The following is a 72,089-nucleotide window of genomic DNA, read 5'->3' as shown; positions in this document are numbered from 1 at the left end:
CCAAGATGTTTCACCGGGAATAATTCATCTTGGGGGTTTGAACTACAGATCTCTAATTAGGAAAGAGCCTTCACCGGGAAGACATTCTCAATCCTAGGTCATATTCCTATAATATATATATATATAGTTTAGCTGTCCTAGGGTTTACACTCAAACGTAGTTCTAATATATATATAAACAGTTCTATATTTGACAATAATTTAAATAAAGACTGTAAATTGAAAGCTTGTAAAGCCTAACCTGGATGGAGTGGAGGCCTTTGAAGAAGTATGTACAAAGCCTTACCAGTAATTGATGGATAACAGTTGAATATATATATATATATATATATGATAAACAGTTAATGTTTCTTTTGAAAACAGAAGAAGTGAAGATGGACATAGGTCACATAGGTATCTGAAGAGTTTCACCAGGAATAATGCCCTTCAAATACCAGAAGAATATTTTGAAAACAGAAAGAAGATTTTGTAAATACAGTTTTGAAAAACAAACTATGAAAAGAAAGAAAGTGTTGGGTCTTACACTCTAATAGAGGCCCACTGAAAGATTTACTGTTTATGAGAAACAGTTGAAAATGATTGAAATGATATAAGGTTTTGTTGTTTGAAAACCTTAATCATCCGTTTAATTGGAGACTGAAAACAGTTTTGAACATTGACAAAAGTCAACTTAATTAAGGCAAAGATGAAATCTATACCTAATTAAGACCTAAATAATTAGGGTTTTATCATAAAATTATTCACAAAGTAATTAGGTTAAAACAAAATGAAAATATATATTTTCAAAGTATTTAAGAAAACACTGAAAACATACTATTTTAAACCTAATAAGAATATATGAAATAAATAATATTTTTATGATTTTTTTGATTATTCACAAAATAGATATATTAAATGACAAGTGTGTAAAAAATGAAATTAAAATGAATTAATTTGATAGGTTAAATATTTGTTTAAAGTTGTAAAGAAATCAAATGGAAAAAGTGATAAAAAATATTGTTTTGTCACTACCAAGGCTTGAACCCACGCTCCCATGGTCACCACACAAAACAAAGCCAACTGAGCTACACGCTCAGTGTGACTAAAGAGGGATTCCAATTGGTTATATATAAAACACGCGCGTTAAAATGAAAAATAAAAACAAAAGGTCTGAGGGGGGGATCGAACCCCAGACCTAAGGCATGAGAAAGTGAGAGGCGCTTGTAACCAAGTGAGCTGAACGTTTTAGTCGTTCAAAACACGCTTCCAATTGATTATATTTTAAACTTGCTTCTGAGAATTCAAAAAAACGCGCGCAAAGCAACTTCATCTTCAACCTCACGATTTCAATTTCTGGAAATCCTATCTCCCTCAATTCTCAACTAAATTCAAAGATGTAAAGATGGATTTTGCTCGTTTTTGGACGAGGATCATGATGGTGTCCTTTAATTTCATTTATTCTAAGTGTAACATAAAATTCGCAAGCATGAACACTAAGAACCCTAAAACTGAAATTTAACATGAAATACTATATATGCATGATTTGATGCAATTGGTTGAGGGCTAATGATCTATGAAGGTGCAGAAACCAACTGGTAACTTCATTTAAAATTTATCATGCGTGAATCATAGAGTTTGAAGCTTTTGAAACTTACCTGAAAAATGAAGATTTGGCTCTGATCAAAGTGTGTTGCAGAGTTGTTGCAATGATCTAGATAGCTTCAGTGATCCTCCTGGAAGGTGTTGAGATGCTTAACTTGGACTGAAAGTGCCCAGAACCTCTTGCTCGACCCCAACTGCAACAGCTCCAAGTGAGAGGTGAAGATGATGATTCCCCACGTACAGAAGTGTTTCAGAGGTTTGGATCACCTCTAAATGACTCCCCTAAGGTGTTTGAATACTTAATTCCAAAGGAAGAGCTCTAGTTTGAAGAATCCGAGTCTTCTTGCCAAAGAACCTTTGAAAACCTTAAGTATGAAGAAAGAAGAGAGAAAGCAAGAATTCTGTTGCTTTGGTGTGTTTTTTGAATGAGAAAGACCCCTCTATTTATAGGCAAATGGTTCAGAGCAATTGAACATAGCAAGCTTGCTTAGTGAAGTGAGTTTGGTTTCTTAGCCATGAAGAAATTTTGAAAATATCCCAAATGCAATGATGCATTTTTGGTCTAGCTTCCCAAACCATTGATCTTGTATGATCTTAGGGAACATTTCTGATGCAGAGGAGAGTTCTAATTGGCTTAGAGCAAGATTCCTTGATGATTCACCATTTGCCATAAATTCAAAAATGCAATCATTACATAATCACATGCCTTTGTTTTTGGGAATCTTCTTCAATCCTTATGCAATGATGGAAATTGATGTATGATGCTTGCAGATGTATTAGAGGTCGTGTAGCATCACTTAGTGAAGCTAATTGCACAAAATTGCAAAGTTCCAATTTGTACATGACCTATAATTTCACCTTATGAGGCCAACTTTGAACAAGCATAACTCCTAGCTCAAAATGAATTTGGAGAAGGTTGAGCACAATTTGGAAATCCCTAAATATCTACTTCAAATCATTAGTTTGGGGTTTCTTCAGAATCATTTGGGAAAATTGTGAAAAATGAGCTCAAAGTTGGATGAAAACTAGGTTAAAACACTTAGAAAAAATTTCTAAGTTTTTATAACCTAAAGCTTGAAAATTCCAAATCTCTTAAATGGTTGATCTTTTGAAAAAAGTTCCTATGTAAGATGTTGTTTTATTTTGCAAGATCTACAACTTTCATGTTGGAAGTTTTTTGAGTTGTGTAGGTGAAATTTTGAGTTCCCACAATGCCCTCAAAAACCCTAATTCCCGACTTTTTGCTCCTTCATGATTCTTCTTGAATTTCTTTGGTCAAATGACTTTAATATCCATATATTGATGATTTTGATCTTTGAAAGTCATGGTTTGACCAAAAATCTTAAAAGTCAAAGGTGATCCCATACAGTTGACTTTTTCCAGATAAAGTGAGATTTTGGACTTTTGTGTGGAATTAAGATCTTCTCCTCAAATGAGTGATGTAAATGGGTTATATTGAGGTAGTAGAGGTTCTTTAATCATGTCTTGAGTTTTGGATCCATGCCCTGATTAAAAGTCAACTATCCAGATGAATTAGGTTAAAAACCCTAATTGTCGACCAGATGAAATTGGTGATTGTAGATCTTGAATTGAGGTGTGATGTCCAGTGGATCTTATTGTATGGATCATTTGAAGATTATTGAAGTCTTTAATAGATGTCTTGGAGCTTTTTAGGGTTTCCCAAAGGTGATCCCTGATTTCAGTCCTTGATAGGCTAAAAAACCCTAGTCTGGTGACATGAGTAAACCTGTACTCAGATGACTGGGTGTCTAATCAATCATAGGTGAATATAAAAGTGAAGCTTTTGAGTCCTATGATCGTGTTAGAGACCAATCCTTCTATTGATTGATCATTTGCCTAAGTTTTCTTGTCTTTGAACATCCTTGATTAAATGCCAGATGAAGAAGTGACTGCTCTGGGTACTTGCTTTGACCTGATGAAAATCCTGAAGATATGTTATCTCAGGGGGGTCAAAAATTAGGGTATGACAGATGCCCCTATTTAAGTTTCTTTTATCCGGAGGGAGAGAGATTGATATCTCGATCTCTCCTGCGTGAAAGAGACTTAAGTATCAAAGAATACCCGAATTTTGGGCGCTCCTGAGATGTTGTAATTGATAAAATCTTTACATGAACTGATCCCGTTATCGCACTTAGCGGGGGATGAGGAGACAAACTCCTGTAGGAATACGTCATGTGGATTCTGGTGAATGGATGGCAATGTAGGATGCGCAATCCATCTTCTTTAACTAAGTGTTGACACTTAGAAAAAGGCAAGCAACCTCCCCTTGTTTCGGATGTCTGCATCTCGAAACTGGTCTAAGTTGTGATTTTGGACAATATCTCAGATAAAGAGAAATTCTCCAAAGATTTGTTTCCTCATCAAACTTCTCATCAGCACTTGGAGATGAGATACCATTTGATGGTAATAAAGAAACTTCAAAGGTTTGTTTCCTCATCAAACTTCTTACCAGCACTTGGAGGTAAGATACCATTTGACGGTAAATAAAGAAACTTCAAAGGTTTTTTTCCTCATCAAACTTCTTACCAGCACTTGGAGGTAAGATACCATTTGACGGTAAATAAAGAAACTTCAAAGGTTTGTTTCCTCATCAAACTTCTTACCAGCACTTGGAGGTAAGATACCATTTGACGGTAAATAAAGAAACTTCAAAGGTTTGTTTCCTCATCAAACTTCTTACCAGCATTTGGAGGTAAGATACCATTTGACGGTAAATAAAGAAACTTCAAAGGTTTGTTTCCTCATCAAACTTCTTACCAGCACTTGGAGGTAAGATACCATTTGACGGTAAATAAAGAAACTTCAAAGGTTTGTTTCCTCATCAAACTTCTTACCAGCACTTGGAGGTAAGATACCATTTGACGGTAAATAAAGAAACTTCACCATCCATCCTTTCAACTTGACGTTTTTGAAGGATTGTCATATGGTCCCGCGCTCTTTTGAGGGGCTAATGACTTTGCTCGAAAGTGGATGAACTGTCTTCGGGAAGAAGACTACCATTCATCTACTTATGCTGAGGAATCTGAACTATCTTCTGGACGAAGACTACCATTCACTGACTCCGTTGCGGATCTTTTGTCGATCCGCTGGGGAAATACCAAACTTCTGAGGAATTCAAAATGCGAAACAAACTATCTTATTTGAAGAAGATTGTCGAGCGTCGCTCTGCAGGAGATTCTCAATTGAGGAATTCCAAAAGTGAACAAACTATCTCTTTGAGGGAGACTACCATTTGTTGACTTGCTTGGGGAATTTGGGTGTATGAACCTTCTTCATGAAGAAGAAAACCCTTTCACAACTTTGCAGGGGAATCTTGAGTATATGCCCAAGTAATTTGGGTATTAACACTATCAAAACCTGGCTAGACTATGCTCATTACGCAAATATGGTGTGAGACAAAATGCATGAATACTACGATGATTTATGAAATGCAAAGTGAATGTGAATAGAATTGTCGCGGATGTAAAATCCTATGATACGACTTGAATCTTGTTGATCAGAAGATGTCTTCTTCTTGTAGTTCGAACTCTGTTGGGGATACCTGGTTATCAGTTGTCCGTTGTCCGAAGTGAGTGATATGAATTGAAGTGAAGATCCGTCATCGGGAGATGTTCGCAAAGCAACCTCATGGGGAAATCTTGGTTCCCGGAGTCTCAACCGTTCTCGGAGTAGCTGTTTGCATTCTTCCTATTGTTTGTAAACCTTAGAAAGAAAATTTCACCTCTATTTTTTTGCAAGTAAATTCATTTTTATTTTATGAAAACATTTGTTTCAAGAAAATGACTGTTTAAACTTAAAATGCATTTCAAGAAACTGAATAAGACTCGATTTGCAAAGAAAGGCACAAGGCTCAAATTATTATATATGGAATGGTAATCAGCGAAATGCTTGATTCCATGGAGTATTTACAAAGTTGGAAATTGGTAATTTTTTGGGAAAAGGGCTACGATGAAACGTGACGACCGTTATCTTTCCCTTCCACTCCGGGTTGCGCTGTATTCGTGCTTCGTAAAAGATGACCTACTGCTGATGAATACTCCGCTATGGATTTTTGAATGATCAAGTTTGTCCTGAACACAGTTACTTGCCATATATCCCTAACTTTTGCGTAAACTACCCCTTTCGGGTTTTAAGTTTACCGGGATTGATTATTTATTTCTTATGTCTCTAACTTTTGCCTGAATCGCCCTTTCGGGTTTTCGATTCACCGAGACGCTCTTTTTTGCCTAAGCTGTTCTTTGCGAGTTTTCAACTTAGCGAGCTGTTCTTTTGTTTTTATTTAGGCGAAGTATTTCTTGACTGCGTCGACGTTCACAGGACGGGTGAATTCTTCTCCATCCATAGTCGTGAGTATTAAGGCTCCTCCTGAGAAAGCTCTCTTGACCACGTAGGGGCCGTCATAATTGGGAGTCCATTTCCCTCTTGAATCTGTGAGAAAAGATTGAATCTTTTTGAGTACAAGGTCGCCTTCTTTGATTGTGCGAGGTCGCACCTTTTTGTCGAAAGCTTTCTTCATTCTTTGTTGATATAGCTGACTGTGGCATAAAGCTGTCATGCGCTTTTCTTCGATTAAGTTCAATTCATCGAATCTGCTTTGACACCACTCGGCCTCTGTTAATTTTGCCTCCATCAAGACTCTCATTGATGGAATCTCAACCTCTATAGGTAGGACTGCCTCCATGCCATATACAAGGGAGAAAGGAGTTGCTCCAGTCGAAGTACGTACTGATGTACGGTAACCATGAAGAGCATACGGGAGCATTTCATGCCAATCTTTGTAAGTGATGACCATCTTCTGAACGATTTTCTTGATGTTTTTGTTAGCTGCTTCTACAGCTCCATTCATCTTTGGTCTGTAAGGAGATGAGTTGTGATGTTCAATCTTGAATTCTTCACAAAGTTCCTTCATCATTTTGTTATTCAAATTTGACCCATTGTCAGTGATTATCTTGCTAGGAATGCCGTAGCGACAGATGATGTGATTCTTGATAAACCTGACGACAACTTGTCTTGTAACGTTTGCATATGAAGCTGCTTCGACCCATTTGGTGAAATAGTCTATAGCTACCAAGATGAAGCGATGTCCGTTGGACGCTTTTGGCTCGATCATTCCAATCATGTCGATTCCCCACATGGAGAAAGGCCAAGGGGAAGAGAGTATGTTGAGAAGAGATGGTGGCACATGAATTCTATCGGCGTAGATCTGACATTTGTGACACCTCTTTGCGTACTGGTAGCAATCTGACTCCATCGTCAACCAATAATATCCTGCTCTCAGTATTTTCCTTGTCATGGTATGTCCATTGGTGTGAGTACCAAAGGAACCTTCATGTATTTCTCTCATGAGTACTTCTGCTTCTTTTCTGTCAACGCATCTGAGCAGAACCATGTCGAAGTTTCTCTTGTACAGAACATCTTCATTCAGGAAGAATCTACAAGTTAACTTTCTCAAAGTCTTTCTATCTTTCTTTGACGCCCCAAGAGGGTACTCTTGCTTTTGAAGAAAGTTCTTGATGTCGTGATACCACGGTTTGTCGTCGATGATTGCTTCTACTGTGAAAACATGAGCGGGCCTATCCAGGCGCATAACATCGATCTGAGGAATGTCATTCCAATGATTTATCCTAATCATGGAAGAGAGTGTGGCTAATGCATCAGCCAAGTTATTTCCTTCACGAGGAATGTGATGAAAATCTACTCTGTCGAAGAACGGTAACAATCTTCTCGCGTAGTCTTTGTAAGGAATTAGCCCTGGTTGGCGTGTTTCCCATTCTCCTTTGATTTGATTGATGACCAAAGCAGAATCTCCGTATACATCCAAGTGTTTGATTCTTAGATCCACGGCTTCTTCGAGACCCATGATGCAAGCTTCATATTCGGCCTCATTGTTTGTGCACTTGAAAGTTAATCTGGCAGTAAATGGAATATGGGTACCTCGAGGAGTAACAATGATTGCCCCAATTCCTCGTCCATAAGCGTTGACAGCTCCGTCAAAGATTAAGCCCCACTGGGATCCTATCTCAGGTCCTTCGTCTGGTAGTGGCCCGTCGCAATCTTTCATCTTGAGGTACATGACGTCCTCGTCCGGAAAGCCGAAACTGGTTGATTCATGACCATTGAGTGGGTGGTGAGCCAGGTGCTCAGCTAGAATGCTTCCTTTCACGGCTTTCTGTGCGTGATACTCAATGTCATATTCTGATAGCAACATCTGCCAACGGGCAATTCTCCCAGTTAAGGCAGGCTTCTCAAAGATGTACTTGATTGGATCCATATGAGAGATCAAACAAGTAGTATGTCGAATCATGTACTGGCGGAGACGCTTGGCAGCCCAGGCCAAAGCACAACACGTCTTCTCGAGCATGGAGTAGCGGGATTCACAGTCAGTGAATTTCTTGCTTAGGTAGTAAATGGCATGCTCTTTTCTTCTCGTCTCGTCTTGCTGTCCAAGGACACAACCCATGGAATCTTCTAAGACGGTTAAGTACATTATCAAAGGTCTTCCTTCCACTTGAGGAGACAAAATGGGTGCTTCGAGCAGATATTCTTTAATGCTGTCGAACGCTTTCTGACAATCGTCTGTCCAGACGCAACTTTGATTTTTTCGTAGAAGTTTGAAAATAGGAGCACAAGTTGCAGTCATGAGATATATGAATCTCGAGATGTAATTCAGACGTCCAAGAAATCCTCTAACTTGTTTCTCGGTTCTGGGTGAAGGCATTTCTTGAATTACCTTGACTTTGTCTGGATCTACTTCAATTCCTCGTTTGCTGACAATGAAACCAAGGAGTTTTCCTGAGTAGACACCAAAGGTGCACTTGTTGGGGTTCAGGCGAAGCTGAAACTTCCGTAAGCGTTGAAATAACTTTGTCAGATTTTGTATGTGATCTTCCTCATTTTCTGATTTAGCAATCATGTCATCCACATAGACTTCCACCTCCTTATGCATCATGTCGTGGAAAAGCGTAGTCATGGCTCTTTGATAAGTTGCCCCTGCGTTCTTTAGTCCAAAAGGCATAACACGATAGCAGAACGTGCCCCAGGGGGTGATGAAAGCTGTTTTCTCCATGTCTTCAGGTGCCATTTTGATCTGGTTGTATCCTGAAAATCCATCCATGAATGAGAAAACTTTGGATTTTGCTGTACTGTCTACCAACATATCAATATGTGGTAAAGTAAAATCATCCTTAGGGCTAGCTTTGTTCAAATCTCTGTAGTCGACGCACATGCGGACTTTTCCGTCTTTCTTAGGAACGGGAACATTGTTAGCTAACCACTGAGGGTATTCTGAAGTGACGAGGAAACCTGCGTTGATCTGCTTTTGAACTTCCTCTTTGATTTTCATGGCCATCTCCGGATGAGTTCTTCTTAATTTCTGTTTGACCGGCGGGCACTCTGCTTTTAATGGTAAGTGATGCTCCACTATACTGGTATCCAACCCTGGCATATCTTGATAAGACCAAGCGAAGACATCTGAGAATTCTCTAAGCAGTTGTATCAAACTCTCTCTGATCTCTGAACTAAGCGAAGCTCCAATCTTAACCTCTTTTCTGTTTCCATCGGAACCAAGGTTAATGATCTCTAGAGGCTCATTGTATGGCTGAATGGCCTCTTCCTTTTGTTGAAGTAATCGTGAAATTTCCTTTGATATTTCTTCGTCTTCTTCTTCCTCTGCCTCGAATACAGGAAACTCAAAGCTTGGAGAAGTCATACGATTGCACGTTTCAACGGGGTATTTTATGATTAATCTGCATATGTGTGATAAGTTTTATTTAGACAACGAGGGAAGACTCGATGTATGCAGTTAATAATTTTTTGATGTTTTTTTTTAAGGGTGTTTTTTAGGATTACCAATTTCCGAAAAAGAGAAAAGGAAAAACTAAACGAAGGAACAGAATGACATTTTTATTTATTAACAGTCATTTCTTGAAACAAAGACCCTATAAAACAAAACTCTATTGCTTTGGGCGAAGCAAAGAGGGACATTTTCCTAAGAAATAGTAAAATGCAAAGCCCTATGAAACATCTCTTCACCCTGGGCTATGGTGAGAGGATAAAATAACGGTGAAAGTTCCTACTTAGGAGTGCGAACAACAGTTGTAACTTCAACAGCTGTCCAATAATGGCGAACCCCATTGTGCACTAGGTAATCTGGAACCTTAGGCTTAAGCTGGCCTGTGGTAGGTCTTGATTTACCAACCACTGTCTTTGCAACACTCAGACGATCTTCTTCTACTTCAGCAGACTGAGCGGTGTGAGCATACCCATTTCCAAGTGGAGTATGTCGAACTTTCTTTTGAGGAAACTTCCAATCTTCTGAATGGAGAGACTCGTTGTCGGAGACACTTTCGAGATCCTCCTCTTCTGTATTTTGGTCTTGCTCTTCTCCCAAAATGGCATTGACTAGATATGTGAACTCTAGATCCGTAGCCTCGGAAGGTGACTTGGGGATATAATCCTCAATGATGATTTCACCAGTCGATGATGATGAATAGCAAGGGTTATATATCTCTTTTGGCTGAGTAAGGTACTCAAAATCAATGTTCCATCTCGTTGGAACAATATCTTCAAGAGAGATTCTTGAACTTTCAGGAGCGGAGTATTTCACCATGCAGTCGAATTTTCCGCTTGGTTCTCCTAATGTATCCCAGGTCTCTTCGGGGATAGGAGGAACTTCTTCTGATGAAACATGACTTCTGGTGGTGAAGCTGTTAGTAACTTCATCACTGTTTGGTTGAGTCTTACTTTCAGATCCCTTAGTCGGATAACAGCAAGGTGATTCAGACTCTGATAGGGATATGTATCCTGCTTTGTTAAGATAGGATAGCCATTCCTCTTCATCGGTGTTTTCCGTACCGATGGTATTGACTGTTTATTGAACAGGTTGAAGAAAACCTCCGCTGCGGAAAGTTTCTTGAATTGGAAGAACTACCTCAATTCCTGGAATAGTCTTTGATGATGTTGGAAAGAATCCAACTCCTGTTCTGTTCTTGTTGTTGGTAGGAATATTAATGTGCCCCCAACCACTGGTAGTGCCATCCTTTACAACTTGGATTGCATCTCTGTATGAAGAGATAGATGTTGCTTTCTCCTTTCCTTTGTCCAAGGAAAGTGCTTGGAATTTAGTTCCAACAACTTCTTTTGGTTCTATGTCGGAGAATGATGACAGGTTGTTGACGATCAGAGCTCGTTCTCCACATACGGTTACCAATTTGTCATTTCTTATGAACTGCAGTTTCTGATGAAGTGTTGAAGTAATTGCCCCAGCCTCATGAATCCACGGGCGACCTGGCAAACAACTGTATTGTGCTGGAATGTCCATGACTTGGAAAGTGATTTTGAACGTCTGAGGTCCAATAGTTATGGGAAGATCCACTTCTCCAAAAACTGACTTCCTTGATCCATCAAATGCTTTGACGATGACATGACTTTTTCTTAGAGGGTAATCTTCGAAAGATAATCTTGACAATGTTGATTTCGGCATGACGTTGAGAGAGGATCCATTGTCTATTAGGACTCTTGTGAGTGTATCACCCATGCAGCCAACTGAGATGTGAAGTGGAAGATTATGGTCTACTCCTTCTTCAGGAAGATCTTCGTCACAGAAACTCAGGCTAGTTCTCGCGGAGATGTTGGCAATAATACTGTTGAATTGTCCTACAGTAACACTTGGTTCTACAAAAGCTTGTTCCAAAACTTTCTGTAGAGCTTCCCTATGAGCTTCAGAACTCAATAGTAGGGAGAGAACAGATATCCTAGACGGAGTATGTAGCAATTGATCTACAATGTTGTATTCACTCCTCTGGATTAACTTCAAGATCTCATCATTTTCTTTTGCTTGAACAGCATTGGTCGGGTGATTGTCTTGCCTATGTGGGGCTTCTTCCGAAGGTTTCTCCACATTTTCTATTGTTCTGTTGAAGACTCGTCCACTTCTGGTGACTCGACTAACATCAGCAATGTTGACAACAGACGGTAATGGTATCTCCTTACCATTTTCAATGTATGTAGCATTGTACTTGTATGGTATAGCCTTGCTGGACTCATACGGTACAGGACCTGGTAAGTAGATGACTAGTGGAGCAATTGCTGTCTTCCTGCTATCATACTTAACTTGCATTGGTTCAACTTGATTAATTTGAGGAGATACGGTAAAGACTTCATCATCTTCTCTGTTGGCAAGAACAGTAATGGTATTGTCATCCATCAGCTTTTGAATGTCGTTGCGAACACGCAAACATCCTCGTGAATTTCTTCGACAAATTCTGCATCTACTGTAAGCGTGGAAATCTGTTCCAAAGTAGGCAAGTCCATTTAAAGTTTTATGGAACCTGACTACCGATCCTTCAAGATATTCAACTTTGTAGATTTTGTATTCTCCTGGACATCCTTGAACCATGTTGATGTCATGTTCAGTCCTGACTCGGATATGTTGAATCCATCCTAAGTCCATTTGTTCTTGTAATGCAGCTTGAACTACGGCACATCCTTGATTATTCTTTGGACAAATTTCACATGTGAAGTAGTTGTGAGGTGGTACATGGCCGTACCCAGCTTGTTTAGCGTGCATCTTGACAAGATTTTCCCCTACCTGACGAATGTCGTAGATTTGAATGACGTTAGGGTGTTGATCTATCAGATTTACTGAAGGTTCTTTATGCTGCGGCAAAGGATTTGCTTGGACGTTTGGACTAGTATCTTTGAAGGATAGCATTCCGCTCTTCACTAATCGTTGGACGTCAATCTTGAAAGGGAAACAGTTCTCAATATTGTGACCTGGTGCCCCCCGATGATAGGGACAAGATTGGTCAGCCTTATACCATGGTGAGGAACTGTTTGTAGGATTTGGAGGACTTCTTGTCTGAATGAGTCCTTTTTCCAGTAATGTTGGATACAATTCCGCATACGGCATTGGTACTGGGTCAAAGGCAGGATACCTTGGATCCCGATTGTTGTAATTTGGAGGTCGAACCTGCTGCTGAGGTTGCTGCGACCTTTGTTGAATTTGTTGTTGCGAGACCTGAGGTTGATATGCTGGCGCTGAGTTAACAACCGGAGTTACTGTAGAAACCTGAGGTGAAAATCTCTTCTTTGTTTTGTGCAAGACATTGCTGACATCTTGATCCTTTTTCTTCTGGATAGAACTTCCATACTTCCTTGGACCAATAGAAGATTCTGGTTCTTTTTTCAAGCGTCCTTCCCGAACTGCTTCTTCTAAACGTACACCCTTGTTTACCATCTCGGTAAAGTCACTTGGTGCACTTGCAACCATTCGTCCGTAGTAAAATGGACTCAAAGTTTTGAGATAGATTTTTGTCATTTCTTTCTCTTCAAGTGGTGGACAAATTTGAGCAGCAACTTCACGCCATCTCTGAGCGTATTTCTTGAAGCTTTCTCTATCCTTTTGAGTCATGTCCCGGAGTTGATCTCTTTCGGGAGCCATATCCAGATTGTACTTATACTATTTGACGAAGGCCTCTCCGAGGTCTCGAAAAGTACGAATCTCTGAACTGTCCAAGTTCATGTACCATTTGAGTGAAGCACCTGTCAGGCTGTCTTGAAAATAATGAATGAGTAATTGTTGATTATCACTCTGAGTTGACATTCTTCGAGCGTACATTACGAGGTGACTTTGTGGGCCTGAATTCCCTTTGTACTTCTCGAAATCTGGTACTTTGAATTTGTGAGGAATCTTAACATTTGGAACCAGACAGAGGTCTGCAGCATTCTTCCCAAATAGATCTTGTCCTCGAAGAGTCTTGAGCTTCTTCTGCATTTGCAGAAACTGTTCTTGGAACTCGTCCAATCTTTCATACACGCCAGCGTCCTCACTGGGAGCGTGATGATATACTTGTCCTCCCTGTGGAGGAAAAGTATGCATAATGGGCTGTGGAGAAGCCATGACAGCAGATCTTGGAATCTCAGCATTCTGTTGTGCGAAACCCATTGCCGTTGCTCTTGGAACTTCAATTTCCAGAGGTTTGTAACCCTCCGGCGGTTGCATCTCCATTGTAGCTCTTGGAACTTCAGAAACTGGGGGTATGTACCCTTTTGGAATAAATTTATACGGCATGCCCCAAGGTCGGTTGGGTGGCATGGCATACGGAGGAATAGGAGTAGAAACAATCTCGGAAACCACAGTCCTTTGTGGTTCTTCTGGCGTTGGTCGATTCTGTGCAACTAACAGGGCTTCTACCATGTTATTGAGCCTTTCAACAGTACCTTTGAGAGTATTAATCTCTTCTCTGAGTTCTCCATTCTCTTGCTCAAAGTCTTCCATTCTTTTCTTGCGACTTGAACGAGTGTTGTATGGATGAGACAGCTTGAAAGTCTTGGTTCACCTCCTTCTCCTCCTCTCTTTCTGGAGAAAGGAAAGTGACTATTAGATCCGCGACAATTCTCGTGTCAGTGCGTACGATTAAAGTGATGCATGATATGCAATTAAGTTAATATTTTTCAAGGAAACACCATAATTACGTTATGAAACATCAAACTTTTATTAATTAAGCGAAAACGCCGTTTTTTTACACACTTTGAAAAAGAAATACAGAGAAACTGAGAGAAAGGACTCTAAAACTTTGACGAAGAGCCGACTTCACGTTCTAACATCTTCTTATGTTTCTTGAGTTGAGCGTTCTCTGACGTGAGCTGATCGATGATCCAGGAAGCAGGAGGGATATGATGAGAAAGTGACGTTTGTGACACTTGTCGATCGAGTACTTCAAGTAACTCATCCTTCCTTCTTAGGATGTTTTGAATCTCAACATTTTCCGTGTTGACGATTCGATACTTGTTCCTCCAAGCATTCCTTTCTTGGCATACCTTGTTTAATGCCGCTTGTAATTTTTCAACATCGGTGGAGAAAAGGTAAATTGGTTCCCTTAGGGGAATGGGTTCTTGATGCTGATATGGCATCCTGAGCTTGAATGCTCTGACGCGTACCCATTGAAGGTAAGGATCCAGGGAGATGCAAAGATGTTTTCCTAACAATCTTCTCCCTTTGCTGTGTACAAGATGTCAGGCTTGGACAATTTCCTTCTTCAGCACGTTGCTATGATCGTCGATGTTCTTGAAGAACAGACCCTCCAATTGGATGTTACTTGGTATATTTTTCATGGGATAGCCGTATTGACGACGGGCTAAAGCTGGATTGTAACTGATTCCTCCCTTAGTTCCAATAAGGGGTATGTTGGGAAAACTTCCGCAACTGAAGATGATCTTGGTTTCGTCGTTGTCAGGACTACACCACTCAATGTCCGTATGAGTGAGGGACATGATTTTATGTGACCAGTAAAGGCCATCCCTCATGCTCCAGAAAGTGCTAGACTTCGGCAGGTGCGAAACGAACCATCCGTATAACAACGGTACGCAGCATGTGATTAATCCTCCTCGCTGCAGGTTTCTTGAATGCACAGAGTGATAAGCATCCGCAAGCAAGGTTGGAACTGGATTTCCAATTAAGAAGATCTTAATTACGTTGATGTCGACGAAATCGTTAATGTTAGGGAACAAAAACAATCCGTAGATAAGCAAAGCCAAGATTTCCTCAAAAGCGCCCATATCTTGGATGCTGACGAAGTACCGAGCTTGATCAAACAGGAATTTGGAAGGCAATCCTTGAATTCCTCCTCTACTCACCATATGAGTTTTGATGTCGACTACATTCAAAGGAGTAGTTGCAGCAATGATAATGTCGTCAGGATTCTTTTCCAAACCGGAGTACAGATCTTGCGCGTACACGGGTATTCCAATCAGACGAGAGTACTCCTCCAACGTAGGCATGAGCTGATAATCTGGAAAGGTGAAGCAGTGATACGTTGGATCGTAAAACTGTACCAAGGTGGGAAGGATCCCATCCACAATGTCGGTATTGAGCAAAGGCAGAAGTTTTCCATACTTCTCCTTGAAAGCCTGGGGGTTAACCACCAGTTTTCCGAGCTTTCCCAGTTCCTCGACCTGGGGAATCTTGAAAGTGTATTTCCTAGCTCTCTTTCTTCCGTAATCCATGGTATAGATCCTTAAGTCCTTTCTCTGTTTCTCTCTTTCTATGAAGTTCAAAACGTTCGTTATTTAGTTTCCTTGAAAAACGACTCGAAAAAGACTCTTTTGTTTTTAGTTGTTATTAATTAATGATGCATGAATGCACACACAAGAGTTTTAAACAAACATGGCGTTGAAGGGTATAGTGGTCATGAAGTCAAAATGCAAACCTCGCCCCAATGGTAAACTAAGGATAAGGATTTTTGTACCTGTAGAACGGGTTCTAGGGGTCTCAGAGTTTTTGCTCAACCTTAGAGATACGTTGACTGGTATCTATAAGAGAGTTTTCTCCGAGTGTAGTTTCTGCGTGACAATTACTTCTGTAATCACCGCTCTACGTCCTAAAAAAGGCTTTAAGTGGGGTTAATGGGTTTCTAGGTCCTCCTGGTACAAATCAGTCTCGGAATGCAGTGGCGCAGTTAATCACAACCAGCCAGGCAAATCCCAAGAGTAGAATTGTGAACCAAGATTAGAGGGTCTTCACCGGGAAGACATCCTCCATCCTATCTTATGTTGCACTCAAATCCGGGTATAGGATTTCTCACCACAAGGGGGAATCAAGCCCTTTCCCGATACAGAATAAACAAAATAAACAAATATAAATGCAGCAAACACATGAAATGACACAGAGGTTAGGCAGGACCTCTCTTGTTTGAGGGGGAATTTGGCATCCCTAATTCCTCATTGGGGCTGGACCAGCAACAGGTCAACCATTGGTTTGGATGAAAAACCAAGGTTTTTAACACTTATATCCCCAGCAGAGTCGCCATTTTTCTGTGGTTGTCTTTTTTTTTACCTCCCCGTTTCACTTAGGAGGACAGCACGCTAGACCCTTCACGCGAAATTTGGAAGGAGAATGCGCCCGTGGTGGGAGGAATTTTGTTTCAGTTCTTCCTACGATATCACACGAACTTTCTTATTGTCCTACAAGTAGGAAAGGGAAAAAAAGATCTCAACTAAACCCTAGGAGTTTGCTAAGTATGGGGATTCACCTAGACTAGAAATTCTGGAGTCCGGGGGGTCGGTTATATATAGGGAAGTGTTTAAACACCCTACATATCTGTAGTACTCTATAGGAACCTTCTCTGTGTCATTGTGATTGTGTTTATTGCTAATGATTGGGAAAGTTTCTCCTTTGTGTTAGGAGAAGGAATTAAATTGATTTTAAAAGACAGACAGACAAACAAACAAACTGACTATTTTTGGTATTTTATTAGCTCGCTGAGATTCCTTGTGAACATCATGCCTACATATCCCTAATGGAAGTCAGAGCTTAATGTAGTTCGGGGAACTAACTAGGGAAATTAATTATTTTTGGTGCCTTGCTTGAAGCTCAAGGTTGAAGCTTGAATTAAATCTCTGTTTACGGTAAAGAGACATGAATTTATCTTTACAGAGAGGTATTTCTAATATTCCACCACAAACATTAAAAGAGTGACAGAATAACTGAATTCATTTCATTCAAGAGGGGACCTTACTTGTGTATGTGCAAGTATACCAGTCAAATGCCTCTTAAATGAAAGAAAAATGCTCATCCAAATTAGGGAAAGTTACCACATGTCTGGGTTTTACTGCCAGCTCATGCCTTTCAAAATCCTAAATGGGAGACTTGATTAAAATGAAATGTAATGTTTGTTTGTTTGAATGTGGTGAGATAGAGGAAAGATCTCTCTATAGAGATAAGCTATGTCTATCTACGGTATAAAAGATTTGATTTTTAACTGGCTTGTATGAGGCCCAAGCTTGAGGCTTTTTGATTAATGTATTATTTATTGACTCTGGGAGATGACTCCACTGGGGGTTAATTACAAGGAATTTTTGTATTCTGTACAAAGCCCAGAATTGAGGCTGACTCTAGCTAGGAAAAATATTATTTTCTACCTTGTACAAAGCCCAAGGTTGTGGCTGACTGAGTATGAATGACTCTAATAGGGAAAAGATCCTAGATTTTAGGAATCTTTCACACATGAAGTATGGTTTATCTGCCTTGTACAAAGCCCAAGGTTGTGGCTGCCTGAATGATGAAGGACTCACTGGGGAGACTCTATTATCTGCCTTGTACAATGCCCAAGGTTGAGGCTGACTATTAACAGGGCAGTTTTATTGTTTTGGTGCCTTGTATGAAGCCCAAGGTTGAGGCTAACTATTTTTGTTGGGTTTTGACTCTACTGAAGGATTTATTTATTAAAAGACTGATTTTTTGGAAGCTAACCCTTTCCAGGGATTTTGACTCGGCTGGTGAGTTTATCTTTTGAAAAGAATGATTTTTGGAAGTTAACCCTTTCCAGGGGTTTTATTCTTTTAAACAGGTTTTTATTAATTGACTTTGGAGGCTAACCCTTTCCAGGGGTTTTGACTCTTTTTTTGGGGAAAATTATCTCTTAAGAGAATGAAAGGAGTGATTTTGGAGGCTAACCCTTTCCAGGGGTTTTTATTAAAATGATGGCAGAAAGATTATCTAATGAGACTTCTTGTTTAAAGCCCAAGATGAAGGCTGACACTTACTGAGGATAAAAAAACATGGATCCTAGATTCTGCTAAGAAAGATTAATGAAGATAAGGGTGACAGAGACTGTCCATGCCTCTCATTCCAAAAGGTGTACTCAATGTAAAATTGAGACAAACTTAGCTTGTTTAAAGTCTGGCTTAAATTGGAAGAAACTCACCAGGGTATGTTAAGAGGTGACTAAAGACTGGTTCCTATGTTTATAAGAAACCTGGTGGGTCCTTGTATACAAGCTCAAGAGGAAGCTGGAAATGCTTTTAAGAAGCCTGTGGGTCCTTGTACAAAGCCCAAGAGGAGGCTAATCGAGGGTCATCGAGGGTCCTTGTTATAGCACAAAAGAAAGCTATGTAGTTTTGAACTTATTTTGGCTCTAAGCAAATGGGTAAGTGGTTTCACCGGGAATAATTCCCCTTGGGTGGATGTGTCCTATTTTTTTTTATTCTAAGGTTTTTGCCAAGATGTTTCACCGGGAATAATTCATCTTGGGAGTTTGAACTACAGATCTCTAATTAGGAAAGAGCCTTCACCGGGAAGACATTCTCAATCCTAGGTCATATTCCTATAATATATATATATATAGTTTAACTGTCCTAGGGTTTACACTCAAACGTAGTTCTAATATATATATATAAACAGTTCTATATTTGACAATAATTTAAATAAAGACTGTAAATTGAAAGCTTGTAAAGCATAACCTGGATGGAGTGGAGGCCTTTGAAGAAGTATGTACAAAGCCTTACCAGTAATTGATGGATAACAGTTGAATATATATATATGATAAACAGTTAATGTTTCTTTTGAAAACAGAAGAAGTGAAGATGGACATAGGTCACATAGGTATCTGAAGAGTTTCACCGGGAATAATGCCCTTCAAATACCAGAAGAATATTTTGAAAACAGAAAGAAGATTTTGTAAATACAGTTTTGAAAAACAAACTATGAAAAGAAAGAAAGTGTTGGGTCTTACACTCTAATAGAGGCCCACTGAAAGATTTACTGTTTATGAGAAACAGTTGAAAATGATTGAAATGATATAAGGTTTTGTTGTTTGAAAACCTTAATCATCCGTTTAATTGGAGACTGAAAACAGTTTTGAACATTGACAAAAGTCAACTTAATTAAGGCAAAGATGAAATCTATACCTAATTAAGACCTAAATAATTAGGGTTTTATCATAAAATTATTCACAAAGTAATTAGGTTAAAACAAAATGAAAATATATATTTTCAAAGTATTTAAGAAAACACTTAAAACATACTATTTTAAACCTAATAAGAATATATGAAATAAATAATATTTTTATGATTTTTTTGATTATTCACAAAATAGATATATTAAATGACAAGTGTGTAAAAAATGAAATTAAAATGAATTAATTTGATAGGTTAAATATTTGTTTAAAGTTGTAAAGAAATCAAATGGAAAAAGTGATAAAAAATATTGTTTTGTCACTACCAAGGCTTGAACCCACACTCCCATGGTCACCACACAAAACAAAGCCAACTGAGCTACACGCTCAGTGTGACTAAAGAGGGATTCCAATTGGTTATATATAAAACACGCGCGTTAAAATGAAAAATAAAAACAAAAGGTCTGAGGGGGGGATCGAACCCCAGACCTAAGGCATGAGAAAGTGAGAGGCGCTTGTAACCAAGTGAGCTGAACGTTTTAGTCGTTCAAAACACGCTTCCAATTGATTATATTTTAAACTTGCTTCTGAGAATTCAAAAAAACGCGCGCAAAGCAACTTCATCTTCAACCTCACGATTTCAATTTCTGGAAATCCTATCTCCCTCAATTCTCAACTAAATTCAAAGATGTAAAGATGGATTTTGCTCGTTTTTGGACGAGGATCATGATGGTGTCCTTTAATTTCATTTATTCTAAGTGTAACATAAAATTCGCAAGCATGAACACAAAGAACCCTAAAACTGAAATTAAACATGAAATACTATATATGCATGATTTGATGCAATTGGTTGAGGGCTAATGATCTATGAAGGTGCAGAAACCAACTGGTAACTTCATTTTAAATTTATCATGCGTGAATCATAGAGTTTGAAGCTTTTGAAACTTACCTGAAAAATGAAGATTTGGCTCTGATCAAAGTGTGTTGCAGAGTTGTTGCAATGATCTAGATAGCTTCAGTGATCCTCCTGGAAGGTGTTGAGATGCTTAACTTGGACTGAAAGTGCCCAGAACCTCTTGCTCGACCCCAACTGCAACAGCTCCAAGTGAGAGGTGAAGATGATGATTCCCCACGTACAGAAGTGTTTCAGAGGTTTGGATCACCTCTAAATGACTCCCCTAAGGTGTTTGAATACTTAATTCCAAAGGAAGAGCTCTGGTTTGAAGAATCCGAGTCTTCTTGCCAAAGAACTTTTGAAAACCTTAAGTATGAAGAAAGAAGAGAGAAAGCAAGAATTCTGTTGCTTTGGTGTGTTTTTTGAATGAGAAAGACCCCTCTATTTATAGGCAAATGGTTCAGAGCAATTGAACATAGCAAGCTTGCTTAGTGAAGTGAGTTTGGTTTCTTAGCCATGAAGAAATTTTGAAAATATCCCAAATGCAATGATGCATTTTCGGGCTAGCTTCCCCAACCATTGATCTTGTATGATCTTAGGGAACATTTCTGATGTAGAGGAGAGTTCTAATTGGCTTAGAGCAAGATTCCTTGATGATTCACCATTTGCCATAAATTCAAAAATGCAATCATTACATAATCACATGCCTTTGTTTTTGGGAATCTTCTTCAATCCTTATGCAATGATGGAAATTGATGTATGGCATGCTTACAGATGTATTAGAGGTCGTGTAGCATCACTTAGTGAAGCTAATTGCACAAAATTGCAAAGTTCCAATTTGTACATGACCTACAATTTCACCTTATGAGGCCAACTTTGAACAAGCATAACTCCTAGCTCAAAATGAATTTGGAGAAGTTTGAGCACAATTTGGAAAGCCCTAAACATCTAATTCAAATCATTAGTTTGGGGTTTCTTCAGAATCATTTGGGAAAATTGTGAAAAATGAGCTCAAAGTTGGATGAAAACTAGGTTAAAACACTTAGAAAAATTTCTAAGTTTTTATAACCTAAAGCTTGAAAATTCCAAATCTCTTAAATGGTTGATCTTTTGAAAAAAGTTCCAATGTAAGATGTTGTTTTATTTTGCAAGATCTACAACTTTCATGTTGGAAGTTTTTTGAGTTGTGTAGGTGAAATTTTGAGTTCCCACAATGCCCTCAAAAACCCTAATTCCCGACTTTTTGCTCCTTGATGATTCTTCTTGAATTTCTTTGGTCAAATGACTTTAATATCCATATATTGATGATTTTGATCTTTGAAAGTCATGGTTTGACCAAAAATCTTAAAAGTCAAAGGTGATCCCATACAGTTGACTTTTTCCAGATAAAGTGAGATTTTGGACTTTTGTGTGGAATTAAGATCTTCTCCTCAAATGAGTGATGTAAATGGGTTATATTGAGGTAGTAGAGGTTCTTGAATCATGTCTTGAGTTTTGGATCCATGCCCTGATTAAAAGTCAACTATCCAGATGAATTAGGTTAAAAACCCTAATTGTCGACCAGATGAAATTGGTGACTGTGGATCTTGAATTAAGGTGTGATGTCCAGTGGATCTTATTGTATGGATCATTTGAAGATGATTTAAGTCTTTAATAGATGTCTTGGAGCTTTTTAGGGTTTCCCAAAGGTGATCCCTGATTTCAGTCCTTGATAGGCTCAAAAACCCTAGTCTGGTGACATGAGTAAACCTGTACTCAGATGACTGGGTGTCTAATCAATCATAGGTGAATATAAAAGTGAAGCTTTTGAGTCCTATGATCGTGTTAGAGACCAATCCTTCTATTGATTGATCCTTTGCCTGAGTTTTCTTGTCTTTGAACATCCTTGATTAAATGCCAAATGAAGAAGTGACTGCTCTGGGTACTTGCTTTGACCTGATGAAAATCCTAAAGATATGTCATCTTAGGGGGGTCAAAAATTAGGGTATGACATGAGGGAAATAAATCAAATCATTGGTTGAAAAGTTAACTAGTTTTGTTACTGTCATGAAAAAAACGAAAACAAAATGTTACTGTTAATTGAGTATTATGGTTGGTGAGTTTGAATTGGTTATAAATTAGTGGTTTATGTTGTAGAATTAGTTATAAATTAGTGGTTTATGTTTTAGAATTGATTATAAATGTTACTAATATTGTGGATGAAGCTATCACAATCTTCAGAGCCAATGTATTCTTCAAAGAAATTGACATCAAGAGTCCTGCTGATAAGCTTCTAATATACTTGACTTTTTACATTAATGTTACTCTCAAGAGACTTGAAGGTTGTAGAACTTTGGCTGAAGGAACCAAAGCGATTATTAACTTGGGTCTTGAAATTGTTCCTGTACCTTGAGAGTCTGGTTTTCCTTTTTTGGGTCTTTTTGTCATTCCTCGATCAAATAAAGAAGCAGGTTAATACTCCTTTACCTTGCTACTTTGATGGTTAGATATACATATCCATATGCTTACTTTAATTAATCATCTAATGTTGTGATGAGGTTATGCTATATTGGATTATCAATAGTTTACTAAGTAGTTTCAATCGTCTTAGAAGTAAACCAGGCGACTCGGCTCAAGTGGTTAATGAGGTTCAATGAAGCATGAATCATTCGGGAGAATCGGAGTTTGAATACTATTATTCTGACTGAACCATTCTTGGTCAGATGTCTGTCCCTTTTCCTTTTCCTTAGAAGTAAAAAATTATTCTGACTTGATTTTTTTTCCTATTCAATTTTTTATGGATGATTTGATAAAGTATTTACATTCTCTACTTTAATATACTTTAAATTAATGTCTTCAAATGTGTGTGTGAGTTAGTGTTTATGCCTTGTTGTCTGCCTTTTTGTTTGAATTATGATCTATCGTGTCATTGGCTGTCATTGGCTGCTTGGGTTGACACCCGCAAGCATGTCAAGACGAAAACTAGATGACAACAATTATTTGTATGTTCGTTGCCTTTTTAGTTTTATGAAAATGAGGATACAAGGCATAGAAACTGAGAATGAGGTTAGATAGGCATTTCATAAGCTTGAGATAAAAGGCATGAAATGGTGTTAATACAAAATGTTGTGGAGTAGGCGTGTTGCGGTGTCCGACATCCGTCGGTGATCGCCACTTGTATGACACCCGTACGACACGTGTCGAAAAAGTCAGACAAGTGTCGAAAAAGTCAGACAAGTGTCTCATAAAAAATAGATTTTTTAATTGTTTTGACACTCTTTAAATCGGTATCGGACATTCGTATCACACTCGTATAATATGTGTCGAACAATTTCAACAAAGTTTTTTAAAAAAAATTGTTTTCAACATGCCTTACACATCTTTTGGACATGTATTAAAACAATATTATCAATGAAAAATTAAAGACATTAATTTTCATTAAATTTTTAACACTTTTAATAATAGATAGACAATTGAAGCATAAATACTATCATATATATATATATAACAGTGTCGGTGTCCTATGTTTTTGATATTATTAGTGTCGAAGTGTCTGTGTCGTGTCGTATTGTGTCGCGGTGTCCGTGTCAGAGTTCATGCTTCATAGTGAGATGAGACACCTAAATAAGTATTCAAGTTTGGAAACTTTTCTTCCGAAACTAAGAGGCTCTTCTTAATAATTTTCAACTTCTAATTGGGCTACACATTCAGGATGTTGTAAATTTTGCAGGTTTATACAATGGTGTTTGTGTTTGTGGATTTGGTTTGTATTTGAATAATGATGGTTAGAAAAAGATGATTATTTTGTATATGTGAATTGAAAAGTTGAATTGGTTTTGTTTTGTTTGTTAATGAGAAAGTATTAAGTTATGGTAGTAATGACTTTTTGCTAATGATTTTATTGTAATGATATACAATGAATTTATGGTATTTAAATTTTTTGTCTAGATTTTATAAATTTTCTGGCTTCGCTACTGGTCCCGAGAGTATAAAATGCTCTCTCGTTGACCCCCGAAGTTGCCTCCAACAACGTGAAAATTTACTAATACTCCCTCCGTTTTTTATTATAAGTCATTTTAGACTTTTCACACAGATTAAGAAAAATAATAATTGTTGTATGAAAATCAGAAATTATGAAGGTTTTTACTAAATCAACCTTCATTAATGACATGTGGAAGATAAATTTATATAATTGAAAGGAGAGAGAATAATAAATATTTAAGGATATAATAGGAAAAATAGCATTAATTATTCATTAGAATTGTAAAGCAACTTATATTTAAATACAATTTTTTTTCAAAATGACTTATAATAAAAAATGGAGGGAGTAGTTGGTAACTTGGTATCAGTATTTTATTGTCGATATTATAATTTTCTAAAATCTATGTAATCAAAAGTTTATATATCAAAAGTTTTCAATCATGTATAGAATGAATGCATTACTAATACAATTTTAATTGTGTATGTATAATAGATTTTGTATATAATTCTATGATTTGAGTATGAATATGTAGATTAAGTTATATATCAAAAGTTGTACAAATCCATAAAAATGATGATACCACAGATAAACTCATCCTTCAGAAAAATATTGTAACCTGTGATGTTGGGATAATTCTCATATAAATTTGCCTCCTTGATATAACATGGAACCAATAATAATGAAACAACAATATATCAAATTCAATAAACATTTTACTAAACAATCAAATCCATAAAAATGATGATACAACAGATAAACACATCTTTTAGAAAAATATTGTTGGCCAAATATCTGACCAGGAATGAAGCCTCCAAAGCTACATTATCCAACTCCAATGCTATTGGCAGCATAATTAACAATTGGCTCTATCAAATTACGATCTAATTACGATATGAAAAGGAGAAATCCTCCAATAGTGCGATATAAAAACATCAAAATAGTAAATCAGAATTATCGCTAAACTCAACTGATCCATCATCCGTTATCTTAAATATGTGCTTTGAAGTCAATGAAGATTTTGATTTGAAAGAGTCAGAACCTACAAATTTAACCAAAAAAAAGAGATGAAAGAATCACGTAGTACCATTATGAATAATTCAAAGACAAAGCACCATGAAAAATTAATTCAACGCCCTTTCGTTCTCACCAAATTAACCGGTAAAAATCAAAGACAATACTATTGATTAAACAGGAAAAAGTAAAGACCTTTACCAGATGCCATGGTATAATTGAACCTGGATAATTAAATCAAAAGGTATAGAGCATTTTTTTTTGTTCTAAAACAGTGGAAATTGCTGCGTTATAGTGATACCCGTGATTTGGTCAAAGACGGGGCTAGAAAATCGAAAGAAAAGCGAAAAGGTTACAGAAATAAAACTGAACAAATTAAGGTTAATGTGTTTAGTGTTTAGATAGATAACAACAATAATATAGTAGTAGAAATTGTAAATATAACAGAGATGAACAACTCGAAAGCAGTGTGAACTCGGAAAAGAAATTTGTCATATTTATATAATTGAAATCATCAGAAATCAGCAGAAATTAACAAAAAAATTAAATTTAGACTGTGGTGAGACCGCAGTTCTGGTGGAGACGAAATTGTGACAAACCTGAAACCATTGTTATGTATTTATACACTGGAATTAGGTTAAAATTCCAACAAAATAAAAAACAACAGCAAAAATGATTGATTACTTACCTGGGAAAAGATAGAAATCATGAGATATTTTTTAATTTGAAGCCAAATCGGTGAAGAAGTCGGCTGGTTCCATGATTGTTGAATTGGAAATCGAAATTATTTATTGGTATAGGAGAAGATTTTGATGAGAAGATATTCATGGGATTGAATGGACAAAGGAAGAGTGAAGTTTATCGTATGAAGAGGATAAGTCGTTGTTTCAGATTCCCAAGATTAATTTTGCAACCAATACATATAATTACATTTAGTACAACAAACAAAAAAATAACAAATATAAACAAATTTAATTAAATAAATTAAATGATAAATAGAATAAATTAGAAGTTTCCATAAATAGCATGTTTATAAATGTTTCGAAATTATAAGAAAGTATCACGGAAAGATATGTGGCAAAGTTGCCCAAATACTCATCTAGCTTTTTTATTATGAATGATTTAAAATGAAATATTACAACAATGTATATACCAGTATGTACATAATATAAATTGGCATATGCAATACATTTTATATACTCCCTTCATTTTTATTTATAAGCAAATTTTAATTTTTTATATTTATTAAATAATTGATATATCTAACCTATATATAATTTAAATACATCATTTATACAATAAATTAAAAAGTCAAAATTTACTTATAAATAGAAATGGAGGGAGTATATTTTATTTGTATGATTTTTGGAAAATAAAAAATAATAAGTTAATGTCGGTGCATCCTCCGGTCACATTTATAAGCAATAAAAATTGTTTTTACGATTATTAAGAAATTCAATCAATTGTAGTTAATTTTTTAGACTTTCTACGAAAACATTGATTAAATTTACTAATGTTCTCTTTTTATTAAATTTAATGAAATGTTTGAAAATAAAATAGAAGGTTATATTAGAAATTACAACAATAAATAATTTATTAATAATTGACGTTGGTTTATAATCTATCATATAAGAAAAGTCTATCATTTGAGCAATTCTTAGCCTATCCACATCAGCATCTGTTCCATGGTAATTCCACATCAGCTTTGGCGGTTAAGCATGATTTTCTGATCATTCATCTGCATGGTGGGCTGCCGGCAGTTATTGCTGTGGGAGTTTCACCCTCCCAGCTTCTATTATTCAATTTCCACTATTCTCATAACTGTCCTTAATCCCACACTCTTCCAAATTCCAAAACCGTTCAAAAAATGTTAGTGCAGCCCATTCTTCTTCTTCTTCTTTCACGATCCATTTTCTCCAAATTCCTTTCATTTTGCCTCACACAATTGAGATTCTTCCTGTTCTGAAGACAAAGAAGCAACCTATCCTGTTCACGGCGGTGTTGCTTGAGGTTCGTCAATGATGGATAACTTCACGTATGTTGTCTGCGGCTGTGTCAATCTTGGCCGGAAGGGTGATGCTCGCGGTGATTGGTTTTGCTTTCTGATGACCCTTCACAGTGGTTGGGTTTGATTAAACGGTGAGTGGTCTACGGTGGTTTTGACTCCAATCTCGATTTTGATTTTCTCCTCTTCTTTACTTTTGTTCTGTTTTTACTGTGTAGTTGTTGTGTTGAATCTAAATTCAATATGGCTTTGTTATATTTTAATATCTACAGGGGAATCTTTCACATATTGGATTGGGTTTACATTGTAATTGCTCACATAATCTCTGGTATTGGAATCGTGGGTGGACTAAATTGTAAGGTCTGTATCGATAAAACAGCAATACAACACTCCTCATTCTGTAAGTTTTTTCATGTTACCATTCATCCTTTTCAAGTTGCCATTCATCCCACATTCCTAACAAATATGATTGTTTTATTTCTTTGTAGATTCCTGTAGAACTGTCCATTAGATTTTAAGTAGAATCTCTTTGGACATTCCTAACAAAGATAATACCATATTAGTTCAAAACTCGCCTTAATTTCTATTAAAAAATATACTATAGACCAAATCTACAAAAGAATTAATATTTGTTCCATTTGCATTGTAGGTACTACTGTGGCTACTGCGATACCAACGTGTTTCCGTCAACGACTGTGGTGGTGGTAAGATTCGGAATGAATTTTGTGTGACTTTTTTAGTTTAGGTTTTGTTATTAACTTACCCTCCCTTAAACCCTAATTTTAGGTTGATTTATTCTGTGTGATATTTGTTCTGCCAAATTTGTAATGAGTTGTTTTGTTTCAGGGATTTATGGTGTCATGGCTGTTGCAGGGAGTTTTATATGTTCGATTACCATAATTGACTCTCTTGGAGGTTTTCATCTTCTAATAGATGTTGTTCTTTAAGAACTTGGATATGTCGTTCCTCCAATTATGTACAGGTTTGTGCAATACAGTGTGACTCTGCAACGTTATTTCAATCACCTTCGCGAACTCCACTGTGAATAATATTCATCATCATCATCAACAACCTCTACAACACCCCCAACAATAACTCGGCGACAACAAGAACACAATTCTACTGCATCACGTAAAAATGTGGCGTCACTTCGAGTTCACGCATCGAAAGAAACGAACATGGATGGATCTAACTCAAGGTATGGAATTCATAAACCCCAATCCATAATTTTTTTCTGTCTCTCTTTCTCACTCGATTCTTTTCTCTCTTTCACTAATTTGCTGTCGGCGGTGCAGTTTCTAATGATTTGTATGTGTTGGTTATGGAGAACGACGGGCTTTCTGAAAATCTGAACAGTTATAGGTGTTGTGTTTATTGGAATTGAAATTATGGAACCACAACGTATGATGGGAACAATGGAGAGATTTATGTTGGCACTGGAAAATCAGAATCTAAGAGGAGAATCAGTGTTGGGTTCAATCAAAACTCTAAAGTATTCTTGCATATTTTCTTGAATGGTTATTTACTTCTTGATTGATTTTTTTTTTGTGTTTGAATGAATATTATTATGCAACGTGCATCTTAACCCGTGCCTTAACCCGTACGGTGGTTTTAAGCGTCGTCGCATCAATGAGATAATAGTTCAAGCTCAAGGAGGTAAACAGAAACTGACATATCATATGGCAATATATTTTGTTAATTTTGATTTCTCTAATCTGCTTGGAGAATATATAATATTGATTTAGTTTTTTCTTCTATTTTGCAGAGCACACCTTCGTTCACTATTCTTTGTTTGTTACTTGAAAAAAAACTATTCCATATTGCAGATGATGGAAAGTTAGACACTGAGTTAAATTCAGGTGAATTTTGGGTCCTCTTTGGTGGTTTTGCTCCCATTGCAAAAAAAAGGTAATCAGTGAGGATGATATCATTACAGAGACAATCCCTGCTCAGCTGTATCGGTATGTTGATTTTGTTTTCCAATTTTCATAAACCTTTCCCTACCACCACTTTCAATTTTCCTTGATATTCTTTCCAAAGAATGTAAAAAAGAAAACCAACTCATTTTCCTATCTATATGAATGCAAGAAAAAGCAAGGATAAATAAATTTGCATTCATTTTTGTGTGGCAGTGATAGTTCTCAACACAGATTAGAAGGGCTGAATTGAATCTGAATGGAATCGTCCCTGTTTCTATGGTAATTGCAGCTTTCAATCATGAAGTTTATCATCTATTTTTAGCTTCCTGTTAGCTAAACCTATTCCTAAACTCCTACTCATCTTCTACTGAAGTTTGCAGTTTCTCATAAATTCTGCAGGTTGTGATTCTTCAGGACTTCAAGTGGTACGATTTTGTCCTCAAATTACATAAAATTTATAATGGAACACAAACACATCTCTCGATGATTTTGTGTAAACCATTGGTATACTGCAAAATTCTATATATTTTTTAATCGATGATTTTGAAGGTGAATGTTAATGGAGCTATGGCTTATTGAAATTGTTAACGATGCAGGGAACTTCGAAGCTACTGATGTTGCCAATGCAGTTCTGGATGGAACAGACTGTGTGATGCTTAGTGGTGAGATAGCTGCTGGAGTTTATCCAGAACAAGTGAATGTCTCAGGTTTAACCCCGTGACCCTACCCCTGATAATAACTGAATTGATTTAACATGACGATTATTGTTGATGAATGACATTGGATATTTGAATTTTACAGTGCTGTGACTAAAATGAAATCGGAGAAGAAACCGAAAACCGAAGCATGTTTGCGAAATAGCAGAATTTTCTGATGCAGAGATTATTCATTTTAATATGCAGATATGCACAAGTTGTAATGATGGATAGGTAACTCTAGAATAGAAGTTCTTTAATGTTTATTATGCTTACTGCTAACATATATTTGTTTTAAAAACTGACTTCTCTAGCTCTCTCTTTATTTTTTGAATTCCTCTTCTGTTCGATTCTCTATTACATAATTATTGTTGTGTTGATTATCTGTATTTCAGACTATGATTCGATTTGCGATCATTTTTTGCGGAGGATGGAATTGGAGGAAGAAGTGAGGAGGGAAAATGCAATCGAGAGAGAATTGGGGATTTCAATACAAAGGCCGCTGAATATTCAGGGACTAATGTCGCAGTGGTAAAATTCAATACTGATGAACCCTGTTGCTGTTGGCCATATTGGTGCGTCGTAACCACAAACTGATATTTATTGATAAAAATGTAAGTAACTTTAGAACCAATATGTCAATGGGTTTTTCTGGGCTGGAAAGCCAGTTACAAGTCAATAAACTTTTTTATATTTGGTCTTATGTATTACAAACATGAACTCTTTGAAACTTATATTGCAGAAACATGTACTTTGAAGGAGACTAAAAAAATCATCTATACAAAAATAGTGAAACCTTTTATATTCCTTTGGCAGGTATGGATTTTTTGGGAAGAAAATCAAAGATTTATTCGGAAACATTTTTTGGTATGAATTAGTCGATGTTAAGAAGCCGCGAGATCATGGAGTACCTTATTCACTTACCGAAGGACTCACAAGTGTTTACAGAATGCATACGCTCCTACCTGAGGAGATTGTTCTTCGAAAACTCAAACCTGACTGATACAGGTGCGCACAAATCTCTTCCAATACATGAAAAGTATACTCTTAAATCAATACTTTAAATCAATACGAAAGTTGTACCGTGATATTGGATCTCTATTTGATTAAAACAATGATCCTGCATTTCATTTTGGATTCAGCATTCTTATGACATGTTTATTTTTCCGACAGTGCAAGGAGAGGAAGAGTGTATCTACCACAACATGAGTTGGCTCTGGCAGGGCTTTCAGATGACGATATATTTGCTGGTAAGGTGACAGACCAGTGGAGGAGTTTCATGAAGATCCAAATCAAAAGAGCTTATATGATAGATTATTAGGAATGAAAGTGTGATATATGGGAACAATGAGAAGGGAATGAGTAGAGTGAGAACCTTCAGAGAGGGAAAGCTGACGACATCAGACACATTAGACATTAGATCAAAATCGAATGATTCTATAACAATAATTATATTTTATATTTCATAATATTATTAAAATTTCCAATTTAGATCAGATAAGGGCTCACGCAGAAGCCATGAGATTTGCAGTACTTTTGGCGATGGGGACCAGCCGTAGCAACACTGCACATGATTTGAACAAAAGCTTCTTGAATTCTTATACTTTTATTTATTACAGTCAATGATATATTACATAATTATTGAATTTACTTTTTGTTTAGCTCTAGGAAATTCCGCTCTGGCATCAAGTCCTCCAGTTGGTGAGAGGAAATTGTTCTCATATATCACACTTGGCTTGGTTTTGCTGCTCCTCATGATTCTCCATGATTTCAAGATCAAGAAACTAGAAATCTACACAATAACAATTTGATTGCTGATTCTTCTGGTACATCAGGTATTATATGATTTTGCAATTTCTTTTCAATTATACTATATCTTTATGTGAAGAATACTCTCAATTTATTCACTGCATAAGCAATGTCAAGTATGGAAATGGTTAAATACATAAACCTGTCAATCAATCTTATATAATCTGAAACATCAGTCAAAACCTTATCAGTTGTATCAGGGAGAGAAACACCAGGATTCATTGGCATAACTACAAATTTTGAAGCCAAATGTTATGTATCTTCTAACTGTTGTAGCGTGTATTTTCGATGGCACGACTGAATACCCTAACTAGACTCTGCAATCTCCAAACCAGTAGCGTGTATTTTCGACGACACGACTGAATGATACAATGAGCGTATTGGTCAAGCCAGCCAAGAGATTTTCCTAATCCCGACACAAACTTTGATGGATGAGTGGTTACACAATTAGATAATTTTAGAGTTACAGAGTCGGCACAGAGAATTACTCTTTAAAATCATGTGTTCAGCTGTTCATATAAAAGTATGAAATAGGGACATCAATTTGAGCTGTTGTTGTTGATCATAATCAGATAACATGTCAAATTCATCCATATGATTATCTCTGACATTGAGTGAAGATCTCAACCGACTGGGCTGGAGATTACTTCCCCGAAGATCTGAACCAGTTCTGAATTATGGTCTGAGCAAGCCGATGAAACTGTTCTGGATTCTCAAGTTTGGAAAATGTTCTTCCTCGCGATTTTGACAACACTGATTGTTATGTTGTGAAATGTGGCTTTGACAATGATGCTTATGTTCTTACTTCGTTGGCTTCTCTATATGCAAAGCAAGGGTTCACATATATGGCAAAACAGATTTACAAATACTATCCCACAAAAGAGTTGATTACGTTAACAGCTATAATCTCTAGCTGTTCTGAAAATGTGATATAGAGTCTGCGATGAAGTGTTTTATCCAAACTATGAAGTTAGATATAAAACCAGATGCAATTGCAATGCATTGATAGGTGTCCTTCATGGAATTACATGTCCTTCACATTTTTCTATTGGATGTGCTTTCCACGGTTATGGTGTAAAGAGCGGGTTGTCTAATGATTATTTAGTTGAAAATGGGCTAATAAGTTTGTATTCTAGATTTGACGAGATAGAAACAGTTTGACTTTGTTTTACAATAAGAGAAAAGCCACAAATCACATGGAATTCTATGATATCAGGTTGTCTGTTTGCAAGCTGGAAAGTCAAGTGATGCCATGGAGTTGTTCTCCAAAACGAACATGCATGGACAAAAACCAGATACCATTAAGTGTTACCAGTCTACTAAACGGGTGTTGCCTGCTTTTATTACTAAGAGTCATTTGTTTGTGGTAGAAAATAGTTTTAAAAGCTAATAAGTTTATATTTGAGTTAACGCATTTATAAGTAATAATTTTTTTTCTAGATGTCTCTAATCCAAAAGCCATGTATGAATTGAAGCAGCCTGCAAGTCGATTACATGGTCCATCTTTTTCAGTGAAAAACATCTGATCTCAGTGATGTATTACAGAAATTTCTCAATGCCTGTTACAGTTTACTGAATGCTAAGGTTGATCATGGAAATTTTGGCATATAACTAACTACAACCTTGGAATGGATTATCAATCATTGTTTTTCAATTCATGATGTTTCAAGTATGGAGGGTAAAATTAAAAAACAATTTGATTGGGATGAGACGCGGAGTGAAAATGAATCTGAAATTGGAACAGTCACAGATACGAAACGATTTCAGGAATTAGAGAAAACTATTGCCAGCTTGAGATTTGAGTTACAAACGTTAAAGGAGTCCAATAAAAGACTTGAAGATCGAATACAAAACGAAAGATCCTTAAATAGAGATCATGACACCGAGCTTACAGAAACCGAACTAAATGAGGCTTATCACAAGATTTTGGAATTAGAGGTGGAACTGGACAAAGAATCTCTATTGTGAAGAATTAGACACAAAATTTGTTCAACTTTAGCTTCAGCTTGAAAGGTAATAATTAATCTAATCCTTTAATATATTCTATAACTATGTTCAACACTGTAATATGATTTTGAAGTAATGAAGCACGTACACACTGGAAACACGACACTGGCACGGACACGCTTTTTTTAAAAGTGTCGGTGCTACATTGTTTTGAAGCATTTGGCTCTTACTTTATTATTTAAATATTATCATACTCACATATGAATTTTTTTATCCTCAACATGAAAAGGACGCACTCGAATGATTATGTTAATCAGAAAATGACCCGCTGCGAACTCTAAGTTCATCTGTTTTATTCCCTTACTAGGAAAATCGAACTCTATTGCAATATTGTTTTGAGGTTTGTTTACAAATCCTCTAGGAATGGGAGATAACAACAGCTTCAGAGAAGTTAGCAGTGTCAAGAAACCATCCTTATCCTTGAGAAGAAGTTGAAGGTATTGGCTGCGAAAAAGGATATGTCCCTTTTCGACAACATTATTGCGGCTCATCGTCGTCCTATAATCACAAATACATCCAGTGTTAGTCTTTCCGGTAAAGACACGAAGATGTAAAACCGGCCGTCTCTTTTGGATCAAATGCTTGCTGATGATGATGCAAAATCTAAGGTTTGAAAAGCAAGTGAAAAAGGCTTTAAGCAGTCGCTCGAAAAGATTGTAGTTTTGACAGGAGTTAGAGGTAATGATGACAGTGTTAATGTCAATTCTTTGGCCATTTTACCTGCCAAGAAATCTGGACGACGAAGCTTCTGGAAAAGGATGTTAAGGACGAGAAAAAAGCCGAAAAGAGAACAAGTGTATCAGTTTAACAAGTGAGGTGAATATTGAATGTAGTTGAGTACTCTCTGTTTTATTTGTTGCAGTTTAAATAAATTTATTATCTTATTAAATAGCATATGTAATTAATTTAAATAATTATATTAAAGGAAACCAATCTGTATATTTAATACTCACATATTCTACCATCACTATAACCACAAATTAATGATATGTGTGATTTTTTTTTTTGGACTTAATTTTTATTGATAGGCACTATCAGCCTTCAGTATGCATATATATGACTGTCATATTGTGCTGCTATTATAATCTATAAATACTATTATTCTTAAGGAAAACCTGCTATATTTATATTGTTTTATAAATCCATGGATTCATTATATAATGGGGTCAAAATATTTATCTTTCAATAAAAAAGTCTGGGTTTGACAATTATCATTTGTTATACCATTATTTTATTTTTTTTTAAATTAAATATATGTACTTTGAAATATTTATAAAATATATGTGTATCACTTTAATTATATTTTAATTTTCCTAAAATATATTATTTACCAGTTTAATTATCTTTCTTTTCTTAATGACTTTATTTACCCAATATAATTAAAGATTATAACCCTATTAATCCAACAAAATTTAACTATCAAATATTATTAAATTGGGTTATCAAATTAGGCCCAACATATTTTTACAAACATTTAGGCCCAATACTTTAAAAATAACTTTTTGTTTTTCATACCATTTTTCTTTATGATAACCTCTAACCTAACTTAGTCTTTTCCTAACATTTCTAAAATTAAAGATTTTTGTTGCTTATAAATGTGACCACAGAGTGTATGTGTTTTGCCAAAAGTTTTCATTAGTGCTGAATTATATTTTAATTTTGTATCCATAATGATTCATTGTATTAATTTAGTAGTAAATGCATGAAATAATATCATAATAAACGGTGTGTGAATTGATCATGAACATATTTTGGTCAAATTGTCTATTTGGGAAAATAAATTTTAATAAGAACATTCGTGATGAAGAATAAATTGAAATTGAAATTCTGAAATTTATAAGGTACTATATGAATTTGTTATTACCAATCAAATTAATCAAAGTTTATAATTCCAAATTATGCAATTGAATTATGATCTATATGTTATGTGAACAATTTGTGTTTGATAAAATTTATTATAAGACATTTAAAGATCATTGAAAATGGATCATAATTTATATAGATTTTTGAATTTAGAGTCTAATGATTGAATTTCGAGATGTGGAATTTTGACAACCTTGTCACGGAGGATAAGGAACTTGAAATTCTCACTAATGAAGAACCTCGTGAGGAATGTTCTTTGGAAATTATTAAAATACAAATTGAAAGTTCTCTATAGATTGATTAAACATATCCCGAACTATGGATAAGCTAGAGAGTCCGAAATGCTAAGGATCTAGGATCGAACAAAATTGTTTTCGACTTATTTCTCTTGTGTAGAAGGAAATAGTGAGAGATTTGTTCGTAAGATTCCTATTACTCTTCAAGTGAAAGATGGTACTATGATTTACAAGGAATAACTTCAAAGGACTCATCCTTTTGGCATGATATGTTATCCAAGACGAAATGAATTTGATTATGTTAAACCTTACTTGGGAACTTGTCGATCTACCTAAAGGATCAAGATGCATTGGATGCAAGTGGATGTTCATAAGGACGTATCATAGTGATGGTACACTAAAAACCTATAAGGATAAATTAGTAAACAAGAGTTTTAGACAAAAGGAATGTGTTGATTATTTTTAACACATAAGCACCACTAACAAAAATGACGATAATTAAAAGTATCGTTTACATTAGTTTCTTTGCATGACCTTATTGATCAAATAAATATCAAACGACATTCCTAAATAGAGATATCGATGAGGATATTTATATGGAGGAATTGGAAGGTTATGCACGTACTACTAATGAACAAAAGATGTACAAGCTTTATAAATCCTTGTATGAATTAAAACAAGCACCGAAACAATGACATTAAAAGTTTGACTTTGTCATTAAGATTCGCTGATTAATGAGGAGACACATAACTTAGGGGGAGAATTTTCAATCTTATCAAAATAAGAATTCAAATAGTTTGTCATCATCAAAAAGGGGGAGATTGTGAAGAATATATCTTATATCTAGTTTTAATGAAGACAAAGGTTATCAAAGAAGAAAATAATCAAAACTATCATTCACATCAATGATGAAGTTGATCATGAATGATAGAAGTTCAAGTGAAGAATTGAGAGAAGTGAACATAACTAAGGTACTCATTGCAATTCTTGCTATACTACTTAAGTTGTCTAAGAATATTATGATATTCCTTTGTTTTCATGTTGATCATATGATTGATCATTAGCAACGAGATGAATGAAATTTTAGAAATAAAGAGGTTTCTAACTTCCACATTCAAGATGAAAAATCTTGGACTAATTGACACAATTTAAGAGATCAAAGTAAAGCGAAATAATGGGAGTTATGAACTTAGTCAAACTGACTATATTGAAAAAATATTTGATAGGTTCAAACACTTACACTTTAAGAAAGTAATCACTCCATTTGATCCTAGTGTCAAACTTCAAAAGAACAATGGGAAAACTGTGGCATAATTGGAATATGCAAGTGCAATTGGATGTCTAATGTACTTAATGCAATGCCCTAAACCAGACATAGCATTTGCAGTTAGTAAGATGAGTAGATTTACTAGCAATCCAATGATGAGCAATGGAAGGCCATAACTAGGATTTTCGATTGTTTTTTAAAGACAAAAATTTTGGCCTTCATTATGGTAGGTTTCTTGCCATACTAGAAGGATATACCGACGCAAGTTAGATATCGAGTGTTGGAGATTATAAATCTACAACTAGGTGGATATTTACATTAGCTGGAGGTGCAATTTCTTGGAAGAGCAAGAAAAAAGCATGCATTACTTTCTCAACCATGGAATCTAAGTTTGTGGCTCTTGCGTCCGCTGGACAAGAAGCATAATGGTTAAGAGACATTCTGTTGGAGGTTCCGTTAGAAAAAGACAATGTTTCAAAAGTGTAAATACATTGTGATAATCAAGCCACCCTAGTTAGAGAATTCAGTGAAGTATACAATGGAAAGTATAGACACATAGGTCTTCGACACTCTCTCGTGAGAAAATTAATCAAGTATGGGATTATTTCATTGAAATATATATAAACAAGCTATAATTTGGCTGATCCATTTACTAAGCCACTGACCAGAGATTTAATAAAGACTACCTCGAGAGGTATGAGATTAAAACTCCTTGAATAAGGGTTTCTACAATGATAGCAACCCAATATGAAGTTAGCACATCTTAACCTAATATTCAATGGGTAACAACAAGTCGTTGATTTGGATGTTTGTGCAACATTCTGTGATAATGTTGACTATTACATATTGAGGGTTGAGTTTTCAAGAAACTCTTAATGAAGTTCTATATCGAGGATATGTATCTCAAGAAATATATACAAATGAAACTTCACCTATATGAATTTCGAGATGGTGTCGTCTTAAAGTGAGAGTTGGAGTTTCTCTCATGAAAAATTCATAAAAACATGAAAAGCACATGGCCATAAATAGTGCTACGCGAGATATGTAGGCGAAGAACCTTTAAAGAGTGTGTATACAATAATGCCGATCTGATCACATGTGATAACGGTTCAAAACATAGCTACCTAATGTTTCAATTAGGCTCTGCATTGCCTTTACTAAGGTTAAGTTCAAATCGAAAGATACCTAACTGTATTAACACTCTTTTGCTTTCAATATTCTGGAATTGGACTTGTCATTATTAGAAAATGTGGGAGATTGTTGTAAATTATTAACAATAATTAATAACACAAGTGTGTTCCAAAATGGTGAGAAAAAATATGCTAGTGAATTTGAATTTTGAATTCGAAAGTTGGCAACACTTTATAAAGTGTTGCAGAATGAAAACATGCAACTCTTGGTAAATGTTGCAGTAGACAAAGTATTGTAACTTTTGAAAAGGGGAATTGTTTCACCAAGGGTCGCTACCTTGTGAAACAATACTAAAGTGGCCTATAAAAATCTCATTCCGGATTCAGAAATTAACAACAAAAAATGTACATCCTCTTCACCGAAAATTTTAGACATTCTTCGCTACATTCGAGTTTTCGTCAGTCTTGCGCAAACTCGAAAAATGTTGAATTATCCTAGGTATTGATGTGTAGAAACTTTAAGATAATTTAAAAATGCTTGAAATACTAAGAAAGTGATTCGCTCACGATTCTAATCTCGATCTATTTTATTTAAATTAAATTTTACTACAAAATACAGCCTGATCTCATTTGTTTGTTTGTGTCTATACAATAAAAAAATAATGATTAAATATTTTGAAAAACAAAATTGCACTATTAATTATAAGGTATAGGTGTTGCCATTAGTGTGAAAATAACATTTCGGGATAATAAGAATAAGAAACACGAAGTGGGGCAGTCTGCTTTGTAGACATCATTAATTCCTTCGATCTAATTGATATAGTAGTGAATCTCTACTATTACTGTTAGATATATAGCATATAACTTAATGGGAAATGCTAACCAGTGCCCTCAAGACACTCTTTAAGGGATTAAAGTGGTAAATTTTCTTTAAAATGCGTGTATTTAATGCATTGAAAATGCATTGAAAATTGAAATATTAACTTTTATAAAGAATATTTTCTTTATTTAGTATTCTTAAAGAGTGTCCTGAGGGCACTGGTTAGCAAGACTCTAACTTAATTAATAGCATATGATTTCTACAAACCATATTACTAATCGATACTCCATCCGTCCCAAAATATAAGAGAAAAAATGCATTTTTTTGTCTCAAAATATAAGAGAAAAAATCATCTTTCATTTCTTTCAAGATAAAATTAAATGCAAATTGCATTTAACTTACATTCTCTCAAATCATTTCCGTAACCAACAACCAATTAGAATTTTTTTAAAATTTTCCAAAGCACTTTATTTCAAGAAAATCATAAGTCAAATGAGTGTGTTTTTACTTTTCTTAATAAGCGTGATTTTGTTTTTTCTCTTATAATTTGGGACGGAGGGAGTATATGATTGTAGTCGGGTTCCTACACATGTAAAATTTAGTAGCAAGCATATTATATTCACAAAGCAACATATGATTTAATTATATAGTAACTAAGGCTAACAAGTGCTCCGAGGCATCGTGAAGAGATTAAAAAAGTAAGTAAACGTTATTTAATAGATTTAAAAAATAAGTTTTTTATCCAAAATATATATATTTAATGCATTAAAAACATAAATAATTAATATTTTTAAAAAATATTGTGTATATTCAATATATTGAATCTAAGATTTTTTTTTTAGAATGCTTAACGAGTACCCTAGTGACATCGTATGACCCACCCTTATATATAATTGAAAATGGATTTATATATTTATATGTATTCCATATTAATGAAAGTTATTACGATATATGGTGTTCATGATTGTTTGGCTTAATGAATAGTAAATCATGAAGAAAAGACAAATTAAAGTATTCTTCAGCCGTAATTTGAGTGTGTCGGCTCAAGAGGATCTAGCCAATGTGATGGGGGTGAGACGTGTGATGGGGACAGGGACATATTTGGGTTTACCTTTCATGATTGGTAGAAGCAAGAAGGCGGTGTTCTCGTTTATTAAGGATCGTATATGGAAAAGAATTAACTCTTGGAGTGGTAGATACTTGTCTAAAGCGGGGAAAGAGGTTATGATTAAATCGGTGCTTCAGTATATTCCCTCCTATATTATGAGTGTCTATTTGATTCCGGATGGGGTGGTGAACGATATTGAGAAAATGATTAACTCGTTTTGGTGGAGGGTCAGTCGAAATAATAAAGGCATAAGGTGGTTGGCATGGGATAGGATGACTATGCAGAAGAGTGAAGGGGGTATGGGATTTAGGGATTTCAAAGCTTTCAATATGGCTATAACTTGCAACAACATCACGTCATTTGTCCATCTCTTTGTCCTTTGTGCGATTTACAAGATGAAGATGATTGGCATTTTTTTGGGATGCGTTTCTACTTCTTAAAGTTGGAGGGCAGCAGGTTTGTCATCTATAATCGACCATCGTTTACATTCTTTTCATGATGCTAAGTCACTTATTTTTTATGTTTGTAGTCGAGAGGATCAGAGGGATGCGGGGTAGATTTGCTGTTATGCTTGAGGTTCTTTGGCGGAGTAGAAATAATGTGGTTTGGCAAGATGATCGTCAAGATGCTATAAGTATTGGTTTACAAGCTTATCATAACTGGTATGATTGGTTTTTAGCTAAAAAGGAGCATATAGGGTATGATACTAATAATCATTCAGTGGTTTGGATTTCGCCTATGATAAATCAGGTGAAGTGTAATGTTGATGCAAGGTTTAATAATGTTTGTGGTACTACTAATAGAGGGTGGTGCTTTAGGGATCATTTGGGGAGATTCATCAGAGCAGGTGTTTCTTTGGACGTGGGTATTTTTTCTGTTCATGAAGCTGAAGCCATGGCATTGAAGGAAGCAATCCATCATGCCATCTCATCTCATTTCTCTCATGTTACCTTTGAAAGTGATTGTCAACTGGTCGTTAATTATATTAAAGCCAAAAATGTTGGCCCCTCTGAATTTAGTCTTATTATCAAATCTATTCAGAATTTGTTATGTTTATTTCCGAACTTTGAGGTAAAGTTCATTAAGCGCCAAGCGAATTCGGTTGCCCATACTTTAACTAAGGCGACCAATTCTTGGTCTAGGCGTAGTTTCCTTAATTTGGTACCTCCTTGTATTGAGTTTTGTTTGATGAATGAAAGTTGTTGAGTTTGTTCTTGTAAAAAAAACACGTATCATAAATTCTGAAACTTGCATAGGACTTTGTTGATATTCTTATTTGTTTAGAATAAAATTTGGATTAATAAATCATATCCTTCTCCATTCCTTTATGGTACAGTATACATATGTATAAAATATATATTGTTCTAGTTTTAATATTTCAATTATAGTATCCATGTATTCCTGAATAATGCAATGATATAATATATATTAGTCTGGTAATTATAATTTTATAAATTGAGTGTTGCAGGTACACCCCCTCCTCTCTATCATCAAAACCGTGCAGACGTCCTTGGCCCACTTCTTAATTCTGATCACATCCCAGATCACAGATACGTGAGAATATTTATGGATTTGTAAATGTGTTACCTGACCCTCTCAAGTGAGAGGGTATTTATATTGTCCTCTAGTGCTTGGTCATTGGTCCACGTTTTAGGCTGGATCGTGGACCTCGGCCCAAACGCGTGACTGTCAGGATTTTAAGAGTGTATTAAAGAATTCTCTGAGGCTGCCCAAAACTAGTCGTTTGTCGGGCAGAGAGGCATCTCTGGTCGACAGAGATGTTCGTCGAGCAAGGTTGCTCAACTCCTCGTCGAGGAGCAAGGCTCGAGTACTACCATTTGAGCAGAGGGTGATGTGGTTGGGTACAATGTTACTAAGGTGTCTCTGACGTTAGAGGGGAGTGAGCCCGGAGTCGGGCAGAGGAGACAGTCCTTTCGTGGCCCTCGTGTGGTTGGGCCAAGGCTATTGGGCCGTTTTGGGAGCTGTTTGATTGGGCCATACCTAGCCATTGTGTCAGTCCAGAACAGGAGCCCCCTGTAATACGGGGAACTGACTTTTAAAGAAAATGTCGCGGATTGCAAGAGTCGCCACCGACTTTTATTTTATCCAATTGGAAAGGCAAAAAGAACAGGAAAGACCTTTGAAAGATTTTGAGTTCGGGGGGGTAGGTTATACAAAGGGAAGGTTTAAGGCACCCTTTGCATCCATGGTTATCCATGGGCTCTTAATTGCTTAGCTCACTTTTGAATTGTTTGAAATGTTTGAAGTGTCGTGTGTGTTTAGAAAAAGATTTTTGAATAAGGACTTTAGCTTGTAAATAAGCGTAGCCTTTTGGAAATCGTTTTGAAAAGGAGGTATGAAAAGCATTTTGAATTTTGAATTGAAGGTCAGCAAGCATTTAAGAACACCTACCCTAAGATTGTCTTTTTGTTCTTTAAGTCTTTCGGGCGAAATGGTCTATCCATACCATGAGAGGGCAGGAAGTCTTTCATTGGATTTGAAAGGGTCATCGAGAGTATTGTTCGCCATAAGACTATCCCTACCATAAAGAGGGTAGGTAGTCTAAGGGAAGGATATAATAGTCATTTAAGGAAACATGCGAGGATACCGTAGCATTCGAAGGGACTATCATCATTTATCGAGGCAACATCGAGGGACGAGATCATTTTATTCGTAGGCAACTCGAAGGGACTATGATCGTTTATTCCGAGAGACTATGATGATTTGAATTCGTAGGCAGCATATGATAAGGTATCCCTACATCCGAGGGACTTGACTATTTTTTAGTATAATTAGAGGCAACAAGCAACAAGAGGTATAACCTTAAAGGTGTGTGCGTGCACCAATCACGTGAGTTCAGTTCGAATATTAATCTTTGCAGTTTATGAGCTACGTTCAATTATTAGTTGTCACTCCCTATTTTACTAACCACGCAGTTATATAACAGTTATATTGTGCGGAAATTAAAAGGCAGAAAATAAACCTACAACTATTACATGGCTTTGGGGCAGTTACATAATAGAGGAGGAACGGAGCGCAAAAATAAAACCTAACTATTACAATAAACACCTGTGGGCAAGATATAAAGGCGGAAATAAAATCCTAAACTGTTACAGAAAAAACCTTGACAGCCTATACATCAATTTCTAGACATTAAAATAAATAATAAAAGGCAAGATTAAAATAAAAATTAAATAAATAACAAAATTTAGATAAAATATTAACAGGCACGCGACAATCACAGATTGTTAAGATGAGAAGAGAAGATCGCGATGAAATTACAGTTTAAGAAAATTAGAGGTAAAAGTATAAGCCTAAAAATAAAATGTTAGCCTAATGGAGAGAACACCAACCCTACAGTTAATGGGCAACACCTACTAATGTGTGATTTTTTAGGGTAATCTACGAACCTAAAATTAATTATAAACCTAATTAACAAAAATTATTTAGCCTAAATTTAAATTCTAATTAATTAAATTAACATTAAATTAACTTAATTAGCTAAATTAAATAAAATTACAAAAGAGGTTAATTGATTAAATAAAATCTAAATTCTAATTTTATTAATTATATCAATTTACCTAAAAAAACTAAATCATTATTTTAAGAAAAAGGTTTTGATTTTGTTTCAAAAAAAAAAATGTAATTGGTCTAAAAAAGAAAAGAAGTAAAACAAGTTGTAAATAAATAAATAAATAAAATGAACCTGGGTGCTGGATCTGGTATAATTGGTTTGTGGGTGTCCATGGTGTGCCTTCAGTCCTGTGTGCGTTGGATTGGAATAGAAGTGGATCTAAGGGCTGCTGGCGGAGGCGCATGATAGTCGTGTATGAGTATGCTGCGTTGGATCCGAGAGTATGTAAATGCACAAAAATAAACACCAACGCCTGGGCTCGAACCCAGGTCTTTGAGGCCATGTCCAAGTATCACTTCACCAATTGAACCAATCTGAGTTCACTGTTATAGGATCAACAAAAAACAAACAAATAGCAAACATAAATGTTAATTGAAAAGTCAAAAAAACAAAAATGGGGCCCACTTATTCACGCGTCCACCAATGGAAAAGGGAGAGAGGTTGGAGAATGCTTGACCCTCCAATCACGTCGTTGCACGCGTAACGAGAGAGAGGAAGAGGAATCATACTCGCTGACTGGCCAATACCACAATGCCATACGTTTTTTGTGGGTCCCTCACTTGTCATCATCTTCTCATTCAGCCTTCAAGAAATTGCTACGATTTTGCTTTGGGCATGGCCATGGATATTTTGTAGCTATTGCTGCAACATCAGAAAACTCGTAAAAAGAGATCAAACAAAGACAAATATGACCCAGATATCTTAATTGGAACATCACGACCTCATTGGTCACATTTACATGCTCTTAAATGGCCTGGATGGAAGAACCCGAAAGTTTCTTCCTTTATGCCCTAACAATGGCATCCTAATATCTATACGTCACAACTTGCTAACGACGATTCAAACTTATCATAAACACCATCATAATCATAAATATGCAGTCAAAAGTGTTAAAAATGCGTAAATTAATATAACCGAACTTGGAGAATTTGAAGTGAACCGTGGTCTTGATGGTGATGATCCAAGAGGCTGCAACGTTGAGGGACTATTGGGAGAGTTTCTGAAGGATCCCAGGGGCGTGTATTGATCGCTAGAAGCCTTCCAATTATCCTGCAAGCATGAGACCGATTCTCCTCTTTCCTTTGAATTTTTCTTGAAATTTTTATCGTGTTTTTTAGGGTTGCCAATCCTTATGAATCCGTCCCCTTGAGGTCTGATGATGTTAGGCTTATATAGAGGAAGCAATTAGGTTAAAAAATTGGAGAAAAAATCATCGCTTGATTGGAAAAGATTTGATTTAATTTTTTGCACAAAATCTTTCTATTTTTGCTTCAAGTTCGCTTCCATGCTTTTCCACGTTTTCCTTAGTCTTATAAATTAACTTGGATCTGATTAAATATTGGGAGAATGATGTGTAAAATCTCCTTCCATTTTATTATGATTTATTTTGATTTAATTTGAATTTAAATAGGTAAATTCAAAAATAATTAAAATAAAACCATAAAAAACTTAGAATTTTATCCATGGGCTCCTTGTATTCTTATTGTCACGTGGACAACCCAAAAGTATAGGCCCATTTGGAAGAAATTCACTTTTGCTTATATTGACTTTCATGCACTTTTTCCAAAATCGACCAACTTGGGCAATCCGTAACTCCTTCAATTTTTATCGTATGGAAGTGTTCTAGGACTTTTGGAAAGCTCAAGATGTCCTCTACAAGCCACTTTCGAACACTTTTTGAATTTGAGAATTTTATCTTGACGATATGGCCCTTGACAAAAAATAGCTTTTTGCGAGCTTCTAGAAGGACCTCTAATGTTTTGACTTATATCTCTTATGCGGAAGCATTTCTTGACCTTGGGCACAACATAAAAGTTGTAGAGAATCAAATTTCCTTAAGAATGAGCTTTGATTGAGGAATTTTTGATAAAGTATGAGAGAGATATGATCAGTCAAAGTTCAGTTGACTTTTAGTTCAAAACCCTAAATTAGAAACTTTGACTTTGGTCAATTTCTGATCTTTTCTTGATGAACCATGATCAACCCTTGATCAAATGATGAATGTAACTTCAAAATATTGATGTTGACCAGAAATCAGGAGTTTTGACTGTATTCTGACTACATTTGACTTTTAGGTCAAACTAGTCGATTGTTGACTATTTGAGCAGTTGATTGATCAATCTTATGAATCAAGGCTTGAAACTTGGCATAGGGATCCTTTAGGACATATGTGAGACCATGGACTCCACTTGAGGTAACAGAAATTGATTTTATCTTGAGAGGAGCAAAACCCTAGTTGAAGGGTTGTTACTTAGGAGTAGGGATGGCAATGGGCAGGGTTTGGGCAGGGTACTATAGTACCCGTCTCCATACCCGCAGTTTAAAAAAATCCCCGTACCCCGAGCCCAAACCCACGTGGGTATCAATATTCATGCCCGTACCCGTATCCTATGGGTACCTCAATGCCCATACCCGTACCCGTTAACCCGCATTTATAGTAAAATTAAATCGTTTAATTACAAAATATCATATAATTTAAGTCTTTTTAACAATATTAAAAAAATTATGTATGTTATTGTTGAGTTAAGAAAGAAATAAACACTTTTATTAAAATGTGTAATGACTTAATAGCGATATATTTTTTAAAAAATTTAGAATCATACATTTTTATATAATAATATAAATGACATTATAGAAATATAGTGTGGGTATGGGGCGGGTTGGGTAGTAAGGTACCCGTGCCCACACCCATACCCACATATTTTAATGGGTAATTACCCGTGCCCGTGCCCATACCCATTTTTATGGGTATTTACCCTACCCGATATGGGGTTTTTTGTGGGTACCCACTGGGGATGGGCCAAATTGCCATCCCTACTTAGGAGAGTGTACACTCAGTCAAGTCTTGAGCTTTTGTCATTCAGATGAGCTTGAATATGAAAATATGATGGGCAAATTTTGGGGTATGACACCCCCCAAGTCATTGCTTTGAGTGTGGGAGTGATGACTTAAGGGCAGATCTTGATGTCGGGGAAAAGTGTATGGGGACCTGCTCGTTTCCTGATGGATAGCCTTTTTTGGTGCGCCTGGAGGAGGGGAATTGTCGTGGAGACCGAGCGTTGCCGAGGAGACGAGTGGTAGAGAGAAGGAGGAAGGGTAACGTTGCGAGTATGCATTGAGCCACGTGCCATTATAAAATGGGTGATGTTGACTAGGCTAGGCGTGTGCTCGGCCACGCGCTGGGAGGGCCCTCTATAAATAGGAGGGACCCCATTGATTTGCCATTTTTCGCTTCACACTCTTCTCTAGCTTCTGCTCGGTGTCAGCTCGATTCAGTTTCCGCCCTCAACTTCCATGTAAAACTTCTGACCACCGTCGACCTTCTTTCGACCACGTAAGTTTTCCTATTCCTTTAGATTCCTATGCCTTAGTATCGGTATTATAGTGGAATGCATGTGGTTTAGGATAGGAGAACATAGTTTTAGGTCGTTTTCCGACTAAGTGTTGGTATTTGACGGTGGTTTTTCCATTTTCAAACGCCGGTGCCGCCGACTTCGGGCGGAGTATCGTTGTTTTTTTGTTGTTTAGTTGTTATGGTCGATGCAATAGAGCAGCTAGTATGAACATTCTGATGAACTACGATTGGAGTCTGGGTCTGTGCACTAGTTTACATGACTTCCAGGATGAACTTGATGTGAAGCTTAAACCCCATGAGTCAGGGAAATATTTCCTCGGGGAAACTTAGGGTTTAGAGTCCCGGGGAACTCCCCGACATCGTGGTCCGTTGTTTTTTGAGGTAAGGGCTTTAGCCGGGGACGTGGTCCTCGTTGCCTTTGCGTACGCCCTTTCACTTGATTAGCGGTGGAATGGTGGATTTGATTTTTCAAATCGAATTCACTTTTCTCTATTGCATTTCATGTAAAAATGGCTAGTCAATCCGAGGAGGAAATAATGAGCGATGTTGGTCGTTCGGTGACTGGGAGTTGGACGAGCTCCAAAACGTCGGAGCGAACGTCCTATGTTCGAAGTGATCCCGACCAAGAGGAGGACGTGGCTACTTCCAGGGATGAATAGGTATTTGACGAGCCCCACGTCATTCCCTCCTATTTTGTAGTTCGTCCCGAAGATGAGTTTGTGGCTTTCGCAAGCGAGACGGACCCGCCTGCTGGTGAGGAATGGAGAGTTGTCTTTCCTACTGAGGAGGAGAGGATTTATTCGTCGTATCCAGACGATCGGTTCCTGATATATGACATATGCTTCTGAGAACTGGGACCCCGACTGCCTTTCACTGATCTTCAGGTGGCCGTGTTTTATTATCTTCATCTCTCGCCCTCCCAGTTGCATATGAACTCAATAGCCTTCCTTCGGGCGTTCGAGTTAGTTTGTGACTATCTCCAGGTCGGGGATACTCTTCCTTTTTTATTTTGCTGCTTCCATCTTCAGTGGGGCGTTGTAGCCGGTCGTTACAGATGGGTCTCTCTGAAGCAGCCGAAGAAGCTCTTCAGGTCCTTTTTTGAATCCGTTCGGGATTTCAAAGATAAGTATTTTTTGGTGAAGCATGTCTCGAAGAGGGCCCTCCTTAGCGTCTTCTCCCCGAACTTTATATACGGCCCGAATGGGCAGCTGGAGTTGAACGACCAGGGGAATTCGAGGAGGCAGCTCGTTCAAAAGTTTATTTTTCATTAGGTTAATAGGCATTTTGACTATGGTACAAACGCATATACTGTGAAGGTGAGTATGTTGAGCGCTGACGACTTGGCCCGGTACGAGAGGCTTGTGGCCTTCGTCGAGAGACTCGGTGTCGTGCAACGTGTGGCCAGAGGCGGCCGCCTGATTGTCGATCGATCATAAGGGTGAACCTGTGTTTGAGCCGATTCTGATCAACATTAAGGAGCTCCTCAAGTGCAAGACAACTGAGGAGATTAATCGTTATCTGGGTAGTTGTTTTTATTTGTCTTTTTAAAAAAGTGCTTGTTTCTTCCTCGTTTATTAACTTATCTCAGCTTTTCTTTTCAGGTGCGATGTCGAACCCTTAAGAGCGTCTATAGAAGAATCTGGGTTTCTTTCGTAGGTGCATCTACGGAAGGTTCTGCAACTTCTAAAACGCAAAAATGGTGTAAGTTATTGTTCGCATACCTCCAAAAATCAATTTTGACCCCAAAATTATCTGTTCTTCACATAAACACTACCTACACTATCTTTAAACTATGTTTCTAAAAGTAACTAATCATCTGTACACCTAAAAATCAACTCAAACTCGATTATGGTAAATACTCTAAAATAACTCAAAAACTTAATGATTAAATTGTGTTTTGAAGTTGTTGGAATGTGTTGATCGTTAATGTTGACGTTAATGACCGAACTCGAGAGAAAAAAATACAACTTTGGTGAAAGTTTGGTTTTTGAGTTAAGAGAGTTTGGAAATTTGAGAATATGAAAAGTGAAGAATGGGTGAGGAGAAGAGTTTGACGCGAATATAACATCAAATGCTTCCGTAGATGCATTTCAGGAAGTCTTCCGTCGGTGCATCTAGGGAACAAAACAATGTTAAACAAAAAAATGATACTACTGGAAATACAACTACGGAAGTAGAGGGATATTTTAGACAACTCGTATGATGCATAAGAGACACATTTTAGACAACTCGTATAGTGCATAAGAGACACATGGGTGGGGTAAGAGTTTCTCTAAAGTTTTTAGCAATGTATTACTTAAAATATATTTTGATTTATGGATATTCACGGTAAATTTTAATTATGGTTTATATGTGTTGTTACCGTTAGAGATTATATTATGTAAGGGTAGAAAAGTGTGAGGAGAGGGATAAAAAGAAATTATACTATGTAAGGGTAGAAAAGTGTGAGGAGAGGGATAAAAAGAAATTATACTATGTAAGAAGTGTATTGGAAAATTGAAAGAGGAGGTTTTGAGCCGTTTGTTTTAGTTTTTTTTTTAAATAATTTTTATAGTGTTATATAATTTTGTGTAAAAGAAATTTACAAAGAATCAAATAAAAATTTGATTTGAATAGTTATTATTAAAATATTATTTTAGATATTTCATCTTTTTATTGAAATTTTTTTCGGATATCAAAATTTTAAAAAGTCACTTAATTTTGAAGCTATTTTAAATAGATTTTCATAAAAATCATTTTTGAAATACCACTTTTTGAAAAAAATTGAGATCTTGATTATGTTTTGATCTTCAATAATGTTTGTTTATGTTATAGGATGTCAAAAATAATATTTCAATTTAGAAAAAAACAAATATAAAAAAAAAACAATTTTGTAAAATCTATTTTCAAAAATAAATAAAAAATATTTTGTAAGCTGAAACAAAAAATTTATTTTCTTCCTTTATACAATTTCAAGTCAGCCTAATACAAAACAAAATCAAGTGTACGTGTGTGTGATCTAGCGGTGAAACGCTTAGATCCTGAGAGTGTGCTCCTCTCAAGATCTCAGGTTCGAAACCCGCTAATTTCAAATTGCTTATTAAAAAAAAAACAAGGCGATTGATGATCACCCGTTAAAATATAATAAAATATTTATATTGATCTTTAAAACTATGAAATAAATTAATTTATAGTTTAACAGAAATAAAATATTCATATTGATCTTAGTTTAACAGAAATAAAATATTCATATTGATCTTTAAAACTATTACATAGTCAATTTAATTGCTTATTAAAAAAATAGTTAATTTAATTCTTAAATTGTAATCTATATAATTAATAACAAAAATTACTAAAGATATACTCCATTTAAAAATATACCCCATTTTCCCCAATTTAATAAAAACTATTAATATCATTTTAAATAATAGTTGTGAAATATACCCATTTTAAATGTTAAAATAAATTACATTTATATTTGTTTGTAAAGTCAATATTTGCCTTATATAGTTGTCAAATTTTATTTGATATAATTTAACATTGATATAAATATATCTTATTCAATATATTCCATATATAAGTTTCATTATTATTTATATCATAACAATTAAGTCTATTATTTATAGAAATATATAATTTCACCTTTATGATATTTATCCGTATAAATAAAATTATACCATCAATATAGTAACATATTTTCATAATTTTCTATTTTTATATTTGCAATTAATATCATTTTTAAATCATATTTTCACATTTAATGAAGAAATGTTTATAACGAAAGAAATAAATAAATAACTAAAATGTTAAAAGAATCAAGTTCATATATTTTTCTATTATAAATATAACATGGGAAAAAATGTACTAATTTTTAATTAATTATATTATTAATAAAGAAATAAACGAGACAAATATTTATAAGTAAAAAAATACTAGACAAAAAGAAAAACATAAGTAATGTATGAATTAATGACATTAAAATTATATGCTAATATAAACAATTCATAATTATTTTATGATTACCAAATTAAGGAAAATAAAATAAAATAATTAAAAAAATAAAAGTAAATATATTTTAAATCATGTATGAATCAAAACACGGGTTATTATATTTTTTGTATAATCAAAAATATTAAAGGTAAATATATTTTAAATAGTGTATGAATTCAAACACGCAAAATGTATTTATTTTTGTTTCTAATATTCAATTAAAAAAATACTTTGAAATACTATGTTGATATTTATAAAGCTAAATCATTGCATAAATATTTGTACAAATAATATCAAAAAAATTTAATATTTATTATACAGTTGATCCAAATATTTGTATATAAGAAAAAATTATATTTATATTCCAAATATAAACAAAAATATGATTTTGTTTTAAAAATTATAAACCTTCTTGAATAAATAATTTTGGCTTTCTGTTTTTTCATTTTTATTATATTTTAGAAGCATATACGCGTAATGCCCCAGTACCTGTACGAACGCCCGTGTATCTACACCAAAATCCGTGCGAACCCACGGATAATTACTTTTTTTTGTATAATTAAAAAAAATAAAAGAAATGTATTTTAAATAATGTATGAATCCAAGCACGGATAAAATGTGTTATTTTTTAATTATTTATGTTACTAATATTTTTATTAAAAAGTTATTTTTAATTTAAGATACAATAACTTTTAAAATAACATATGAAAAAGTGAAGTATATATTATATATTATTGGTGTAATCATTTCTCTAATATATGTTATTAATGGCAAATGTTATTTTTAAATTAATTAGTGAATGTTAATATATTTTTTTATAAAGGGGGACAAGTTTTTTTATCCAAATATTTTAATAAATATTGTCAAAACAAAAATAATATTTCATATCAGAAAATAAACCATTCATCGAAATATTATTATATATGAAAATATTATATTTATGATCCATATATAAATCAAAATATGTCTTTCTTTTAAAAATAATGTATATTTTTTTGTAAAACAATTTTGTTTTTCCTTTTCGCATTCTTATTATATTTTAAAAATAAAAGCTTTCGTACCACACCAGTACACGCACGTGTACTGATATGGTTAAACAATATTGTCTTTTTCTATTCTTATTACATTTTAGAAACATATGCAAGTAACGCACTAATAATCATACAAACGCACGGGTGTCCAGATCATAATTTGTGCGAACTGACCTGTTATTACATTTTTTTACAATTAATTAAAGAAAATATAAGTAAATATATTTAAAATAATGTATAAATCTAAATACGAGAAAAATATGTTGTATTTTAATTATCTATGTTACTAATACTTTTATTTTATAATTATTTTTAATTTAAGATACAATATTTTTAAAATAATATATGAAAAATTAAAATATATATTTTTGATGAAAACAATTTTGTTTTTATTTTAAAAATATGTCTTTTTTAAAAAAATATAACTACTTTGGTCAAATAATTTAGTTTTTATATTTATATTTTTATTATATTTTAAAAACAAAAACGTGCATACTACACTCATATCCGTGCAAACGCACGGGTATCCCACTAGTTTATAAAAAAAAAAACAACCTAAAATGAATTGAAAGAGGAGGTTTTGTTTTATTCGAGATAAATTAATAAAAAATCTACGTATTTTCTTTCTTTATATAATTTCAAGTCAGCCAAATGCAAAACAAAATCAACACTAAATGTTTTCAATTAATCACAGTAATAACCAATAAATAATCACAATAATGAGTCATAATCACAATTATTTACTCCCTCCGTTTTTTATTATAAGTCGTTTTAGACTTTTCACATAGATTAAGAAAAATAATAATTGTTATATGAAAATGAGAAATTATGAAGGTTTTTACAAAATTATCCTTCATTAATGACATGTGGAAGATAAATTTATATAATTGAAAGGAGAGATAATAATAAATATTTAAGGATATAATAGGAAAAATAACATTAATTATTCATTGGAATTGTAAAGCGACTTATATTAAAATACAAATTTTTTTTCCAAAACGACTTATAATAAGAAACGGAGGGAGTAAGTGTTACTATTACTATCCTTTGATCTGTTAATAAACTAAATAAACAGTAGAGATTGATCCACATTATCTTCTTCCCCCATCACTGAGTAAACCGTTTTCACGATTTATAAATTCAAACTATCCGTTAGATAAACAGTCTCAAATGATTAAATATAAATTAATTAATTAATTAATTTAACCATTTATGTTACCGTTATAAAAACTGAAACGTCACCTTAAAAATAGCCTATATATTTCTCACACTCTTTCACAACAAAACAACAACGTTAACATTTCTCTTCTCTCTCTGAAATTTCTGCAAGTTCATCAAATTCTCTTTCTCTTTACTTCATTTTCTGTCTCTGCTTTTACAATGGCTGAAACAAAAAACTCTCATTGCATTGTTGAAATCCCAGTAGACCAAGAACATCGTGAAACCAACAACAAAGCTTTGTTGTGTTCGAACATGTTCGAGGCGATTGATGATCACCCGTTAACCGAAATCTCTGAATCTCCTGGTCATCTCTTACTCTTAAAGCTATGGCAAAGAGAAGAAAATCTCATTGCCAAAAGCCTATCAAGAAAAGAAACCAGAATGGATTCAATAAAATCCGAACTTTTTCAACTTTCTTCTTTTTTCTTTATTTTCCATGGTTTTTTCTTAACACTCTTGTTTACTTCTTGGTCTAAGGGCCAAGAGGGTGGTGGTAGTTGTAAGATTTGGTGGATACCTTCGATGATTTCGCTTTGTACTTCGCTTGTGTTTGTGTTTTTGGTTCAGGTGAAGTTGTATAGGTATTGGAAGGTGTGGGAGCGGTTGCAGAGGGAGAGGTGTGATAGTAGAGGGGTTGGGAGGTGTATTCAGGAGTTGAGGATGAAAGGGGCTAGCTTTGATTTGTCGAAGGAGTTGGGTTTGAATGGGAAGAGGATGAAGAGTTCGAGTGTTGAGATTAAGTGGAAGGTGGTTACTTTGTTTTCTAGGTATTTGATTACTGTTTGTCTTGTTTGTTTTACAGGTTTGGCTTTTCCGGCTTCGAAGTTTGTTCTGTGCGGCTTGTGATGACGATGAGGAGGAGGATGATGATGGAGATGAAGATGCAGCTTGGATTTGTGTGCTAATGATTATGGTAAAAAAAACTTCATTTAGGCTATTTTCTATTTTTAAGATTTTGTTGTTTTTTTTTTAAGGTATAGTGTTTTATTGCATTTTCAGCCTCTGCCAAAGGAATGAAGCATTGTCGGTCCGATTGATCCCAGAACCCTTTTGAATTGAGGGGATTGTGTTGATGAGATTCCGAGCTTTTAGTGTGAATCATGGACAAGCACAAAAAAATGGCTGCAGAGGTTTCAATGCAAACAACAAATTGAGCAAGGAAGGGAATGAAGCATTGTCTATGGAGACAAGAGGGGAGATTATCATTGCTTCAAGTTGCAACTGAGAAGGTTTTTGTTGATGATTGTGTCATTGTTGGTACTACTGACTAGAGATTCTGCAAGAGCTTGATTCTGTTATGATGCAACACCTCTTGTGTGCCCTTGGCATCTACAGTTTTGTGAGGATTGGAGTGTAGCTATGATACTGCGAGATGCTACAATTTTGATTCAGTTTTTGAACATTACAAGTTTTGTGGACTACAAATGCAGCTGCTGATATACTAGCTGCTTCAATTTTGATACATTGTCAGAACTTTACAATCTTGTGAACGCTAATGCAGCTGTTTGTACATGCCAGCTGCCTCAACTTTGATGCATTCTGTGAACTTCGCAATTTTATCCACACTGCAGCAATGTTTATACTGCGAGCTGCTTCAAGTTTGATTCATTTTGTAATGCTATTAGCTGTAATCTTGTGAAATAAAGGTTACCATTCGTTTTATGATCTCATTTGTACTCTACTATAGATCATTAGGCATCTAAATAGTATGTACACTGCATAGAAGGGAATAGAAAATTTTGTGTTGAATATTAATATTCTATCTCAGGCTCTTGATTCAATTTATCTCAGGCAGGCTCTTGAATTTTTTTCGTAGTTGTTTGATGAAGCAATGTAAAAGTGTGTTGGTCGTCTCCTTCATTGTATATTTTTTTGTTTGATCAAACCAGAGAGTTAAAAGAGTAAAAAGAGTGAGAGTGATAGAACCAGAGAGTTACCAAGAGTAGGTAAAATGATGGTCATATTTCCTAAAGAATCCAATGTATGTATACAACATTACACAACAATACAGCTCACAAATTATATAAAGATTAAATCTTTGAATTGGTAGTCGGTTACGCATTCCAGGTAATCGGTTACTAAGAGCTACTATCTCGAGTGGTAATCAGTTGCACATTATGGTAAATGGACGAAGACATTCTGGAAGTCGTGGTAACCGGGTACAGCCCTGTAAGTAGGGGTGGCAAAACGGGCCGTGGCCCGTCGGGCTAGTCCGCACACCCGCCAAAAAATGGCGGTTTGGGTTGGGATTTAGGGTCCGCCGTTCGTCAAAGCCCGTCCCGCCAATATCTGCCGCCCGCCATAGCCCGTCCCGCTAAAGTCCGCCGCTCCTCCAAAACTCACTCTTTTTTAGTTAATTCTAGTAATTCCAATTCTTGATGGTTTATTTTACACATTCATTGTAAATATATGTAATATTTTTTAAAGTAAAATTTGTTAAAAAATTGCTTTTATAAAAAATTGTTTAAAAAAAAAAGGTGAAAAATTTAATTAAAAGGTAAAAAAACCTATTAATCTATTAAAAAATAAAAAAAAATATATATAAATAAATATAGGCGGGCATGATTTTTATGTTCATTTCACTTGGCGGGCTTTAGGCGAGGCAAGTGCGGGGCGGTGTGGGCGGCCCGTTTTGCCACCCTTACCTGAAAGTAACTGGTACAAAGACATTCTGGAAGTCGTGGTAACTGGTTACAACCCTGAAAGTAACTGGTTACGAAGACATCTACCACTTGTGTTAATCAGTTACAACCCTAAAAGTAATCGGTTACGACTGCTTGAATTACAATTTTTCACAACACACTACCTTAATACAAGTCTTCCAAGTCTTTCATACTCATATGTTTCTTCAACCTCTTGAACACTTCAATTGACGCTCCTTTAATTAGCAGATCAGCCACTTCATTTTCACTTTTGAAATACCCTTAGCTTCAACTTTCCTTCACTCACAAGATCTTTTAAGTAGTGATTGATATTTCATCTCTATATACTTGTTTCTCTCATGTGCAATGGAATTCTTTGCAATATTTATAGCAAAAATGTTGTCTATCATTAATGTCACAACTTTATTCTCTTTGTGGCACAACTCCTTAATTAAATTCATCAACCATACAGCTTGGCACGCACACAAAGACGTTACTATATACTCAGCTTTGCAAGAAGAGAACACCACAATTGATTCCTTCTTAGAACGTCAAGAGATTGTGTTTCTCCATACATCAGAATGTATCCAGTAGTGGATTTTCTATCATCTTTATCTCTGCACCAGTTTGAGTTGGCATAATCAAGTAATTTTCAATTTCTACCTTTGTCAGTTGCGAGAAATAGAATTCTGCAATCAATCAAACCTTTGACGTATCTCAGAATTCTCTTAACTGTTGTCAAGTGTGATGCCTTTGGCTTCCCCGTAAATTTCCTCACTTGCCCATGCTATATGCTAAGTCCAGTCTCGTATTGCACAAGTACCGCATTAATTGAATCAGCCTCCTCTATTGCATTGGACTAATATCCTTCTCGTCTTCATTCTTTGACAGCTGCAACATTGGTTGTGCAGGAGTAATGGCCACATTACAGCGCTACATTTCAAACTTCGTTAATATCTTAAGTGCATACCTTATTTGATGCATGAGCAATCTCTTTCTGGATGTGTAAAACTCGATGCCAAGGAAATATGTCATGAGACCAAGGTTAGTCATCTCAAACTCCTTCATTAGATTAGTCTTAAATTCGATAAATAACCTTCATTGTTGCCCGTAATCAGTAAATCATTGACGTAGAGACATAGGATGATCACTTCTTTATTTGTATTCTTCTTCACATATACTCCATATTCGAATACACATTTATCAAATTTTATCTCCTTTAGAAACTCATGAATTCTCTTGTTCCAATATCTTGGTGCTTGCATCAGCCCATACAACACATTTCTCATTATATGGAACTTGGGTTCGTGGTTTAGGTGTAGGCGATTATGCCACATACACTTGCTCCTTTAATGGACCACTCAAAAATGCATATTTGACATCCATTTGGTAGATGGGCCAATTGTTATTTGCAATTCAACCAACTAGCCTAATAATTTCAATTCTAGCCACCGGTACAAATAAGTCAATGCTTTCCTTTTGCAAAAAACTCTTTTGCGAAGGAAAATAACGATTCAATTCAGAAAATAAAGCTTTGAAAATAGACTTTGTGAAGGAAATAATAAAGGTGCATATAAATAAACGAACAATGTAATAAAGCAATACTAATAATAAAAACCTGCTCCAATGGAGTCTTGAATCTGGTACAGAAATAATCAACGGAAAGCTTGAAATAGTAAAATAAAATGCTGGCAAAATTAACTGCTGTAAAGTAAAGTGCTCCAAACATAATACAACAATCGTGTTATAGCTCTCCAATGTAAAGAGTTAAAGCTTTCAAAGTAGTAACTATATGGCTTAAGTTGTGCTAAGCTTGGATTCCTTGAAAATAAGTTTCAACGTGTATTTATAGTGTTACAATACCATAAAAAGTGAAGTCAAGGTTGTTGGATTCGTGTGAGAGAAAATAGGGAGAAATGGATGACCAATTCAAACAATTTTTTCTGATTTTCCCAGGTGTGGTGAACGCCACACCCCCATGGCGAACGCCATAGATTCAAAACATTGAGAATTTGACTTAAATTGTTGGAAATGTGGGTTTCAATAACCACGTCATGGCTACCTCTGTGGTGAACGCCATACTGAATGCCATGAGTGCAAAAATATATCTTTTTCATTGTTTTTCGCCTGGTTCGTCCTATTTCTTCGTGTGATGGCTCTTACTCGATTAGGTATCTGAAACATAGAAAAAAACACCAATATAACGCTAGAGATAGAGGTAAAATAATAATAATAATAATAATAAATGCGCGAGTCGAGTCGAATAAGTGGTGTGTTTTGGTGTTATCACTTATATTGTTGCCACCTTTGAAATTGGTTGATCCACCACATCTGTTGTAGTTGCTTTCACCCTTTTGGAATGTTGAGTTGTTGGAATTTTGGGAGTTCATTCCACCATTCATTTGATAGTTTCCTCTACCTCTAGTCATGGACCACTTTTCCTTCACCTTCTTGTCTCTTCCAACAAAATGGGTTTGCAAAGCAATCTCAGCCTTTGCCTTGTCAAGATCCCTCTCCTTCATTCTCTGCTCATGAGCCTCAAGAGAACTTTGTAGTTCTTCTTTGCTCATCTTTGAAAGATTATTCGACTCTTCAGTTGCTACTATTACGTTATCGAACATAGTTGTTAAAGATCTCAAAATTTTACTAACCACATACTTCTCAATGATTCTCTCTCCACAAGTCTTTACCTGGTTCACCATTCTTGTGATTCTTATTGTGAATTCACTAACAGTCTCATTCTCATCCATCTGAATCAATTTCAGTTACCTCTTATAAATTTGTAACCTCACCACTTTTGCTTTATCAGCTTCTGCATATTTTTTCTTCAAAATTTCTCAAGCTTTCTTTGAAATTGTGCAATCACCAACCTTCTCAAAGCTATCAACATTAATACACTAATGAATCAGATACAAAGTTTTAAAATCTTTCGTTTTCTCTTCCTTATGTGCAATCCTTTGTGCAATCGTTGCACCTTCTACAAGTGGATTAACATCATTCTTGATCACTTCAAGAACATCTTAAAAATCAAATTGCACCTTTGTGTATTTGCACCACTTATCATAATTCTTCACATGGGAGATTTGCAAGAATTCGTTTGTTGGTGATGGAGAGCATTTTCGCACTCTAAGTGTTTGATAAAAGAATCAGAATCTTGATGCCAAATGTTGAAACAAAACAATCACAAGATAAAACTAGTAGGGATGGCAAGCAGACTCGCATCTGCAGGGCCCACCCGCGCCCGAACCCGAGTCAACGGGTGAAAATCCGAGTTGACTAGGTTTGGGTTCGGACACCCGATATTTCGGGTGCGGGTTTGGATAGTGTGAAACCCGCACCCGAAATCCGAAATTACACCCGCTTATATATATATATATAATATTGTGGAAAGTTGTAAAAAAATGTGGAGACCTGCACCCGACCCAAACCATTGTCATCCCTAAAAACTAGTGTGCAAATGTGGAGACAATGGGAGAATTAGAGAGTTAGAGAGAGTAGGGTAGAATGGTGGTCATATTTAGTTAATAACCCAATTGGGGTATTTATACAACATTACACAACAATTCAACTAACCAACTAAACAAAAAAATCTTTGAATTGGTAATCGGTTATGCATGGTTATGCATTTCTAGTAACCGGTTATGAAGAGCTACTGCCTTGAGTGATAACCGGTTGCACATTGTGATAATCGGTTACGAAGACATTTTGAATGTTGTGGTAATCAGTTACACACTTCTAGTAAATATTTACAAAAACATTTTGCCACTTGTGGTAAATAGTTATAACCCCATAATAACCGGTTACAATCACTTGAATTACTCCCTCCATTTCCCATCGGTCCCACGATAAATGACCCAATTAATTATTTAATGCAGATTAAAAAAGTGTATAAATAAAATAGAGAATAATATTTTTAGTAAAGTACTAGATGAAAGTATTATTAGTTAGAAGGTAGAGTTGAAAAAATAATAAATATTACCATTTATTTTGGGACAAATTTTTTTTTTATAAATGGATCGGTGTAAGATGGAATGAATACTATTTTTCACAATAATAATTAGAATAAAATTGATGAAAATTACTTAAATAATTTTAAGTGTAATGTAACAATTTGAACCTCACGGTAAAGCAATAAAAGACTAAAAAAAAAAAAAACAATAACGAAATTATTTTTTCTTATCATTGGAGAAATCGGAGGTGGAATGTCATGGTATTTGTTGAGGGACGCCTTAAGCTACCATTAGAAACATTTATTCTATTTTATCAGCTACTAATATACAAAAAAAAATAATGAAAGAAAAAAATAACATCATTCCATGTGAACATGGATCGTCTACTATTCCATTTTATAATGGGGGTAGCCGGGTAGGTTTTATAAAAATTGCATTATTTTTTATCATTGAAATAAAATATGTAGTTACATAAATATGACGTGGCTGCTGTGTGAACCACTTACTATGAAATCTATAGTGGGTTCCTTCAAAAGTTTATTACATTGAAAGTGAATAGAGAAATTTAAAGGGTGAGAATGGAATTGTGGGAAGAACAAAAAATACTGTACAGCTAGTACTTTGCTATTTAAACATAATAATCAAACTTTATTTTGTTAAGTCCTAATCACCGAATTAATTACTTGACAGTTAAAGCAAGAGAAACTTCTCTTTAAAGATATGACCATTGATGTTTAAGCACACTAAAATGTACTTCATCCAAATTCTTAAAAACAAAAATAAATATGCTATTGCATTCATCCAATTTCATATTTTCTGGAAATATCCTTCTTTGCAGATATTCTGATACAATGATGTCTTAAATTAATCTACTCAAAATTCACAGTCCTTGCAACTAGCAATATTCAGACATCTCATCTTTTTTCCTTGAGGTCTTCTTCTGTCCATCTTTTGCATTTGTCACTACCAAGGTAAACACTAAGCATTTTCAAAACCAAAAATTCGAAAAACACCTGCAACCAAAATGCACACAAGTTAATAACAGTCACAAATGATTATAGTATATCCAATAACACTTTGCAGGTGTTCAAATGACCATACCTTCATCGGCCTGATACTTGTTTTTGTCATCTCCGGCATATGCAAGTACATTGTATTTAGGATTCCACTCAACGCTATTCATGGCAGCTCTACAAGGAATATGATGTACTGTTTTTCCGGTATGAACATTTGACTGTGCCACAAAAACAAGCAAATTATGTTTGAGCAATCTTACAAATTAATCTTTTTGTTTAACAACTGGCATGTATAAACTTACGATATCGATGAACAAATCTTCACTAGCCGAAGCAATCAAGTCCCCGGTATGATTGAAACTAATCGTACGGACAGGCCATCTAAGAAACATAACATTCCAAATTGGTCACAAGAAGCTAAACACTAATTATATCTTGAAAATCAAAAGTTGAATACAATAAACAAATGTGGAAGTTAGAGAAAACTTACTCGAGCTTTGTAAAGGTACGCACACAAAGCATCTCCGAGATAACCCATAAGCTGACAAGGGAATCAGCACTTCCAACAGCGAAATGTCTGTCTCAATATAATGAGGATATATAATTTGTTAGTCCATTATACTTTCTAAGAAAATATGATGACAGAAATAACTATATGCAGTTATGCAACTTTGATTGCTAATTCAAGTGTGATTTGCAGGACCAAAGATAACAAACACAAGAAACATACCTTCCTGTTGGGTCAATTGCAATGCAATAACAACCAGCTGTATGAGCCATGAGGGTATCGAGGGGTCGAAGAGATGGATAAGACAATACTTCCACGGTCCCTAAGGAGGTTAGAATGTAACAAAATATAAGATATTTTTCTACTCCATACAACACATTGAAGCAAAAGGTATCGAGCAATATCTTATGATGTAACTACCAAAGGAAACAATGACCTTACCATTTCCCGTTGTTAAAAAAAACATCTCGCCAGTCATGTTCCAAGCAATCTCATTTACCTAGGAAAAATACAGGAATTATTAGCAAATTTGATTCAATTCTTCACGAAAGTTAAACAAATGTTTGACACTATGAAATATGTGCTATGAATAAAAGACATGTCATTTAAATAGTTAAGCCTATTGCTGTGCTCATATCAACCACTACCAAATATTAAAATTTGTAATCAAAGAAAGACTAATGAATTCCTAAATGATCAAGCAAAAGTGTTGTTGAGCAAAACAATGAACAACATCATATTGAGTGATGTTGTAAGTCACTCATTCAACCCATATGTAATTCAAACAAAACAAACATGCAATTCATGGTTGGTTCGGATGGTTTGACACCAGGGCACTTGGTTCTTCTAGTAAACAGCATATTATATCAATTAAAAAGGCAATAGGTAAAAACGCTAAAAACATAAGAAAAATAAACTGGATAATTAAAACGCGAGTTAATTTACCAATCAAACCGATAAACAACCACATCACATTCACATTTTACATAATATTATAAGAACGTGGTATAAAGATAAATTGATTATAATTTTTTATGCCAAGATTCTGTTTGGATAGAAAGTCAGTTGGCGGAATTTGTTAGCATTTACTAGACAGAGCAGATTTTTTTCCAGCCTTAACAAACTGTCAGAAATATAACAGACTACTACAATGAAGCATATACTAGACTATACCTCATAGTTGAACTTGCGCCTATGAATTGGTTTGAACTTCCGAACATCAAGTATTGTTAATTCATCATCCTATAAAAAGAAAAGACAGGGTAAGATTTCACATTGCTAAAAACAGCAAGACAATCATAGCCAATCATAGTCTATTTAGCAGCTACAATACAAAGCTCAATGATTCAAAAAAAGGAATCGACTCAAACATATGTGTGCATTTCAGAGCTATAAGAAAACGAAGGGATTGTGTAACATACCCTATTACCTACTGCTACATGAGTACCATCAGGTTTGTAAGTGATGTTGATGTTCTCCCCGCTAAGTTCTGCTTGTTGTGAGCATTTTCCACCTGCAGAAATAAAAGTATCCCAAAATATAAGCTCATAATAACTCTCCTCCTGCGTGAATAATTATAAATGAATTGTACATCTGAATGATCACTTACTACGAGCATCCCAGAGACGAACAGTCTTGTCACCCGACGCAGTTGCAATAAGATCAGGATGTTTGGGATCCCAGCATAGCTGATCCACACTATCAGTGTGACCCTTCAATTCAATATCTTTGACCTTACCCTATAATAATCCCCAGCCAAATGGAACAATTAAATTTCTATAGACAAAATAATAAGAAGGTTAAATAAGTTCGCAGTGACATAAAAGTAGAAGCCAAAACTGAAAGAAATGCTTCATTTCTATATAGATGCTCATGGAAAAGTTAACAGTTGACTACAGCTTCAAGTTTCAGCAACAATTTTCTGTCTCATCATGCATGATTTGCCATGTATTTCTTGATTTAACTCAACAGGTCTCAATCTTAATAGAAAGATAGTCTAATATTACTATCATTTTAGATCACGAAGGTCACCAAAACAGGATAAGTCTAAGGGCATATCTTAAACTATAAGCCAATCCTTAAGGGAAACCACCACATTTCTATGTACAACATCAGAATGTAGCTAAGATGCATATTTAAGCGCAGTTAGGTAAATAACTTAAGTAGTTAAGTGTTTATTCAAGAAAATACTCTACAGATCTTAATTGAACATTTATTCAAAATTCATCAAGTGAACCTAGTTGAAATAAACTGAAAAAAAACAACTTATAGAAATAATATTAGATATTTCCAAGTGTATCAAAAGTCCAAACACTAATGTAAATACTTGAGCCATAAAACAAATAGAAATTAAAAGACAAGCATAAGCCCAAGACTGATACAAATGGCCTTTATCTTCCATAATTCTTGAAAAACTAAACAGTGAGATAATTTCCAATTAAAAATAAGCGAATTATAACAGAAAGATAGTGGAAAAGATAAAAAAGACATGAACTTTTCTTGGGTCTATTTAATTGAAAACCAAACCAAAAATCAAAGAGAATTAGGAGAAAGCTTACATGGCCATGATGTGGTTCAATATGCCAGATTCGAGCAGTTTGATCAACAGAACCAGAAGCAAGTTTTGTGCCAATGCAATTCCAAGCCACGGAGTGCACCTTTTGGAATGAAACAGAAATGAAAAAAAAAATACCCATTTGAGAATTGAAACAGAAACATTGAAAAGAGGGTTTTTTTCGCATAAACCTAAGTATTAAACCACAAGAACCGTGAAAGATTAGAAAAAAAATGGTACCTTTTTCTTGTGACCGGAATACTCTCTGCTATGAAGATTCTTGAATGAGAATTTTTCTTCCATTGTTGGAAGTGGTGAATCTGGATTGAATTGGAGTAGAAGAAAGGGTCGCAGAAACTGTGTCGGGTATCTTGGTGATGATAGTGGAATCAAACCTGAGAATTTTAGACGAGGCTTTTGATTCCCGCGACAACACAAAATATTTAGGTTTGGTTTAGTTTTAGGAGAGAGAAAAAACAATCTTGTAGAATAATTTTTTATGTGTTTAGTTGTTCTTGAATGGATTTTTTTTTTTTAATAATTTTTTATATTTTTAAAAGTATTAAAAAAGTCATGAATAGTTAATTGAAATAACTTCAAATTTAAATGATTTTTTAAAATTTTAATATTTAAAAAAAAAGACTGTTATGAAATTAAAAAGGTTGTGAAATAAATAAAGGTGACAATCAATTAAATGACTTCAAGAAAAATTAATATATCAAAACACATAGACAAATAATAAAATAAAAGAGGAATTTCCATTAAATATGTTTACACAGTTTGGTCAAAATGATTGACTTTGGGGAAGATAGTATTTTTTCAATCCAATATAGTTCAAGAGATGTTACAAGAGATTAAAAAATAAATTTCAAAAAATTAATATTTCAAGAATGAATTTCAAAAAATAATATTTCAAGTTCATATGAACATCTCTTATTTTCTAATTAAGTGTTTCTCAATATCTCCTCCCCTCAAACATATATAATCGTCACATGACATTATGGTTTTGATGATAAGAACACCTGATGTCAAACGGAATTCAGTGAAGTCCATAATGATCTTGTATCCAGTAATCTCTAATGATGGTGTGTATCAAATAAATTATATTGAGTCTTATTAGTTAGAAGAGTCAAGTTCCATATGAAGTGTTAAATCAATGATAAATTAAAACAAAATAACTTGAAGTTTCAATGTTGTGAAAAAGAGAAAGTGTGGAAGTGACCAGTTGAATGTAAAGGCATAAACATCTGATCATGTGATTTAACTTATTAGCATCTTTGTTTAATTCTTGAGATCAATCATTTAAAATCTCTATTAAGTTTGTGAGCTCGGCTTGTTAAAAGCTTTATTTGGTTTGAGGATCCGCCTATATAAAATCTCTCATTGTTGTAAAAAGTTCATGGGCATTTCCTTAAAATCTCAAAACTTATTATTAGTGGATCTCTCAAGAAGAAACTCTTGGAAACAAGTGTATGACAGATGCACGTTGAATCTATATAAATATTGAGTGCACTCTTTCTAATTCTATCTCTTTAATTTTTGTCATTTAATTTTATTTACTCTCTAATTCCTTCTTCTAATTCTTTTTCTCCGCCACTTCATCTCTTTTGATCTAGTATAAATCATATTTTAAGAATTAAATTTTTAAAATATTCTCAATTTATAAATAACACTATTCATCCACACCCCTCTCTTGTGTTTGGAGTCACTTGATCAACAATCAATTGTGACGAACAACATAAATTGACATAGATCATTAACTCTGATTGGTAGAGTCTTCTAAATGATCGCTCTGTAATTTTTCTAAACATGGATTGTTTTTGGATCAATGTACTTATCCTCTTGTGTGAAAAAACCAAGAAAATATTGTTTCTCTTTAGTCCATTCTTCTTCGTGTTCATATGTATGAATAATAACAACAACAGTATCAATAATAAATGTATATAAATCAATAGAATGTTCACTTACCACGTCACCGCTTATGATCCAAATACACAGTTCTTTTGGACTTGTTTGTGTGTTAGTAGTGAATACACTTCTTTACTTGTCCGATAGATGCTTGACAATTCGTCCCATTTAAATTTCCAAGTTTTAATTTTGATCGAGGTGCCTGTCTGATTTTGGTTAGCAATAGAAATTTACATGAATTGGTTCAGACAGAGTAACTTTCATCTTTTTATTAGACATGGTGTGGGTGTGAGTTGTTTGGTCCAAGTACGAATCTTTTTCTTTTTTCTCCTCTTACGCTCCCACTCCGTGAGAGCTAGAGATTTCATAGAATTTTGAAATATGGATATACGAATTCTTGATGAAAAAAATAGAAAGAGAAATTAACGTAAAAGTCGTCAGCAAAGCCAAAAATGTAGAACCAACTTCAAGAATTAAATTGAAGCATGGTTAAGATGAAATGAAAGGAAAGAAATTTGTAAGAGCGTGTAAATCAGAAATTAAATGCTTGCGAAAACAGAAGAAAATAGCAAAGTAAAAAGATCGAGTACAACTAAAATTTATAAATGAGATTAGCATATGATTAGGCAAACTAATTTCAAAATTAGTTGAAAAGATTTCAAAACATTCCTATATAGACAATTTGGAAAAGATTAAAGTGAAACCAAAAATTTCTTCCGAAGCTGACTTTACTTTTGTCATCAAAATCTTAGCAACATGCATGAGAGAGCAAGAACATGGTCATGAGAACATTATATCTTGATGTCACATATATTAATGTCAAACACTGCTCCTAGATATATGTTATGGACCATCAATAGATGGCTTAATTACAGTAATAAACAGTACATTATACAATATAGTAAGTAGAACAAGTCCACCAGCTCCAAATGCAAGAGACGACTCTGAAATTTCCAGCTTACCATTCTCACTTATCATTTCCTCTCTCGTAGGTTTAAAATCCGAAACTGCAAAAAGGTACAAAAGAGAAAATTGAAAAATTACAAGAATTATCAATTTGAGAATGAAAAAATGTAAGAAAAAAAACAAGAGTGTATGTATGTACCCTTGAGTTTTGGAGAGGAAACTTGTTTATTAGAGATGGATTGGATTTTCTGGTCAAGCTCTTTGAGGGCTTCTTTGGCCTTCTCTGGATCTATCTCATATTGCGTTGAATCTTCTTTCAGTGCATGAACTATGCAACATGAAGAAAATGAAGAAGGGTTTTTGATGAGTTTTCTCTCTTTGAATATGGATTTATGATTATTTAATAATGGTTTAGAAACTGATGTGAAAAGTGATGATGGTGGATGCTTGTAGATGCAAAGAAGCTTCATAGAGAATAAGATTTGAGTATGAATGGAACTCACCTTCACTTTACACTCACACAGAATTTATGATACAAGAAGCAATGGAAATGAAGATAATGTTATCTATTTGACCTCATTATGAAAGCGATATTTTTTATATAATTTAGAATTTTTTTTTTGTTTCTTTGAAAAATTAAGTCTTTGTTTGAATGATTTTTTTTTTAATTGATTTTGAAAGGAAAATTTGAATGACTTTTTTTTATACGGTGAATGACTTGTTTTTGAAATTTTTTTACTAGAAATTTGAATAACTTTTGTTACATCATCGTAAAAGCCTCAGGTCGAATTTTTCATCATCGTAACGACTAAAACTGTCATGGATAGTTACAAAATGTCCAAGACCACATAATGATAAGGGAGTTACGAAGTGATCGGCATCTCGTAGTATGAGCCAACTCGGGGGATCATGAGCCAACTCGACGCCTGAAGTTCCCCGACAACCTGGCCATGTTCCAAAAGAAGTATTATAAAGATGGCCAGGTGTAAATCAAAAAGTGGAAAGAGAGTCCGCTTACCATATGTGTCTCGGGCATAACTACCTGGGAGATTCTACATGCTACAATGTCAGAAGAGCGTCGAAGATCTATGGACTAGCACGAATTCTACACCCGAATTTCGTAGTTCCTCAATTGAACGACCAGGAAAGTCGAACATCCTAGAGAAAGCTCGAAGCTCAGAAGCGTCGGGCCACCTCGACCCCGAGAAGTGGAACTGTACACATCCATTAGAGGTCGGCCATCTCTGAAGCCGAGGACTTCGTCCTCTAGATCAGTCAATAGTCAAGCTACCCAGACAAACAATTGAGGATGAGAGATCAGTATATACTTGCGATCGACCGAAGTACACATATATATATATATATATATATATATATATATATTTTATATTCTTGCCGATCTTGTTTATATCTTGTCCTCCCTTTAGGGCACCAAAGTGTGAATGCATGTAATAGCGAATTGGGGTACAACCAGTGCAGTTGATGGCCGAATTAAAGATTTCAGGGGTGTTGTCAGAGACACTTTGTACGCCTGACTACAATAATCAATTTTCCACAGTTTCGAGCGCGCCTAAAGATTTTAAGGGTGGGTTCGAAGACATTTTGCATGTTTGACTACAACAATCAATTCCTCACAGCGTCGAGTGCGCCTAAAGATTTTATGGGTGCTGTCGGAGATGTTTTGCACGTCCGACTACAACAATCAATTCCCCAAAGCACCTAGCGTGCCTAAAGAGTTTAGGGGAGTTGTCGGAGACGTTTTGCACGTCTTCTATAGTAATTAAATACCCCATAGTCAAAGATTACACTCATTAATGCTTAGTTGGCGCACCCCCTCCTTTTTTAATCTAGCCCATCCAAGGGATATGAGTGGTGGAGCCCGAAGACGTCCACCTCGATCCAAGATTTACCTCGGGGCAGGGATGGGGATCCTCTATCTTTGGCGGGGAATGCATCCTCCATGTGATTATATTTTAAAGCATGACCACATCTAGTCGGTCTCATGCCTCATCCATCTGAGTATAATTTAAAGCATAACCGCATCTAGTCGGTCTCGTGCCTCACAATTACTATCTGGACGAATAGTTGTGCCAAGCCATATCAATATTTCAACTTTTTAAACACGATTTAAAGATTGACCACATCAAGCTAAACGAGTACATTATCAGCGTAAGAACATATCAATTTTGGTCGCATCTAGTCGGACCGACATACTGCTAATAAGACGCATATGTCTTAACGCAACATGCTCATGAATAAAATAGTCAAACATGTCCTCGCGAGGAACTTAAGGTTATTTACACTTTAAGTAAATCTTATTAATTACTCCTTGTAGCAAGTGAACTCTATAAATGTTTCAATGATGGGACTCCATTTAATACCCATATTCCTCATTACTCTTTGGCAAAACCAAAGCGACGTATACATGCCAATGCACGAACAACCATTCCTAAAGGCCGATCACGACTACTAAAACACTCATTGACATCTAGAGTACCAGGTGAGTCTTGGGGGAAACTGTTCCGTGTCGGCCAAAGGTCCCGTAAGATAAGGCCTACTTATCATGTCCGCTCAATTGAGCCCAAGATATAAATATTGTCACGAGGGATTTTCAAGTAAACAATCTCTAATATTCGTTTTCATTATGATTATCTTGAACTCTAACTAACTTGGGTCTTTGAGTGCTAACCATGGAGGCACCCCCTCCTAGGTCCACCGTACCAGAGATTAGCAATGCCAGTTCAATATCAACACCTCTGATTCAAGACGCATCATGATCACAACCTTCAGATCAAGAAGTTATGTCCTTGAATCGCCTAGAAAATTTTGCTCCACTATAGCTTCCACAATCTCCTATATTTCTGGTTCCACCATGAAACATTTTTTATTAATATTAATTACATTATTTTGAATTCATTCTATTTTATTTTGTATTTATAATTATGGGGAATACACACATTCATAATAAAAATTGCTTTAATATAAATATTTTTCTCTCATTCATATATACCTTCTTTTTAATCTATGTCATTTGATTAAGTTATTTTATAATATGATTGTTGAAAGAGTATTGTGGTGTAATTTTCGTTTATATCGTATCCACAGGGATTATTGCGATATCACCGCCGTTCTATAGCCTATTTTGTCTTGAGTTAATGTTACTTTAGTTTTAGGTTTGCAAAAGGTCATTCAATCTCTTTAGTAGCAAAGATTAAATTAATGAAGGTTCTAAGTTAAAGAAAATGCATCAAGATTCGATTTCATCGACCTAAGTTTGTATGTTTCCTTATAAATATATGCTTATGAACTTGCTAACGATCAATATAATTATGTATCAACACCTATATCGTCCGTGTCCGCAACGATATAGCTAGATTTACCGTATTGTTTAACCGACGATTTCTCCACCGTTTAAACAATACAAATAACGTTTTAAAACCGATACTTAGTAAACATCAAACTCTAAATCCATGTCTGCAACTTATAGTTTGAAAGATGATGAGTTAGGTCTAGATACAAACATTGATGTCTCAAACATTTATACCAAAGAAAAAGCTTTAATAAACAAACTAAACCATCTATATTGATCATCACTTGTTCATACACATATATTCACAAGAAAAACATACAAAAGGCTAGGAAGATTACATCTTATCTTGATACAAAAGGGATTTAGCTATCCATGAGAATGGTAGCTTGCACAAGAAGGAAAGGATGAAGATCAACAAGCATCAAAGGCGATTAATCGACGATCAAGGCTTCCAATCTTCAACTCTATGTTTGCTACAGTGTATTATGCTCTTCTTTTCCTCTAAAATATCTCTACACCCTCTAAAATGATCTGGCCCATAAACAAATAAACAAAGTTTCGCAGACCGCGCTTAGCGCGGTGCAGCCCGCTAAGCGTGCTATCAAAAATTGCTTAAACCGCCCAACCGCGCTAAGCGGGCTTCAGACCTCGCTTAGCGCGGAACTCTCTGCCAGAACTTCCTTCTTCTCTTCAAAAGCGCGCTTAGCGGGCTCAACCTCGCTTAGCGCGCTACCTCTTTTCAGCAATCTTTGGCTTTGGTCTTGGAACATCTTCAAAGTGCTTTTTCCATGGTCCAAGCTTCCAATTATCTATAAAAACTACAAAATCCAACATAGATTGCAAAGATAAGAACTATTCAACAATAATATAAATATAAGAATAAATATATATACCAAATGATAATAAAATACTACTATTAACCACAAAAAGACTTGAAAGTTACCAAAAATTACCTAAGATATTTACACAAATTGGTAACTAACAACTCTCCCCAACTTAAACTTTTGTTTGTCCTCAAACAAAACAAATACAACCAAGAAATCACAAGCTAAGACAAAAACAATTGGGTGGTTCAAATTCCATAAGTACACAAGTAACATTCCACCCTTGCTAAAATAATACCATGATTGAGATACTAATACTAAATACACCTTTGATGTAAACAGTTCCTAAAACAAAATAAGTTCAAAATTGAATCACAACCTACACACTTCTCTAGAAAGAGACAAAATTGAGGACCTAACACTCACACAACAATGTCGCCAACATCCAGAATTAATTATGCATTCATCTACACAACATTTATATAAAAAGCGTAAAAGCAAGAATCACAAAGTCTTTAGGGTTGTATCTTGGCTTGGTTAACAAGGAAGTGTCATTTCTCAAGGCCATTGAAACGAAAGGGTCAATTCCTAAGAGAGCATTCAAATCAAGATTATATCCACACATCCTTATCAACCGATCACACAATTTTATTGCTCAAGAGTTCATCTTTTTAATTTAAAGGAAACTAGCTATATACAAAGCTCTTTTCTTTTTCTTTTCTTTTTTTTTTCTTTTTCTCTCTCGAGCAATCTCTTATTTTCTTCTCATCGCCAATACCACCAAAAAATTTTATTCTCCCCAACTTGAATATTACCACCACATAATCACGAATGCTCTCTATTCTAAGGCGAAAAGGAATCATTCCTAACCACATTTCATGGTACTCTTCAAGGTTAAAAGAAAGTCATCAAGATTCAGATCAAAAATCGGCAAATATAAACAAGGAAATGATACCGATTGAATCTTGGCAAAAAGGCTCAAAGTGGTTATCAAATGCTCACACACTCACCGGGTAGGTTATATATGGTAGAGAAGTTATACTCGAAATGCGAAACAAAATGCTTTGATCACTTTCATGCTTTACACAATTAAAATAAAAAACGCAAGATTAAACATAATAAACACGAGTTAAACGCACATTGTTGGTAATCACAAAATAATATATAAATGTACAACGGAAAGGCTCCTCACACTAGTTTTAGAACTAAAATGATTCAATATTGAACTATATTTGCTAAAGAAAATATGACATCTAATTTGT

General features: G+C 35.1%; 3 protein-coding genes and 2 long non-coding RNA genes across 20 annotated transcripts; 2 read left to right on the top strand and 3 right to left on the bottom strand.

Annotated features, from left to right (window-relative positions):
• Positions 1–24,824: 24,824 nt before the first annotated feature.
• On the bottom strand, positions 24,825–26,024 carry LOC131662241 (uncharacterized). 2 transcript variants are annotated; one of them, XR_009301458.1, is made up of 2 exons: positions 25,829–26,024; positions 24,825–25,739 (listed from the first exon to the last, which is right to left on the bottom strand). It is a non-coding gene; the product is annotated as an uncharacterized LOC131662241 (long non-coding RNA). The 2 variants fall into 2 exon arrangements; XR_009301459.1 differs by having other exon boundaries at positions 24,825–25,168.
• Positions 26,025–26,794: 770 nt separating this feature from the next.
• Positions 26,795–34,580, top strand: LOC131662240 (uncharacterized). Of its 15 annotated transcripts, none has more exons than XR_009301456.1 (14): positions 26,795–27,279; positions 27,418–27,545; positions 27,795–27,849; positions 27,992–28,343; positions 28,502–28,801; positions 28,911–29,106; positions 29,278–29,343; positions 29,464–29,489; positions 29,661–29,771; positions 29,866–29,993; positions 30,155–30,373; positions 30,576–30,767; positions 30,933–33,581; positions 33,883–34,580. It is a non-coding gene; the product is annotated as an uncharacterized LOC131662240 (long non-coding RNA). The 15 variants fall into 15 exon arrangements; XR_009301453.1 differs by having other exon boundaries at positions 28,473–28,801; XR_009301444.1 differs by having other exon boundaries at positions 28,441–28,801.
• An 18,673-nt stretch (positions 34,581–53,253) lies between these two features.
• LOC131656440 (uncharacterized) lies at positions 53,254–54,871 on the top strand. Its single transcript, XM_058926160.1, has 2 exons — positions 53,254–54,122; positions 54,209–54,871. The coding sequence occupies exon 1, from the start codon at positions 53,369–53,371 to the stop codon at positions 54,053–54,055; it is 687 nt and encodes a 228-aa protein (XP_058782143.1). The 5' UTR covers positions 53,254–53,368; the 3' UTR covers positions 54,056–54,122; positions 54,209–54,871.
• A 5,636-nt stretch (positions 54,872–60,507) lies between these two features.
• On the bottom strand, positions 60,508–64,366 carry LOC131656439 (THO complex subunit 3). The gene is made up of 11 exons (XM_058926159.1): positions 64,120–64,366; positions 63,884–63,982; positions 62,935–63,064; positions 62,747–62,838; positions 62,499–62,567; positions 61,767–61,824; positions 61,548–61,647; positions 61,308–61,394; positions 61,120–61,198; positions 60,903–61,035; positions 60,508–60,814 (listed from the first exon to the last, which is right to left on the bottom strand). The coding sequence occupies exons 1-11, from the start codon at positions 64,180–64,182 to the stop codon at positions 60,780–60,782; spliced, it is 945 nt and encodes a 314-aa protein (XP_058782142.1). The 5' UTR covers positions 64,183–64,366; the 3' UTR covers positions 60,508–60,779.
• A 2,198-nt stretch (positions 64,367–66,564) lies between these two features.
• LOC131656437 (uncharacterized) lies at positions 66,565–67,234 on the bottom strand. The gene is made up of 2 exons (XM_058926158.1): positions 66,893–67,234; positions 66,565–66,794 (listed from the first exon to the last, which is right to left on the bottom strand). Exons 1-2 carry the CDS (start codon positions 67,161–67,163, stop codon positions 66,631–66,633), a joined length of 435 nt encoding a protein of 144 aa, XP_058782141.1. The 5' UTR covers positions 67,164–67,234; the 3' UTR covers positions 66,565–66,630.
• Positions 67,235–72,089: the final 4,855 nt, after the last annotated feature.

Source organism: Vicia villosa, linkage group LG3 (assembly GCF_029867415.1).
Source record: "Vicia villosa cultivar HV-30 ecotype Madison, WI linkage group LG3, Vvil1.0, whole genome shotgun sequence".
NCBI lineage: Eukaryota > Viridiplantae > Streptophyta > Magnoliopsida > Fabales > Fabaceae > Vicia > Vicia villosa.
This window is presented reverse-complemented; position numbering and strand designations above follow the sequence as displayed.

What these genes read in the sequence shown, in the direction of transcription:
- LOC131656437 (XM_058926158.1), bottom strand. Translation starts at nt 67,163, where the DNA reads ATGAAGCTTCTTTGCATCTACAAGCATCCACCATCATCACTTTTCACA. An exon ending in TTCCTCTCCAAAACTCAAGG is followed by an intron (nt 66,795 to 66,892) that starts GTACATACATAC and finishes ACCTTTTTGCAG; the next exon opens with TTTCGGATTTTAAACCTACG.
- LOC131656439 (XM_058926159.1), bottom strand. Translation starts at nt 64,182, where the DNA reads ATGGAAGAAAAATTCTCATTCAAGAATCTTCATAGCAGAGAGTATTCC. An exon ending in ATGTAGCAGTAGGTAATAGG is followed by an intron (nt 62,568 to 62,746) that starts GTATGTTACACA and finishes TTCTTTTTATAG; the next exon opens with GATGATGAATTAACAATACT. An exon ending in CAAGTATCAGGCCGATGAAG is followed by an intron (nt 60,815 to 60,902) that starts GTATGGTCATTT and finishes TTTTGGTTGCAG; the next exon opens with GTGTTTTTCGAATTTTTGGT.
- LOC131656440 (XM_058926160.1), top strand. Translation starts at nt 53,369, where the DNA reads ATGGCTGAAACAAAAAACTCTCATTGCATTGTTGAAATCCCAGTAGAC.